This window comes from Bos taurus, chromosome 11 (assembly GCF_002263795.3).
Source record: "Bos taurus isolate L1 Dominette 01449 registration number 42190680 breed Hereford chromosome 11, ARS-UCD2.0, whole genome shotgun sequence".
Taxonomy (NCBI): domain Eukaryota; kingdom Metazoa; phylum Chordata; class Mammalia; order Artiodactyla; family Bovidae; genus Bos; species Bos taurus.
The window spans coordinates 43501635-43573723 of record NC_037338.1 but is presented as its reverse complement, the minus strand read 5'-3'; the positions used below and the strand labels follow the sequence as shown (position 1 = coordinate 43573723).

Sequence of the window (72089 nt, the reverse complement as noted above, 5' to 3'; positions counted from 1 at the left end):
GTGTTCATTGGAAGGACTGATGCTAAAGCTGAAACTCCAGTACTTTGGCCACCTCATGTGAAGAGTTGACTCATTGGAAAAGACCCTGATGCTGGGACGGATTGGGGGCAGGAGGAGAAGGGGACAACAGAAGATGAGATGGCTGGATGGTATCACCGATTCTATGGACATGAGTTTGGGTGAACTCCGGGAGTTGGTGATGGACAGGGAGGCCTGGCGTGCTGCAATTCATGGGGTCTCAAAGAGTCAGACACAACTGAGCGACTGAACTGAACTGAGGGAACTCAAAGTCATGTGGAAAAGGGATATGGTTTATCAGTTAGTCCTCTCTGCTCAAACCATTCCCCACCCCTCATCAAAAAATGGACAATAGTTGTTTTTTGTTTTTTGTTTTAATATTTCTGTCTTTAGCTGTGTTGGGTCTTAGTTTCGGCACTGGGGATCTTTGTGTGGCAAGTGGGACCTTCACCTGTAGCACATGGGATTTTTTTTTTTTTGGTGGTACTGTGCAGTCTCTAGTTGTGGCATGTGGGATCCAGTTTCTTGACCAGGGATCAAACCTAGGGCCCCTGCATTGGGAGTGCAGAGTCTCAGTCACTGAACCACAGGGATGTCCCAACAAGAATTCTATTGGCCCTTTCCCTACTGCTTAAAGCTCCTTCTTCCACTTGGCCAGTTTTGATTTGGCTGTTTCTCTTGTGGTCAGAAACACAACCATCAGCAATAAGCCTTTATCTTTGTTTCTCTTTTACCATTGGGTCTACTTGTCACAGCAGCTAGAAAATGTATGATATGATGCTTCGGCTTTGTGGTCATTGAGAGAGTGAGGAGGAAAAGAAGGAAAGTGAACAGCCTAACAGATCCATCTCTGACCAAGTGAATGACTAAATGAACCCAACTCTGACCAAGCCCATGGCTCTGAAAATACCTGAACAATGAATGTGTGTGGTGGTTCACATTCCACAAATGTTTATTGATTCAAGCAGATGGAGGTTTTATGAGCTGCACACTAGGAAGAAGCAAGGTCTGACCTTGAGAACTCAGATTTAGGACTCACCCCAAAGTGGGTGAGTGCAAATGTGCCACAATTGGCAGCTGCTTTGTCTTTTCATGTGATACAGTAGATAGAGTTATTTTCCTGAGGCCTCAACTGGCCTCAGGTATTACTAAACTATAAAAGGACAGACTCAAAATGACTTTGACAAGAGGGGATTTATTGGAAGGCTTGTGTAACAGAGGATGGCTCAACAGCTCAGTGACAGAAAGGGCAGGGCATCAGATGTGAGGGAAGCAGGGAAACTCTCCCTCCCTCATCCTGCCCCCTCCTCCCACCACCCTTCTCTCTGGTTAGCTCTCTCCAAGGATTGTTTCTTCTCTCTCCCCGCAGAAGGGGTCATCCCCACTATGGGGTGCCATAGCCTCACATCTACCAGCTTCTTGTCCCTCTCTTGCTCTGTCTTCTCGAGAGGCTTAGCCTCCTACCTGGCCATCCAATGTTGAAATTCCTCGAGGCTGTATCCTATGTCCTCTTACTTCCTCTGACAGAGATCTTATTCATGCCCACAGAGATCTTGTTCAATCACCATCTCTAAAGGTTTCCCTTATTTATTTTCCAAAACAGACCTTCCTCCAAGCTTTAAGAGTTCGTATCCTCTTACCTAACTGCTGTCTTCTCTTGGGCATCTCAAAGACATCTGAAATTTTCCCCTTTTTTCTTGGTAACAAAATTCTCCTCTTGTTGGAAGTGGCAATGTACCTGGCTGAAGAGACCACATTTTCCAGTTTCTCTTTGCCTTCAGGGATGGACAATGAGATGGAAGCAGAAGTAATTGAGTTTCTAGGGAAAGTCCTTTACAAAAGGCTGACTCAGCTGGAAGTTTTGCCAGTTTTGCCCTGATGCCGTCCTCCTCCTTCTGCCTGAAATGTGGATGTGATAGCTAGTGCTAGGGCAGTCATCTTGAGAGTATGAGGAGAACTTGAGGATGGAAAAGAGCACTGAAGGTGGCAGAGAAAATAGTGGAAGGAGCCTGGGATAAAGATGCCTACTTTCTATCTACAGATGGCTTTTAGGTAAGAAATGATAAACGTCTGTCTTACTGAAGCCACTACTATTGTTGGTCTCTATAATTAGAACCAAACACAATTCCTAATTGGAGCCTAAGGTGTAGGCTCTTCCTATACCTCAACCTTCATCTGGCACCAGGATATACTCCACCCTTCTCCCTCTTCTCAAGTAATGGCTGTCCTCTCTCCCTATGCTCACCACCCTCTCTCCTGCCACTTAGTCTTCTCACGCTCCATTTGCAACACCTATTTCTCAGCTCAGTCATCAACTTTGCTAGGTCAATCCTCCTGTCATAGGTCTCAGAATACCACCAGCCTCTTCTTGGTAGTAACTGTCCCTGTTGTAATTTCACAAGCTAGGGGAGGGACCAGACTAGTCCCTCCCACTAAATTGTAACCTCCGTGGGGGCAAGACCATGTTTTTCCCTTTTATTACCATTGCATCCTTTATTCATAAGCATACTTTAGCAATAAGTGCTCACCCCTCCCCACCAAAAAAAAAAAAAAAAGGAAAATGAATGCACCAGAAAGGAATTACTCAGGTCTCTCTGAAAGTGAAGTCGCTCAATCATGTCTGACTCTTTGTGACCCCATGAACTGTAGCCTGCCAGGCTCCTCCACACATGGAATTTTCCAGGCAAGAATACTGGAGTGGGTTGCCAATTCCTTCTCCAGGGGAACTTCCCAACCCAGGGATTGAACTCTGGTCTCCAGCACCACAGGCAGACTCTTTATCATCTGAGCCACCAGGGAAGTCCTCAGAAATATGAACCAGATCTCTCTGGTTCATATTTTAAAGAATCCCAGGGAAGAATTCTGCCAAGTTTCCACCTTAGACCAAGAGCAGTCTCTATAAGAACATGGCTACCCTCAATCAAATCACATCTTTGGATTAGGGAAAGAAACAATGCTAAAAGAAGGGAAAGGGGATAGGTACATGTAACAGTAAATGTCCATCCCTTTAGGGACATTTTTTGTGCTTATGGTAACCTACTTTTACCTGGAGGGGAAGGTGGAGGGAGGAGAGTTCACAGTACAACCTGGCTTAGGTCTTGCACGCCCTGGGAGGGGACCTGGTCCCCAGACTATTGTGTATAATAAGGGGACCACCTTGGTATACTCCCTCAGGGTCTATTTCCATTCATGGTCAATAGATCATAAGAATGAAAATTCTTGTTTTATCCATTTTATGACTTCTGATCAATTCAACCAGCCCTGAAAATATAAGCTCTTCACTTAACTTGAAGCCCTTCCCCTTCTGGCCCCTGATGCCCTCTCTGACTCCCTCCTGTTTCTCGATACCTGAGTTCAGCCCTGCCTCGAGCACTGCTGTACCCTCTACCTGCAGCTCTCTGTTCTTAGATCCTGGTGAGGTTGGCTCTGGGGGAGGTGGCGCCAGCAGGGCTGCTGTGCAGACTTCTGCAGATTGTACGATGCACAAAGGTGTTGGACTAAGGGCGGAAATTCAGTTCTAGTGCTGCCACCAAGCTGTGTGCTCCAAGAAAGAGGAGCATTTCTCTTTGCCAAAGAGACTCCTGTAGCAAGTCCAGGGTCCTTGGGCTGCATCTGGCCAGAGGGAGATCTGTGTTCACTTGTACACAAGTGGAACCATAAAGAAAGGTGGGACCATAACGAAAGCTGAGAGCTGAAGAATTGATGCTTTTGAATTGTGGTGTTGGAGAAGACTCTTGAAAATCCCTTGGACGGCAAGGAGATCAAACCAGTCAATCTTAAAGGAAACCAGTCCTGAATATTCATTGGAAGGACTGATGCTGAAGCTGAAACTCCAATATTTTGACCACCTGATGCAAGGAGTTAACTCATTGAAAAAGATCCTGATACTGGGAAAGATTGAAGGCAGGAGGAGAAGGAGATGACAGAGGATACGATGGTTGGATGGCATCACTGACTCAATGGACATGAGTTTGAGCAAGCTCCAGGAGTTGGTGATGGACAGGGAAGCCTGGCATGCTGTAGCCCATGGGGTCGCAAATAGTCGGACACGACTGAGCGACTGAACTGAACACAAGCAAATAAAGCTGGTAGTAGCCCAGCACTTCATCAGAGCTGGAAATTCTTCTCCTCTATTGGATGAGGGTGACTCCGGGGCTGAATTGACACTGAAGCTGAAACTCTTGCGAGTGACTGGAGGTGGAGAAAGCTCTGTGGGATGATCCTGAAGGGAGCTCTAGCTCTGCCTCTGCCTTGCGTTGGTGCTCTTGGTTTAGACTCTTCTTTACATCTTGTACGTTTTTATCTCACAAGTATATTCTGAGCCCTCATCATGTGCCAGGAGGAGGGATCCATGGGGACAAGGCTCTGCTCTTTGGGAATTTAGAGGGAAAGAGATATAAATCAGATAATCATACTGACAACATTTTTTAAAGGATAATTTTTTTTTAATTAATTTATTTTTATTTTTGACTTCACTGGGTCTTCATTGCGGCATGCAGGCTTTCTCTACTTGTGGCAAGTGGGGTCTACTCTTCAGCAAAATGTGCAGGCTTGTTGCAGCTTCTCTTGTTGCTGAGCACAGGCTCCAGGGTGTGTGGGCTCAGTAGTTGCAACTAAGGGCTCTAGAGCATGTGCTCAGTAGTTTTGGGGCTTGGTTGTCCCGAGGCATGTGGAATCGTCTCAGACCAGGGATTGAACCCATGTCCCCTGCACTGGTAGGTGGTAGGTGGGTTCTTAAAAACTGGACTGCCAGGCAAGCCCCACATCAACAACATTTACTATTAAAAGCTGTGATGAGCCCAGGAAGGAGATAAGGGTGCGACTTTGAGAGCTCATGGTAGGGAGAACTAGGTGGAGGCTGGGATGTTGGGAAGACTTCCTTGAGGAAGTGACTCAAGCTCCAAATGGAAGGATGGATGGGTAGGAGGTGACAGGGCAGACAAAGGATGAGACCTGATATGGAAGATAACCTGGTCCAGAGGAGACAAGAACCATGGGCCCAGCTCTGAAAGCAGGTCACTCTAGTGCCCAAAGATGTTTCTAGCAATGCTTCTGGGATTTTAAGAATATGACATTATTCATCACTGAAGTTCCATTTACAGATCATTCTGGTAAGTCATCTTTCAGGGACCGTAGAGAGTGTGACTCAGTGGTGTGCTGAAGCAGCTCCCTTCTGCTTGCCAGAGCTGACTGTACATATCTCTTCCCAATTTCACATTCAGTGGCATAGCCTTGGTAGCTTGAAATTGGTCATGGTGGGAGTATTTACACCAGAGAAACGGTGAACAAATTCAGGCTTTTTTTTTTTTCTTCCAGAGCATGTTAAACAGTTACTAGTAGGGTACTGAGCGTGAAGCACTTCTCACAGCCCTGGAGAGGTTACCCAATTCACAGAGCAGCATAAGTTCTCTTGAAAGAGTTGAATTTATGACAGTGTGACACGGTGGCCTTTGGATTCGGCCGGAGACAGCTGGGGAGAGACACTGCCGACCCACCAGAGGTATGATTTCTGCCACTCATGAAGGTTTCCTGGCAATTGGCTTTCAAGAAACAGAACCTCAGAAGCTCTGTTACCTGAGGGTGATGGGGGTAGTCAGATGTGGACAGTCACGTGCTTGCTGACTCCCTCCAGCGTCAGAGACTGTTACCGGGTCCAGCAGCCAAATAGTTAGAGCACCCCAGACCTCCGCCCTCCCCTCTTCGGACTAGCAGGTGGTTCATGACATAGGTTAGACACAAATTATGTGTGTAATTCAACCCCCTGCTTTCCGTCCCTGCAGTGGTGTGAGGAGGGCTTGATTCAGATCACAAGGCCCCTGAGAGCAGGGACTGACTTAGTCAGCCTCATGTTCTTCACACTTCTGACCCCGTGCCTGGTACTCAGCGGTCTTTCCCTAGATGCTGGCTTTTGAATCAATGTCCTCATGAAACAGAACCCAGAAAGTCTACACAGCTAGATGCCCTGTTCACCCTAGGCCTTCACTGGTCCTTATGCTTGCCTTTCTGGCAACTTCCCTTTAGCCTGCTGAACTCGGTTTGGGGGAACTCTGAGGCCCTGTCCCTCATCCCTCGAGACTGGTGGGCTGCCTGCACCATGCAGCCTTATCCCCAGTTCCTGTCCTCCTAGGTCATTCCATCACGCCCCCCTCTACTGTGAGGGTCTGCATCTCATGGCCCCGGCATAGTGTTAGGCACAAAGTGAAAGTCACTCAGTCATGTCCGACTCTTATGACCCCATGAACTATATACAGTTCATGGAATTCTCCAGGCCAGAATATTGGAGTGGGTAGCCTTTCCCTCCTCCAGGAGATCTTCCCAACCCAGGGATCAAACCCAGGTCTCCTGCATTGCAGGGAGATTCTTTACCAGCTGAATCAAGCCCAAGAATACTGGAGTGCATAGACTATCCCTTCTTCAGTGGATCTTCCAGACCCAGGAATTGAACTGGGCTCTCCTGAATTGAAGGCGGATTCTTTACCAACTGAGCTATCAGGGAAGCCCAAAGTTAGGCACAAAATCGGTGCCCAACAAATATGAGGGGCTGAAGCTATTGCAAACAACTTAAATTTCAGGAAAGATGGGCTGCACTTTACAAGTTCCTTCTGCATGCCAAGTATATGAAAGGCAGCAGAATATGCTACCCCAAAATACGCCGCTTTGGCATAAGGATTATTTTGAACTGCAGGCAGTTGAGAAGCGAATATAAGAAAAGCTCTCATTTGATCCATAATTACCTAAAAGTAGGACCGAAGTTCAGAAAGGTGTCCCTTTCCCCCTCTCTCCCAGAAGTGACTGAAGTTTATCTCTGGAAATACCTCTAGACCCTTACCAGCTCAGAGATGGCACCAGAGGACTCTGCCTAGCAAACTCTACTAACAAGACTTTGCCTTTCATTGGTTCCTGCTCTGTATTTGCCTTCCCATAATTTGCTGCCATAGAAATTTAAATTCCTTTTCCTTTTCTTGTCACTTCTAAAAGCGTGTTATTCTTTTGTTAAGATGTCACAGAGCCCAGCTGTAATCACCCCTTTGAGTTACCCATCACTGGTGCACTGCACATATTAGTAAACTGTTTTTCTTGTTAATCTGTCTTTTGTCAGCCTAATTTACAGGCTCCATGTAGAGAACCTAAAAGCTGCTGCTGCTGCTGCTGCTAAGTCACTTCAGTTGTGTCCCACTCTGTGCGACCCCATAGACGGCAGCCCACCAGGATCCCCCGTCCCTGGGATTCTCCAGGCAAGAACACTGGAGTGGGTTGCCATTTCCTTCTCCAAGACATGAAAGTGAAAAGTGAAAGTGAAGTCGCTCAGTCGTGTCCGACTCTTATCGACCCCATGGACTGCAGCCTACCAGGCTCCTCCATCCATGGGACTTTCCAGGCAAGAGTACTGGAGTGGGGTGCAGAGAACCTAAGAGAGTAGAGGGAAAAAGATTTTTTTCCTTCCCTAATATCATACACTTCCCTGGTTGCTCAGACAGTAAAGAATCTGCCTGCAATGCAGGAGATCTTCCAGACCCAGGTTTGATCCCTGCGTCCGGAAGATCCCCTGAAGGAGGGAATAGCAGCCCACTCCAGTATCCTTGCCTGTGGAACCCCACGGACAGAGAAGCCTGGTGGGCTACAGTCAATGGGGTTGCAAAGAGTCGGACACAACTGAGTGACTAACACATATAGTATCATATATTCCTTATATTCTTTCTCTCTTTTAATCCTTACAACAACCCCATGAAGTAAATTCTGTTATTCCCATTTTACAGAAGGAACTGAAGATCAGAGGTGTTAAGTAATTTACCCAAAGTCACACAACTCCACAGGAGCTAGTACTCAGGTACAGATATGATTCTCTGCCTTCCACACACAGTGGTGTATGGTGGGATGGAACCAGAGTACTCAACTGCAGCAATGAAAAACTGTTTAGTCTAAAGTATTCCTTTCTTTGCCTTTTTTCCTTGTGTCCAACATCTGGGTCTTCATTCCTAAGGGCCAGTTTGCCTACAGATTGATTCAATTTAAGCTTATGGACATAAGATCTATTGCTGTTGCATTTCTCACAGTTTTTTTCAGGGAACCTTTTGCTACATTTATTCCATTCACTTCAAGTCCTTTAGGTTTATGGAGAAGGAACATGCAACAAGATGCTGTTGGAGCCAGTAAATTCCTTCTTGACCATTGTGTCATAGAGTGGAATGCCAGGACAACTGCAGCAGAAATACCTGGGGGGTTGGATAAGGGTCAGTTTCTCAACTCTGCTCCATAGAGTAGGTCTCTGTGTGGGAAATCGACATCTTAACCAGGCACCTCTGGTTAATTTTTTTTAGGAGCTTCCAAGGACCTGGTTAAAATTTTACCTTATAATTGGCAGCTATACGCCCACAAAATTCGAGTGTAGAGCTAGAATTATTATAAAGTACGTGCATTTTAACCTGAGCAAACCTATGTAGCAATCAGGCAGATCAAGATAGAGGAGGAGGAAGTTTCCCCCTACGTCATCCCAGAGGCAACTGCTGTTCTGAATATTACCATGGACTAGTTTTGCCCGTTTTTGAACCTCACAGATGTGGAACCATACTGTTCTGCCATTGTGCCTGTTTTCTTCCATTTACATTGTTTTTGCGATTTATCCATGTTGCTATATGTGCCAGTAGCTTGTTTCTTTTTATTGTTGGTAATATTCCATTGTATGAGTATATCCTAATTTATTTATCTTTTCTCTTATTAAAGATCACTAAGATTGTTTCCAGTTTAGAGCTGTTGTGATTAAAGTTGCTAGGAACATTCTTTTTCTTTTTTAGGTATTTCATTTTTTTAACTTTTTATATCTGGATATAGTCAATTAACAAACAGTGTTGTGATAGCCTCAGGTGAACAGTGACGGGACTCAGCCATACATACACACGTATTCATTCCCCCCAAGCTCCCCTCCCATCCAGGCTGCCAAATAAAATTGAGCAGAGTTCCATGTGCTCTACAGTAGGTCCTTGTTGGTTATCCATTTTAAATATAGCAGTGTATAGGTGTCCATCCCAAACTCCCTAACTATCCCTTCCCCCCATCCTCCACCTCAATCCCCCTGCCACACATCAGTCCGTTCTCTAAGTGTGTGAGTCTATTTCTGTTTTGTAAGTTCATTTGTATCATTCTTTTTTGGATTCCACATATAAGGGATGTCATGATATTTCTCCTTCTGTCTGACTTCACTCAGGATGACAATCTCTAAGTCTATCCATGTTGCTACAAATAGCATTATTTCATTCTTTTTAATGGCTGATTGTATATTTGTACCACATCTTCTTTATATCCATTCCTTTGCTGAGGACAATTAGGTTGCTTCCACGTCTTGGCTATTTTAAAAAGTGCTACAGTGAACACTGAGGTGGACAAATCTTTTCAGATCATATTTTTCTTTGGATATATGCCCAGGAGTGGGATTGCACGGTCATGTGGTAGCTCTATTTTAGTTTTTTAAGGAACCTCCATGCTGTTTTCCAGAATGGTTGTACCAATTTGCATTACCACCAATAGTGTAGAAGGGTTAGGGGTATTCTTGTACTTAGTCTTTTGATGAACACAGTCACTCATTTCTCTTTTTAGGTAATTGCATAGGATTTAAATTACTCCAGGCTTAAAGGTTTGACTGTGAGAGGCAGATGGGAGTTGATTTATAACTAGGAGCAAGAAGTGCAGCACTGGGCAGGATGTTGGCAACCACCATCGAAAAGGAACAAAGTGCCAGGCTGGGATCTCAGTTGCTGATTCTAGCTCATATATTCTTTTTTAAGATTTTTTTTTAAATGTGGACCATTTTTTAAAGTCTTTATTGAATTTGTTACAATGTATTACTTCTGTTTTATGTTTTGGTTTCTTGACCATGAGGCACGTGGGATCTTAGCTCCCCAACCAGGGCTTGAACCTGCATTGGAAGGCAGATTCTTAACCACTGGACTGTCAGGGAAGTCCCCTGCAGCTCATGTATTCTTAGTAGGTAATGCTGCTCCCAAGGTGTTTCTTAGGTGAAGGGGGGGCGAGGGGCAAAGGTATGTGAAAAAAATCTTATATATTACAATGGTTCATGCCCTGAGATATGTTGATATACAGTCATATCATGGGAAGAAGGGCAATTAGGAAAAAAATTGCCTGACAGGGTTCTTTAAGTGGTGATAATGAAAACAGCTTGGGAAACACTTGTCTAGCTGAATGAATACATTCTCCTGGCTCCCACATCTGGATTCTAAGGAGATTATCACTCTTTTTGGTTCAGGAGGGGAATTTGGGAATAAGTAACAGTACCTAGAGATGTTCATGGAATAACACAGCTAAGTTCTTTGTGTGTGTGTTGGGAGGGCCTGGGACTTGTACGTACAAGGAAGATAACACTCTGAAAGGGCAAGAGAAGAACCAGAGTCCATGAAGATCTTGCTGTAATCAACACAGCAGCCAACTGGCCCGTGAGAGGAAAAGTTTATTTTATTAGCACCTCTGCTGAGGAAGGAAGTGATGAATGTCTCCACCAGCCCGCTGGGTGTCTTGTAAGATCAGATCTTGCCTGGAGGAAGTTCTGGAACCACAATATAAGCCACCACAGTCGAGGCTTCCTCAGCAGCCAGCACCCATTGTTCTCCTTTAGCTCATGCGTGATGTTTCCACCCCAGCAGGCCTTCCCTGGTGAGCAAATGGAAAGAAAAAATCTGGAAAGAATGAACGCATCAGAGAGAAAGCAGACACCATGCATCAAGATGCGATGCTCACAGCCCCTACAGTAGGCAGGAAGAAGGGGGCCTTGGAGGGAAGGAAGCCCCTGTGCTTCTCCTTAACCCATGTTCTCTTTAACCCAGGTTTCTCGGGGCGAGGGATGCTGCTCACCCCGACTTGCTTCTGATGGGTGTGTGGGTAGCTGTGAGGAGTACCCCTGGGGCAGTGTAACTCCTAATCCCAACCCCACTAAACCCCAGCACTGACTTCAGCCCCGCATTACACACAATGGCAGTGTGGCGGGTACAGTGGCCAAAGCCACTTGTAACCTGTGCGGCCTTAGTGAGTTTCCTTCCCTTTCTTAAGCTCTCTGGGCCTCAGTCTCCTGGTCCGCAGGATGAAGGTGGTAATGCTGGCCCCTCCCTCATCGTTATGAGGGTGAGACTAGTGAACATGTGTCAGGAGCTCAGAATAGAGCTTGGCACAGTTTCCTCTACGAGCAGTGGCCTGAGGATGACTCGCAGTCCTACGAATGGCTGCACTGTTACTTATGATAACAGATGCCTGTCCTCAAGCTGCATCCACACTAGGGAGGAGACCACCTTCTAATTTCTTATTCAACTGCAAGACTGACAGGCAAGTGTTATTTTAATAATTTTCCCAACTCCTCTCTAGATTTCAGGCAGGGGTATTGCTGCCCCCTTGGGGCTGTCATTTCTTGATCGACTCCTTTTTCCCTCCCCTCTTGTCTCCCACTCAACAGCCAGGCTCCAGAAGAGGAGGTGGAGATAACCACTGTCCGTGGGGTGGGGGCGGGGTACGTAGCTAAGAGGAAATTATGATGGAGCCTGATGACTCACGACTTGCCGTGGATTTGGCCCACTGGGGTGAGGTCACGGTGCAGACAGGGACTCAAGCCGAGGTCTGCTGGTCTAAGAAATAAAGCTGCTCACGTAAACATGAGGGCTGCTCCCAGCTGAGGTGGTGGTCATGGGCCCTGTGCACCACGTCCTCTTCCTTTCCACGCTCATCACGTGGAATGATGAGCCTGGCTGGTGTAAATGCAGGTTGGATGGGTTCATCTGGTTGTTGGCATAGCTTTCAGAGGCCCAGCTTCTTTGTTTTGTGTCCAGTTTCCAAAAGATCCTTTGACTTTTCTGGAAGGTTATTCAATGATTTATTCTGAGTATCACAGGCTGAGCTCCCCAGGAAGCAGGCTCTGCAACAGAGGTTTGCCTGCACAAAGTTTCCTGGGGAGTGAACCCCAGGAAGCGGGGGAGAGGCGAAGGAGCAGGATGGATGGAAGGAAAAGTTGAACTTTGATGCTGTCCCAACAGAGGCTTCAGCTGATGTCATGAGGAGCTCTGGAGCAAGGATGGAACCCAGGGCAGGCTTTATACCCCTGCACTGACCACTGGATACAGACTTCTCTGGGAAGGCGCAGAGAGGCCATGGGGGAGGCAGCTCGCTGTAGACCAGGGCCAGCTCTAAGGATCCTACCAACGCTTCCCGAAGCTGGGTTAAAGAACCCCTCAACCCGGGGCGAGACCTGGGCAATGCCCCTCAGTGTCCAGCACACTAAGCATGGGTGGTTGACCTTTCTACCTCTTGTGTGTGTGTGAGTTGCTCAGTTGTGTCCAACTCTTTGTGATCCCATAGACTATGCAGTCCATGGAATTCTCCAGGCCAGAAAAACGGAATGGGTTGACATTTCTATCCCCAGGGATTGAACCCGGGTCTCCTGCATTGCAGGCAGGTTCTTTACCGTCTGGACCACCAGGGAAGCCTGCTTCTTGCCGCTGTCCAAATCCTTCTCATTTTCTAAGACCTACAGAGTACAACGACTGAAGGTATAGGCTTCCAGTGGACTCAAGTTCAAGTCCTGTTTCTACTGTTCATTTGGTGATATTTATAGTGAATACTGTGCGGTAGTTTGAGCATTCTTTGGCATTGCCTTTCTTTGGGATTGGAATGAAAACTGACTGGAAAAATGAAAATGTTTCCAGTCCTGTGGCCACTGCTGAGTTTTCCAAATTTGCTGGCATATTGAGTGCAGCACTTTCACAGCATCATCTTTCAGGATTCGAAATAGCTCAACTGGAATGCCATCACCTCCACTAGCCTTGTTCATAGTGAGTCCATTCTGAAGGAGATCAGCCCTGGGATTTCTTTGGAAGGAATGATGCTAAAGCTGAAACTCCAGTACTTTGGCCACCTCATGTGAAGAGTTGACTCATTGGAAAAGACTCTGATGCTGGGAGGGACTGGGGGCAGGAGGAGAAGGGGACGACAGAGGATGAGATGGCTGGATGGCATCACTGACTCGATGGACGTGAGTCTGAGTGAACTCCGGGAGTTGGTGATGGACAGGGAGGCCTGGCGTGCTGCGATTCACGGGGTCGCAAAGAGTCGGACACGACTGAGCGACTGATCTGAATTGATAGTGTATATTTCAGGTGCTGCTCAATGCACTATGGGTACAAAAGTAGTAACCCCTTTTATATTCCATGTGTGGCAGGGAGACACAGGCAGTTTAAAAAAGGAATACACATGCACACACATGTACACTTAATATCAAATATATATTTGATATATATTGTATAAACTCTATGCATTATATATAATGATCAGTGACATGGAGAATGTGGGAAGGGTGTGGGGGTGAAGGAATGTGGGAGGCTTGGTTTGTGCAGAGGTCAGGAAGGCTTCGTTCCCTGAAGTGAAGTGAAGTGAAGTCGCTCAGTCGTATCAGACTCTTTGCGACTCCATGGACTGTAGCCTACCGGGCTCCTCTGTCCATGGGGTTTTCCAGGCAAGAATACCGGAGTGGGTTGCCATTTCCTTCTCCATCCCTGAGGAGGTGATATTTGAGCTGAGACAGGAAGTGTGGCTGTGCAGAGATCCAGGGAGCGAGGAGTTCAGGTGAAGAGAACAGCTGTGCAAAGGCCCTTTGAAGGGAATGATCAGGGAGCACTGGGAGGCCAAGGTGTTGGGTGGAATAGGAGGAGGAAAGTGGAAGAGCGGGGGAGGGGATTCAGGAGGAGAGAAACTCAGAAAGGTGTCTAGACAATATCCACAAAAGGGAAATGTAAGGAGACAGAAAGCAGGTTGCCTGGGGCTGGAAGAGGGGTAAGATTGGGGAGTGATGCCTAGGGGCATGCAGTTTCTGTTTGAAACAATGGAAATGGTCTAATATCCATTGAGATGGTAACTGCCCAACTCTGAGAATGTGCTAAAAGCCACACCGTTGTGCACTGTAGGCAGGCAAACCGTATGGTATGCGAATTATATCTGATAAAGCTATTTTAAAAATAGAAGCAGTGGATCAGGTATGACCTGATGTGACCCCCCCCATCTGAGGGTCTGAGATGGGGCACCCCTGGAAGGCTTTAAGCGGGAGGGCAGAATAATAGGATTTACGTTTGAAGAGAACCTCTCTGCTCTGCTGCTGCGCTGAGAACAGGCTGAAGGGGGCGGGGAGGGAAGCCGAGAGGTGGCTAGGAAAGGCAATAGTCCAGGTGGCAGGTACTAGAAATGGTGTGGCAGGGGAGTGGGTGGTTGAATTTAGACACCTACGGGTGGTGCCCGTAGAACTGCTGGGGGAAGGTTGTGAAAGAGCAGAGTCACTGTTTCAGTCCTGACTGGTAGAGTGGAGTGGCCATTTACTAGAATGAAGGCGGCTGTGGGAAAAGCACATTTTGGGTGGAATCACGAGTGTGTGTCTATGGAGTTTCAGAGACCTGTGAGCGGTGGTATGAGTCGTGTCTAGAGTCCAGCACGGGTGCTCTCTGGGCTGGAGAGGGATTCTGGGAGCTACTACCACGCTGATGGATTTTAGTCTTGAGACTGCTTGAGACCTTAGGGAGGAGTAAAAACACAAGTGGTGGCCAAGACTGAACCTTTGAGCTTTAGTTTTCCATACTTGGAAGATCTCCCTGGCACAGCTGTGGTGAGTGTTGGCAGGTGCACAGTGAGTACAGTGCTCTCTCCCGCTACCTCTTTGATCTTGGAGTTCCTCAGATACACTTACCGTCTGCTTAGTGTCTTCAGCCTTATCTTATTACTTTATCCAGTTCAGTCCTGAGCACTGACTCAGCCTCCCTGCTGGGAACACCAGCTACCTAAAGATCCTGGCTTTAGGTAGATCGGTGCCTACCCTCCAAGGATGTACCTGCCAGTGGAGAAAACAGAAAACCCCATCAACATGATAATGTATGGAAAACTCAAGGCGGGTGGTAACAGATGCACAGCCAGACTGGAGCTTCAGTTCAGTCACTCAGTCATGTCCGACTCTTTGCTACCCCTTGGGCCGCAGCTTCCCTGCGGTGGATGGATGGCTTCCCTGTCCATCTCCAACTCCCAGAGCCTGCTCAAACACATGTCCATCAAGTCAGTGATGCCATCCAACCATCTCATCCTGTTATCCCCTTCTCCTCCCGCCTTCAATCTTTCCCAGCATCAGGGTCTTTTCCAATCAGGCAGTTCTTCACATCAGGTAGCCAAAGTACTGAGGTTTCAGCTTCATTATCAGTCTTTCCAATGAATATTCAGGACTGTTTTCCTTTAAGCTAGAGGTGGGAGGCATTAATTTAGATGGGAGACATTTGTGAGGGTCTAGGACACAGAACATGAGCTGGAGCTTAAAAGCTAAGAAGGAATCTCTTGGGGAAAAATGGGGGTAGAAGGGAGGGCAACCCAGGTTGACGTGACAAGAACAGAACCACACGAGTCTTTTTAAACAAAACAAAGCAAAACAATGTATTTGTTTGGCTGCATCAGTCTTAATTGCGGCACACAGGATCTTTGTGTGTCATGTAGATGCTTTCTTTGCGGTGCATGGACTCTCTAGTTGTGGCCTATGGGTTCCAAAGCGTGCAGTCTCAGTAGTTGCTATGCACGGGCTTAGTTGTTCCATGGCATGTGGGATCTTAGTTCCCAGGCCAGGGATGGAACCCATGTCCTCTGCATTGCAAGGCAGATTCTCAACCACTGGACTACCAGGGAAGTCCCCACCGGAGTCTTTTGTGGCCAAAGCGCTGCATTCATGGTGATGGGATGGAGGAAGCTCAGTCTGGCTTGAGCCAAACTGAGAGGTGTTGGCAGAAGGCACTCATTTAATAAACCTGCACCCAAAGGCACACCTTGAGTCATTTGGTTACCCAGAACTGCTCCCCTCTGACCATAGACCTAGAGCGTTTGACTCTTCTCACTCTTAAACCCATTAACCAGCTTCATTGAGGCTACCTTCCATTTTCTACCCAGCCAGTTGTGACCTTCTGACCACCACCTGTTTTCCTCCTCTGCTCCATCATTGTGGCCCATCTCTTCCTGGCATCTTCAACTGATCGGCTTCTTTGGCTTTCTACTCCATCATCTTATAAATTCCCAATCCTGGTCATTTCAACAACCTCTTTCTCTTCTATTTCAGGGTGTCAGGGACATAGTAAATGTGTGTCCTATTACAGGTCAAATGTAAATCCTATTATTCTGGACCATAATTCCTTAACTGCATTTTGCAGTAGCTTTAACTTTTTTTTTTTTTAAATCACCCATCTCACTTGGGCTCTTAAGAATAGGGGTCCACTCTTTTATGCATGCTTGCTGCTGCTAAGTCACTTCAATCGTGTCCAACTCTGTGTGACCCCATAGACAGCAGTCCACCAGGCTCCCCCATCCCTGGGATTCTCCAGGCAAGAACACTGGAGTGGGTTGCCATTTCCTCCTCCAATGCATTAAAGTGAAAAGTGAAAGTGAAGTCACTCAGTCGTGTCCAACCCTCAGCGACCGCATGGACTGCAGCCTTCCAGGCTCCTCCGTCCATGGGATTTTCCAGGCAAGAGTCCTGGAGTGGGGTGCCATTGCCTTCTCCGTCATGCATGCTTAGGCGCTAAATTTCCCATCTTCCACTGTACCCACACCAAAATTTTGTTCTTTTTTCAACTTGCTCTCAGCACAGAAGATGGGAAGGTTTCAGGCACGTGCTCCCTCAGATGTTTGCCTTCGCTGCATGCAAACGTATCTACTTCTTGATATTCACTGCTGCATTCAAAACTTAGTGGCTTAAACAGTAACAAACATTTATCATCATACAGTTGGGGCACTCTGGCTGTGGTTTCGTTGGGTGCCTCTCCTTCCAGGTCTGTCATAAGACGGCAATCACACTATTGGCTGGTGCTTAAGGACCCTCTTCTGGGGTCACTGATGTGGGCCTTGACACAGGGCTGCCTACACATGGCAGCTGATACCCGCTAAGGGGGAGCAGTCCAAGAGACAGCAGTTTAAGAGTGCCCAAGATAGAAACCACAGTCTTTTTATAAAACTGAACATCCTAAGTGGCTTACCGTCACTTCTACTGCATTCTGTTAGAATTGGGCCAGTAAGTCTGGCCCGCACTTAAAGGGAGGGGATTACACAAGGGTGTGAGTACCAGGAGGCAGAGATCCCCAGGCACCATCTTAGAAGCCTACTCCCTTCTGCCCTCCTTTCCATTTTCCTACTCCCTACCTGGGCTAGTTCCTCAACATGTGCAGATGTTCCTGACCTCTGGATCCAGCTGCATCAAGTTTCCACAGTTGTTCCATTGCCTCCGTCTCCTCTAACTTGAGGCACTTTCAGGAATCCCTCTTAATTTATATTTATTTTTGGCTGTGTGCGGGCTTTCTCCAGTTGCAGTGAGTGGGGGCTACTCTTTGCTGTGGGGCCGAGGGCTTCTCGTCACAGCAGCTTCTCCTGTTGCAGGGCATAGACTGTAGGCTCACAGGTTCAGTAGTCGTGGTGCATATCCTTGGTTGTTCTGAGGCATGTGGGATCTTCTTGGACCAGGAATTGAACCCGTGTCTCCTGAATTGACAGGTGGATTCTTCAGCTCTGGACCACCAGGGAAGTTCCAGATGTCTCTTAAAAAGAAACCTTCCCTCCACTTCCATCTGTGTATGACCCCTGATTTCTCCCTCCTTCCTCTGTTGCTTTTCTTGAGAATGTGACATTTATTCCTTGCATTCAGGTCCACCTCCACAGCACTGCTCTACTAAGGTCATCCTAAATGCCAGATCATGTGGCACATTTCAATCCCTGTCTTGGTGGACTTGTGCAGGATTTAATGCTATTAGCTCTGTTCTTTAGCATATCTTGCCTTGCTGATTTCACTTTTTCAGCTCCCTCTTTCTTTGTGGGTGCTCAGTCATGACTCTTTGCGGCCGCATGGACTGTGGCCCTCCAGGCTCCTCTGTCCATGTGATTTTCCAGACAGGAATACTGGGACAGGTTGCCATTTCCCTCTCCAGGGGGTCTTCCTGACCCAGGGATCGAACCCACATCTCTTGCGTCTCCTCCGTTGGCAGGCAGATTCTTTACCACCATGCCACCTGGGAAGCCCTTCTTTCTTCCCTTACTCCAAGCTCTGAGATTGTCCAGGCTTTTGCCCACACTCCTTGGTTTTACTCCCTCTGAAACCTGTATTCAGTACTCCCAGTACCTCTGTGTTCTGATAACTGTGGTCAGACCCTGAGGTGAAGTAATTAACACACTTCTTGACTTTGTTTAAATCAACTTCAGTCTCACAGAGAGTCCCCATTCTACTGTGTTGGCAGGAAATTAAGTCTCTGTAAATGTCCCCCCTTCCATCTAGGAGTATGTCAATGTTGGCTCCTCCTGGAAGGCTCCTCTAGGCAAAGCCATTCATTGGTCTTTGGTTCTGGCTGATAATTGTTGAGATGTTCCCTGGTCTGGGCCTGTGGTTCCTCAAAGCCAGTGACCTGGCTGCTTGGAGCAAGGAAGTGCTGCTGGGCCTGAGGTCCAGCCTTTTCAACTACTCTGATTAACTGCCTTCACTAAGGACTTGTCACCTCTCTGGCAAGTTGACTCAGAGCAGCATCCAGACCCCAGTCCTGTGGACCTGCTGACATTTCCCTCTCTTCCCAGTCAGTCAGTTCAGTTGTTCAGTCATGTCCGACTCTTTGCGACCCCATGGACTGCAGCACGCCAGGCTTCCCTGTCCATCGCCAACTGCAAGAGCTTGCTCAAACTCATGTGCATTGAGTCAATGATGCCAGTCCAGTGTCGAATCTCTTCTCTCTTCCCTTATAGCTCTTCAAGTACAGGCTGCAGTCTGAGGGGTCCTTCTGTGCATTGGTATGCACAGGCTACCAATGATTGCTCTCTCACCCTACAAAAACATCTCAGGAAAGGACACCCTAACAGGTCTGACCACCTGCTTGAAATGCAGAGGAGAGAAAAGTACAACAAACAGAACATACACTAGTCGTGTTGAAAGTTTGGAAGTGGTTTCAATAAATAATACCCTTCCCCTCATGAGTTTGTAGGAGAGAGATGGAGATCAAAGATATTCACTTATTACTGATAACGCTGATGGAGACCATTGTTCTGGGTCTGCCCCAAGTGGTCTGCTCTACAAACCACCACATTGCAGTCCCCAGAGAACCAATCAGCACGCATGGGGTAGATCTAGAGTGTGGAGCCCCCAGTGCGGCGCTGGCTTTGTTCCTTTCCCAACTGACCAGTCAGAGAAGTTGTCCTCTCCCCGTGTCCCTACTAGAATCCCTGAGGCTAGTTCCCCACTAACAAAATGTCTGTAGAGTTAACCCTCCCAGCTGTGCAGTCCAAACCTGCAGGCAAGGCCTCTCTCCTGGGCTCCAGACCAGGACAGGAACACCTGGGAGATTTGGGGGATTCTGTTCCAGACCACTGCAATAAAGTTGAGTCCAAACAGGTTTTTTTAAGTTTCCCCATGCATATAAAAGGCATATTTATACTCTAGCCTGTTAAGTGTGCAATAGTATTATGTCTTAAAAAAAGGACATACTTCGATTAAAAAATACTTTATTGCTAAAAACTGCTGACCATCATCTGCACCTTCAGTGAGTTGTAATCTTTGTGCCGGTGGAGGGTTTAAAATTTGAAATATTGTGAAAATGACCAAAATATAACAGAGACAGGATGTGAGCAAATGCTGTTGGAAAAATGGTGCTGATGAACTTGCTCAAAGCAGCGTTGCCACAAACCTTCAATTTGTTTTTTTTTTTTTACAATATCTGCAAAGTATGATAAAATGAGCTGTCTGTATTTCCCACTGTCTACTGCACATCTCCATGGGGACAGGCTTGAGGCAGCGCAGATTCAACACTGCCAGGTCTGAATTCATGACCCTCTCACCCCAACACCGCCCCTGTGTTCTCAGAATTGATTAATGACAGAACAATATCTTCCAACCCAGGGGAAGTGGAAACTATCCTCTACTCTGTCCCTGATCTGGTTTGTCAGCAGAGCCCATCCATTCTACCCCAGAAGCCTCTTGAAACCTGTCCCCTCTCTGTGGCTGTGGTTCCTGCTCTCCCCATTTCTTAGCTAGACCAACAGCAAGAACCTCACCATCTGCCTGCCCACCCCACCACCCTGCTCTCACCCACAGGTAGTCGGACTGCCAACCTTTCTAACCTCTTCTCACACCTTTCCCCAAACGCCTCTAGCACTCCTTCCACACAGCCCTACTCCACATCTAATGTCCAGAGCCTCCATCCTTCACACACGTGGTTTCTTCCTCTGCCTTTTCACCCTCCCAACTCCCCCAGCTGTTTGTCTGCCTGGAAAGCTTCAACTTGTCCTACAACTTTAACCCTAAGGTTATTCTTCCCAGCACCATCCCTGACCAAGGCAGAAGGAAGGGGTCCCTCTGTTGTGTTCCCACACTGCTGCAGAACCAAGATGTCAGACAACCTCCTGCCAGTCTGAGCAGTCCTTCTGTGCAGACACGTTTCATCTTTGTTTGTGATCTGGGTGCCTAGGTCAGTGCCGGGGGGAATGTTGGGGGCTCCATAAACTTTCGTGGAACGAATGTCTTCGTGGCTCGTCTCCCACTGAGACCATCAACTTAGCCTGACAAGCTGACCTCATCCTTTCTTCCCTCCTTCCCCACCCCTTCACCTGGTGACCTTGGTGCAGCTAATGGGCTCCAGCACACAGGGAATTTAATGGTGCTTTCCCTCTGGGGTTCTCAGCTGGAGGCAGGAAAAGCAGGCGTGCCTGCAGGCGGTGAGTGGGCCCTGCTAGAGGAGTGGCTGCTTTGTACATCCTCAGGGCCTCCTGCGGATCAGGCTCAATCGCCTTCACTTCCTGTGCTCAGGGAGATTAGATACTGCCTAATCAACGCCGATGTTTTCTTTTCTTAATATTTGAAACTACCGAACACCAGTTGCCATCCTAGTGGGTGGCTTTCAGAAATCCCCTCCTTACTGGTGTTTGACTTCTTGTGAGTTTCAAGAAACCAATATATTTGGAAAGAACCTGCACTTAGCAGTTCTTTGAATTGCCCTGAAGCCCAGGCAGGAAGTGACTTGGGATCTGGGTTTGACAGTCTTGTTTCTTGGGAGAGGCAGGTATAAAGAGGTATGTCTGGGGGTGGTGGTGGCCTTGGATCATTCCCGTGGCCACCTCTCCATGCGTGGCAGGTTTCCCAGGTATAGTCTCACCTGAAATCAGAGGATGCTTGTTTAAGCTGGAGCATGTCTACTGCACACTGGTGGTGTAGCTGCCCTGCTAGGTGCTCCATGAGTCCTGGAGGGCAGAGACCACCTCAATAGGCATTCTCCTCTTAGCCTAATCTTTTGTAACCTTTAAGCAGATGGAAGAACAAGCCAGTGAAATGCTGTAAGAATTAGTCTCATATGAAACTGTTAGTCACTCAGTTGTGTCCAACTCTTTGCAGCCTAATGAACTCTAGCCCGCCAGGCTCCTCCGTCCATGGGGATTCTTCAGGCAAGAATACTGGCGTGGGTTACCATTCCCTTCTCCAGGGGATCCTCCCGACCCAGGGATCCAACCTGGGTCTTTCATGTTGCAGGCAGATTCTTTATACTGTCTGAGCCACCAGGGAAGCCCCCGTTACTTTCTCCAAATAACTCTCCCAGAAAGTATGTTTTGAGGAGCTTGGTGGCAGGGCAAGGACCACTTATCTCTCCATCACTGCAGGGGAGGTAGCAAGCTACTCCTTCGGTCTTGCTGGGGAGACAGAGGTGGCTTCTTCCCTGATTCTTCGGATGTGGTTTAGCAGCAGATGCCCATTCAGGGGGAAGCACCATGCACAGTGCATGATGCGCTGCTGTGTGTAACCTTCTCATGCCTCACTTACTTATTGAACTTCGCTATGTCCCAGGAGCTTCTGAATCTCTTTTAATCCTCTGAGCAGCTCTTTGAGGTAGGTTCTGTTATCATAACCATCATTTTCAGAAGAGAAAACTGAGGCACAGGGAAATAATTTCCACAACTATTAGTTAAGTGGAGCTGCAGTCGGAGTCTAGGCAGTCCCTAAACCAGTGGCCCCAACCCCTGGGTCTGCTGCCTATTAGGACCTGGGCCGCACAGCAAGAGGTGAGTGGTAGGTGACTGAAGCTTCACCCGAGGCTCCCCATCGTTCCCCATCACTCGCATTACCACCTGGACCACCACCCCTCACTTGTGCTGTGGAAAAATGGTCTTCCACGCAACTGGTCCCTGATGCAAAAAAGGTTGGGGATTGCTGCTCTAAGTCATTTTTTGATGCTGCTCTGGTGACACAGATATTGACAGTCTCACTTTACACATTAGGACCTGGAACCCAAGGTCCCATAGGTAGTAGAGGTGGAGCCCACAGCTCTCTGTCCCAAAGTCTAGCACATTCTCTGACTGCATACTCTTCAGGTAGTGGTACACTAGTTTAAAAGGCAACACGTTCTACAAGTCTTCTTAAAAAACAACAAAACAGCACTTTCTTTCCTATTCTTCAGACTTGATTTCTGCTCCCTAGAGTCATTTATTTTCATCTTTAAGACTTTTCTCCTATTATTTATTCCTAGTTACTATTTATGTTTCTGTTATTTCTGAATAACATGCTTACCCTATTCTGGACTTTTTGGTTTTAGATATTTTCTACTTACTACCACTGAAGATTTCACTCTCTTACACCCTTATCCTCCCCTCTCCTCCACCCCTTCTCAGTATAGTTACAACTTGGGGCTTGTTCAATGTTCTCTACTTATTACGACTATGTGAATATTTACAGCTCATCCATGTGATAGATCGTAGGTACATTTCCTGTTTGATTGCCCTGAAATTATTTCATTAAAAGAATTATTTGTTCTCAAACCCTGAGAGAAGTGTTCATATCTTCTATGATAAAACGTATCAAGCAAAACTTCATTTTCACTTTTCTTGGCTATATTCCTCCTGAATCCCTTTTCTTCCTGCTCTTAGACTGATGGCTAAGGAATTCTCAGTTCAGTTCAGTTCAGTAGCTCAGTCGTGTCCGACTCTTTGCGACCCCATGAATCACAGCACACCAGGCCTCCCTATCCATCACCAACTCCTGGAGTTCACCCAGACTCACATCCATCGAGTCAGTGATGCCATCCAGCCATCTCATCCTCTGTTGTCCCCTTCTCCTCCTGCCCCCAATCCCTCCCAGCATCAGAGTCTTTTCCAATGAGTCAACTCTTCGCATGAGGTGGCCAAAGTACTGGAGTTTCAGCTTTAGCATCATTCCTTCCAAAGAAATCCCAGGGCTGATCTCCTTCAGAATGGACTGGTTGGATCTTATTCTGGGAGATTAATGGTCTGTGTGTCCATCCTATTTGTAGAACCTGCCAATCTTTGGGAATAGTTTCATATCACAGTTTCCCAATGAGGTTTGAAGGGCGAGTGTTTCAAGTGGGAGAAAACAAAGCACAGCGCAGCCGAGTGTCTGTGGAAGGTACACAGATACAAATGGCTGAGCCTCGGCAGAGATGGGTGTTCCTGAGTCTTAGCCCCAGGCTCCCTGGAGGAGGCCAGTGTCCCCTGCAGCCTGGCACAAATGACTGCTGCTGACCAGGCATCCCTCAAGAGTTCCAGACTCCACAGGAGAATGCTGTGTGGCAGGAATTGGATCCACACCTTCATCTAAGATCTCTCATAAATGGGAGATACAACTGAGTGCTGGTCTGCCAGTTAATAGTTATGCAATTTGGAGCTGATCACATAAACCCTCTAAGCCTCAATTTCCGCATTTGTAAAATAAGGACAACAGTGCTACCTCATTAGGATCATTGTAAAGATTAAGTGTCTTAATGTTTTACAAGGCACATCCCAAGTGCTTAGGAAATGTTACACATCTAAAATTATGCTCTAGAATTTTGCAGGAGATAGGAATGTTGATACTTTCACTGTTGGAAGCCAATTCTCTGGTACCCTCGAATTCCTGGACTATGTTGGGATATTCTCAATGAGTAATTGATATATCTCACTGGAGTGACTTTTGGTTAACGAGATATACCTGTCATTCCTTAGTTTGTCCCCTAGTCCACCATCCAGGGCTCGATGACACCCCTTGGCTAGCTAAAGTCAACTGACCAATACTAAAATAAAGATCATTCAAATGTTCCAATTTTTGCCCTTTGCCGATTTTTTGGCTTTCGTATTTTTTTCCCCCTTTTGCTATCAACTGATGCAAAGATGTTTTGGGGTAACCTTTTTCCTTAGGAGAAAGGCATAGCTATATTTCACCTACTTCTCTTTCATGGTTTATACTATTGGTCTTTCTGGTACTATTTGCTTTAATAGTTTGCATTCTAGAACAGACAGTATAAAGAAAGATGATCCAAATTTGACCTGAACTTTTGGGAAGAAAACTTCCAATGTAGTGTATTTGAAATTGTAGTAACAGGTCACAACTCAGGAGAGGTAGTGAAATCACCTTAGTGAAATCATAGCTGGTGCTTAAAATAGCAACCTGCATCTTGTCACAGTAAGGAAAGCATTTTGTGAACCTTGCTTCAATTATGTATGTGTGTATATACATATATAAATTACACATATTCATATACGTATACATGTGCTGGCTTACAATATAAAATGTTTAAAACCAAGCATTACAGTTGAAAGAGCTTGAAAAATGTATCTTAATGATCTTCACAGTGAAAAAAGCTGAGAAACATACTTTAATGATTTTCACTAAGTTTATTTGTTTCTTAGTTTCTTCATCAGGCCTCTCTATTCTAGATAAGCCTCTTCAATTTAAAAAGAAAATTATCAAAAACCAACCAACTAAACAGGACTAACTCATTTTCTTCTTCAGGAATTTTCTGGGCACCCACTACACAAAGATTCTTGGATAGAGGCCCCCTACTCCCAACTTGCAACCTCCCAGGGGAAAGCAAGTAGGTTAACAGAAAAATTATGCAGGCTAAATAACTGAAATGTTGAAAAGTAACACAATACAGAGGTAGGATGACAGACGGTGGTCAGGTTATCATGGAAGGTTTTATGTGGCCATTAGGCTCAAGATGTTAGTGATCAGAGATTTGCAAGGAAGGGTTTTTAAGGACTAATTAATAAAGTTTGGCTGGCTCATATGGTTTGAAAGATAGTTTTTAGGACATGTGCTTTTAAAAGCATCAGATTCTGTCTTGCCCATAATAGCTTAATGCATGCAGTCAGATCCACAAAGAACCTGTTATGATGTTAATCTAACACATGAAGCATAGTGTGATAACTGTGTTAGATCCTAGGAGCAATGAGTTGCCCTCATCAGAAACTCCCACTCTGGGTATGGTTAGCTGGCACTCCAATCAGTGTACTTTACAAGTGGCTATTAGAAGTCCTTCTGTTATCCATGGCTCAATCCATACAAAAGGCTTTGATAATTAGCTTAAATAAATGTCAAGTGTGTTTCCACTGGTGCCGTGGCTTGCTAATATCTTGATGCAGACACAGGTTCTTATTTGTGAATTCAGTACTAGATTCAAGATAGGTGCGCTACTACAAACAAGCACAGTTCATTAACAAGAAGGTGACAAGACCTATAGCTTGTACTTCTGTGGACAGTACCCAAGATCTGACTGCTAAATGCGCTGCTGTTCAGCCATTAGCAGAGAAGTCTGCTTGCCTGATGCTGACCAAAAGGGTGATAGAATTTTGCCCCCAACGTTTGAGGCAGATGCTACTGCTTGCTAATATTTAATCAGATATTCCGTGTAAGGCAAACTGCATATGAGATTTGCTTTTGTATTAAGCAAGTAGTGGATCCCATTATCTGCCAAAGAGTCTGAGAGGTAAATGACCAACTAACTGGCTGTCAGTCTGAAATATAAGTAAAGACGTCTGGTACTTTTAAGTTACTCCCAAATAATATCAGTCAATCACCAATACCTATTTATCAAAGCAAGTTTATTATATTACTTATTCCAGACAGATAATGAGGCTTGTGTGTACAACTAAGAAATTAAGACAATCCAAATAAAAAGCAGGAAAATTAATATGAATTACACAAACAGCTAACTAGAAAGGAGCAGCAGCTGCATTCATTTTACATTAATACTGTGAAGTGATGTAGCACCATTTACCTCAAATATATCCTAAGTACTTTTTAAGGTAATTACTTGGGTCCTTGCTAAAAATGCAGCAATACATTAAAAAATTAGAGCAAGCCTGATGATAATCTTATGTTCAGCTAACTTCAAATATAAAACTCCAGAAAAAAATAGGAAATCTGGGAAGGCTCTGACCTTGTACAATTCTTTTAAAAAATCCTAAGGAAATAGTTACCATTTTTGAGACTGGCTTTTTTCTATTGCTTGCACTATATTCATCACTATTATCATGACTTAAATTCCAAGCTTTGGAAGGTTTAATAGGTAGTTATTTATGCACTCACATAATTTTATTTATTAAAAAATTTTTTTTACACTAAAGTTCTATTTATTGGTCTGTTCAGTCTGAACCACAAACATGGAGGAATAAGAAATTTAAGGCTACCAAATCAAAGGATTAGAATCTTTAATTATTATTTTTTAAGGATCTTTAATGATTAATTCTGCTTTTTACCATTTCTAATGATTATTCTAAGCTATTCTACTCTGATCATTCCTACGTTGAAATTTGTTGGTTTGACCCTGTTAAATGAATTGAAGTTAACATGAAGACATTTATAAATCCAATCATAAAGCTTTTTCTAAATACTGATAAAGTTTCATCTGAGATATATAAAGAAAACTTGAAAAGAGAAATTTAGTATTCCAGAGTCTTTCATTAGCCCACTTTACTAGTTAAGAGCCACAGTACATTTTCAGAAATATACCACAGAAAAATCTTAAGAAAATTCCAAAGTTTGGGATTATTCAATCCTGTAAAGCTGTGGTCCCTAACTTTTTTTTTCTTAGTGTCATGAACCATTTTGAGAACTGATGAAAGTATGAACTTCCCCTCAGACATATGCATATGAACAGAAACTTCTTATATATATTTACAAGGGATTCCCTACAGTCCATGATCTTGCAAGTTGGGAGTTCCTATTTTCAAGTGGTGGACACCGTGGAAAATAAGTTTAGCCCATTTTGACACTGTTTGTCTTCACTTCTCTGTGCCTATATAGGACAGTAAGCATTTTAATGTTACCAAATTGCTGTCTTAAGACAAAAACTTATTGTAAACACAGTCTTGTAAAATCCTTTTCCCCTAATTTTACAAGGTTTTAAGCCATGTATCCTGTCTCTCAAATTAGTTAAATCCCTAAGGTTTAAACTAGCAGATAATCGTTTCTTTGATATATATAATTCTTTAGAGCCAGTCACTGAAAAGTAAGATTAAAATTTAATACCGTCATGAAAATGAATGTGTTGTCTACATACAGAACAGGTTATTCGACTTTGTAAAATATATTTCTAGTTATTCTTGAAATAAAACACACCTCAGAATCAAACACACTCGCCTAGCGCCTCTGAACATAGCACACAGTCACAGATCACGCCCCCCTCTTAACTCACTTGGAACCCCATCTCCTACCATGACGACAAAATGTGCAGCTGACCCTTGCACAATGTAGGGGTGCTGAACCCCTCACCCCAGTTGAAAACACTTGTACTGCTAACTCTGTCTCAAAAACATAGGAATTGATACATGACTCACCCAAGGGCAGGAAGCTGAAACAGTTTGGATAGAATCACGACTCAAACCCTAGTTCTTTTGATTCTACATATTGTGATCTCCCCTACTTAAAGATCTGTAAGATAAAAATACAAGTACTATTTATTGAAAAAATACGTATAGGTAACATATAGGACCTCTGTAGTATATACATATAGGACCTGTGTAATTCAAATCTGTGTTGTTCAAGGATCAACTGTACTGATCTACCTACTGTTTGGGATAGAAAACACTTCATTTCTGACCAAACCCACCATCTCAAAAGCATCTCATCAATTCCCCAAACCAGTCAGCAAACAGGTTGAAGAACACTGTCTCTGAGGAGTTATTTGGCTATGTCTTTAACCCCATGTCAAATGGACACTTAAAACAAGAGATACGACCATACTATAGTACAAAGGTTAGGCCTGTTGCTTTCTTATTAAAGAGAAACTCCGCTCGTTACTCCAAAGAATTGGTTTACATAGTAGGTGAAACTTGGATCTATGTATGAAGAATTCTTAAAGCCCTTAAAGAAGTTTTTAATGTTTTGAGTCACATGACAGTTATTCAGTCCTTTCATAATCATGTACTTTTGCTCAAACAGAATATTTATAAAACAAAGCTCAAAATACCTGAATAAAGGACAAGGGTCAGCTAAAAAAACAGCTTTGCCAAGGAAGCTACCATTTGGTCATGGGATTTCATTCTCGTCTTTTCCTATGTACAAAATAAATAAGGGAACAACCATTGTTTTCTCCTTGCTATTCTTTAACTTTCACAAAGGAAAACTTAGAAGTAAACACTAGAATTTCCATTTCAGAGATGTAGGTAGGGGTCAGGAACAGGAGGGGAGAAGAAGGATACTGCTCTCTGACAATCAGAATTCAAGTCATTTCAGCTCAATGGTAAAGGGCTTGCAAGAAGAAATGAACTATGACTCCAATGGCTAAATGGCATCCCGTGTGTCCTATAAACTATACAACCAAGGGCTTCTCCCTGCACTATTCAAACGTACCATTTTGTTTTCCCTACTAGACCCGCTAAATGGTGAGTGCAAGCTGAGGAAGGTAATATATACCAGCATTCCTGGCTGTGTAATCTATACATTTTCATTTTAATTCAAGCATAATCCATATTTAAAAAATTAGACTAAAGAGAGACAGTAAAGGTTTTAAAGTTTTCTCTTTGAAAAGATGGTATCTTACAGTACATACAAAAATACTCTGAAAATACATACGACTTCATTTACAAAACACTGAATCAACATATTACAAGAATTACATGGTTATGGATTTCAATAAATGGAGCATGCATTCATGAAACTTAAAAAATATTAAGAAAAGGACTGAAAAAAGCAGTGTAAAAAAAGACAACTCATATTTAAATAAAAATTACAAAGGTCCTGAGCCAATTAATGGTTGGTAACAATGTCATCAAAAATGCCTTTAGGTCTCAATAAAATCCACTGCTTATTTCTGCATGCCTAGTCCGTGAAGAAACTGAAGTTGTGGGGATACGTAATGGTCAGGAATTATCATGCCAAGTTAAATTGTACATGTCAAAAATACAAGTTTGCCATACTTAAAGTATCTTTATTGTTGATGCCAGATTGAGTTGCTCCTCAGTAAAAAATACCAGTCAACTAACAAGAATGGCATGAGATAGGTTATGTAATAATTTTACCGTTCATATACTGACTTTCAGTATTCTGGTTATATTTTGATTCTTAATAAAGATGCATTTCAAAGGCCTCCACAGGAGGCAAAATATAGAGAATTTGTGGTGCCCAACTCTTATGTAATCACTGGACTAATCCTCCCTGGTAACTATGCAACATTTGGACAGAAAGGCACAAAAAAATAAAATTTAAATATTTCATGTGCCAATCTGAGAAAAAATAATTTAAATCAACAGAACAGACAAAAAGTACATCTACACAAATGAGGAAAGCAGAAAAGATACCTCACATTCATTTATCTCAGGTTTCACAAAGTGGCTTCAATGCTAAAGTAAATGTGTTAACATTTGGAAAATTACAGGACTTTTTTTTTTTTTTTCTTCAATTTTTTTCAGTTCTATACAATGATTACAACATAAGACTTAAAAAAAGGCGGGGGCGGTGGATATTTCAGGACTTGTTTTATGAGTGTCCAAAGAGCCAAGAACTGGTTCCCATAACAGAGAAACAAGCATCGAAAGTTAAGGCAGTAAAACCTCCAACGCAAAGCCATAAGACTGCAGATGACAATTTGATAGCAGGTGATCCTCAGAGAAGTGTATGTAGCAATCAATGAGAGAATGCTACAGCATCTGCAGGTCAAAGTGTGAGAGTTCAAAAAAACACTTCAAGGTCGTTAGGCGGATGACTGTAACTTTCACCTTATCTTATGTGTGACAGCTCACTCTATCCTTAAGAGTGGCTGCATCTATGCCACTAAATGATTGCATATTCACTTTAGTAAGGAGGCACTGCTTTTACCGATTTAGGGTCAGCCGAATGGAATTTTTGATGACACGGATGTTATTTGCTGGAACTGGAGATGATGAATCTGGTAGTTCTTTGCTGGGCAGTCTCTGTTAGAAAGAAATAGAAACAAAGAAGGAAAAACAAATACATATTATAAAGGTCCAGTGAGTAAAACAGTAACAAAAGTCTGAATTTTTTGCCAAGAGCTCTAAGTTCCTATACACTCAAGTATGCGTTGAATACTTTCTCCCGATGTTCATAGGTACTTCTTGTTTGGGGGACTTAAAAACAGGTGAAAAGCAAAGGGACAGGGAAAGGGCAGAAGTGGGAGGGCTGTATGAATAAAAAAGAGGGCTGTGTAAAATCAGTCGACACTTCTACACTGAGAAATGCACAAAGTCCTCCTCAGAGTCAGGCAACAGTAAAGAGAAACAGGAAGACTACAGTCACTAAACACGAAATTCTCAGGGTGCAAGGTGAGAAATGAGTGTGTATACAGAGGGAAACTTGACATCGAGTTATATCCCTCAATTAGTTTCTGTACAACATTCATGGAGAATAACCCAACTTGTGAGGTAATTAAGTTTTTAGGAAAACTGACTTTGCAGTCAGGGTAGGTAATTTTAGTGATGGTACAATTCAGTAACATCTCTATGAAGGCTTTTGAAGACATTAAAGAGTATTACATAATGAAGGCAAGTCTATGAAACTGAGAAACAAAGATGGAAACCTAAAATACAAATAGTTGTGTGATGGAAACACAATATGTAAGCTTCAAGTCATTAAGAGAAGACTGCAAGAAGTAATCCTCCTTTCACGTTACCTTGGCTAAACAATTGTATTATAGGGGCATCCATTAAAAAACATGAAAAATTTCAGACATGCATTAAAGAATAGAAAGGACGATGAAGATGCCACAATGAAGACTCAGACATTATTAAAATTTTGCCGTAGTTGTTTGGGTTATACCGCTTGCCCTTTATACTTGAAATCTTTTAAAGTAAAACTCAGACATTTCATTTCACACTTTAATATCCACCTCAAATTTTTTCTTCCACTACCATACATTATATAATTATACACCTCTATTTGTTCTAACTTGCTCTTATGTTAAACTGTGTAAATTCTACAACTAATAGAAAGTATGAGGACATTTTCTATTTTGCTTTAGAACTGCCAATACATCCTGGGGAATCTGGCAGGGTGACAGTTGACTACAACAAGAAACACGAGAACCTACATTACTAGCTAAAATGTTAATCCCTTGAAAATAAATATTTAAATTAAGATTTAGGGGCTCTTTAGCTCATATTTCAAAGATACTTTCTCTATACACCAGTATATTTGGTTCCTCCAAAATATTAGTAAGTATGGTCCCCAACTATCAAGCCTGATTTTCACAGTAAGCAATGGGGTACAACAAAAGACTATCAAGTGTTGGCAGGAATTACTGTGCTGAGCACTAAACTGCTTCTTTAAAAACAAAAGTTGGACATACCTTGAATAAATCATGAAATCTTGAACAACTCCCTCTTTTCTAGACTTTTGAGATACATACATTTAGGCTCATATACTCTGCTATTTCCATCCCAACTTCCAACTACACTGCTGATATGGAGGATACGGACAAAATCTTATTCTTTCCTTCACCTAAGTGCTAGGCTCTTCTTAATGAGCTTTTTGTACCTGTAGATTACCTATGAACTCGTACTTGTGCATTTTATTTACAAATTAGACTGTTACCTTTTTGCGTGATGTATCAATAGTTGGAATAGGCATACATTCTCCTCCAATGGCATCCTAAAAACAGAATTACATACAAGTGAAAACGTTCCTATAAGCAAATATTTATTTCTACATGATATAAGCCATAACTAAAAGTTAAGAGATAAATCTGATCTACTTTTGAATATAGTACTTTTCCTGGTACATGGCTCTTTAAGTATTTTTAAGCACACTATTAATATACTTACCACTGATTTTCTTTTTCTGTCTTCAGCAGCACGTGATTCCTTAAACGTTGATTCAAGTCGAATAAACTAAAATATAAACATTAAAATGAGGTGCTATTATTACCTATTAAATAGGTACTATGTATTTATAGGTGCTATTTATTATCTATAAAACCATATAAGTCTATATAAAATAAGAAACTAATTAGTGACCAGGCTAATGTCAAAACTTTTACAAACAGGTTTGGTGAGCAAAGATAATTTAAATCAGATTGAATTTAATTGACACCCTTAATTTCTACAGTTTGATCTACTGAGATGATAGTACTTATACCACCACCTATTGGAGGCAGAGGAGATCACCATTATTAACTCAATAAATTAATTTAGTTACCAATAATGACTTTTACGTAAGCCAAGGAGAAACTCAGACTAATCATTCAAATTTTTAGACACATTATTAGTTTGAATTCAGAATGAACAATTAGTATTATCCTATTAGGGTTTAGGGAAATATTCTTTTTAAACGGTCAAATCCTAACGGAATACTAAGGTAACTATGAAGAACTGTGAGCTTCTTTACCACTATTTTAAGTTTACTTTGAAAAAAAAAATTGACTACGGAATCACCATTGACTCTGTAATCATACCTTTTCTATGTCTTTCAACCTCTTAGAGGACCCATCTACGGATGGGGAGTGGGGTCTTTTAGGCGTAACATTCTTGGTTACATTTGACATCCCATTTAGATGTGGCTGCCCCTGGACAGGGTTGTGAGGTGTGACCCTAGGAATGACATTTCGTCCTACTACCGTAGGAATGGTACACACAGCTGGGGGTGATACAGCTTTTAATGCAGAGTCGACTTCTGAAAAGGAAAAAAGAAAGGTTTTAGTAATTAAATACAGATGTAATAGAATCATAACTAAGAAAAGTGTAGATACCTACTTGCACCAATGACAGGAATAGATAGCCCTTGAGCTGGCGGGACACTCAGTGGCTTTTCCACGATTACAGCAGCAGGCTCAGCATTATTCCTATAAAAAGTGTTACATAATCATTATTAAATTATTTAAACAGTATGTATTTAAAACCTTAACTAAATGTTTAAATTACTTCTTTCAAGTACTCCTACTTTAACATTTCACCAAAGGAAGAAAAAAAACAGTGGGGGAAGGAAGAGGACCCAGTGAGAATTAACAGCAAAAATTAAAGAGAAAACCTGGACATTTCTGTTTACTTACCTATTAATATTCCCATATATTCATAAACCTAGAACACATCCCACAGGATTCCACAAACTGTCAAGTAATTCTAAATAAGAAACTGACTAGTAACTCACAAAATTTTTTTTTTTACAGTTAAAAGATATTTAGCAAAAGTACACAAGTTTATATTATCCTCAAATAAACTGAAGACTGAAAGGAAAATTTTGAAATGCAGACCTCTCTGTCTCCCCTGAAGGAGGAATATCAGGCTTGGAAGGCTTGTTTGCAGACACTGGGGAATTAAAAGGTGTTTCATTATCAGTGTCTCTGGAGCTGTCCAAACAATTGCTATCCAGAGATGATCTTTTGGATTGAGGTCCACTTGAACTTCGGGTGACATCAGATAGACTTTGCTGAAACAGGGGAAAAGCTTTTAGGATTTCAATAAGTAAATGAGAAAAATGGTTTCAATTCTGAAGTACATATAAAACAAAAGATATTTTGTGATTAATGAAGGTTAAGATTTTAGTCCTATATTGAACTGCCTGTACTTTCCCAAACCTTCTCAATAGGTTTGGGTGCTGCCGAAATGCAGATTTGGGCCCAGGATCATGTGTCTGGGTTCAGACTGGAGAGGTGAGTACAAACTCACCTTCTTCTTCTTCTGAAGAATTTCTGCAGGAAGGTAGTGATGAAGTTGTTTTTTTTTAACATGAGTTGCTTCAATTTTCATTCCCTCCTTTAGCATGTTAATATTGTTTGCCTGTCTGTACACTGTAACAAAAGTCAGTATGTTAAAATGGGAAACTCCTTTCTAAAGAAAGGGTGCTATTTTGTTTTTCTAAAATACGAACCTTCAGTATCTCCACATTACTACACAAAAACACATTCTTCTTACAGCACACATACTTCCAAAACATTTTCACAACATCACAATCCTTTTCAAGTACTGACTAGTTTCCTCATGTCCAACTTGTAAGACTTTCCCATAATCTAATCTCACTAACAAAATTAATGTATGGATAAAAGTTTTCCAAAATCTTGTTTTCTGCTATTTTCCCTAAGGGCAATCTCTTCTCATTACTACCTGCCCAAATCTGAGCTAATCCTAATACCATATACACAAGATGCAATTTAAGCTCTCCTCCTCCATGAAGCTTCTTTTACTATATGAGTCATAGACTGTTAGACATGAGAAACCATCTAGAAGTACATCCTTATCATCCAGGTAGGTAAGCAAGACTCAACAGCCTTGAATGCCCTGCCAATACTGAAATACACATAGCCCCAGATTCCCACTCTGGTGCTTCTCACCCCTTGTAAGAAAGTCAGTTTTATTAACTATTATATAAATTATTTAGTGTGTGTTAATTGTGAATACTCATATGATAAGCTAAGAGAGGGGTGGGAGGTTTCTTCTGCACAGTATCTACTGTGAAATGCAAATTATATAATCTCTTGGGGCCTCAATATCTCTATCTGGAGAACATTTTATAAATCTGTAATAAACAGAGGTTCCCAACCCCTTCCTTTTGGAAAAAATGAGTCCAAATTAGAATGGAAAAATATCTATGTTTTCATTCCAGATTGCTTATAAAAGAACCCTCAAGAGTGCATGTTCAATGTGCAGATTTCTGGCTCCACTCCCAGAGCCTATGATTCAGTAGTTGTAAGGTGATGCAGAGAAACCTGCATTTTCATGATAAATATGAGTGCTAGTTCAAAAGAAAAACTCAGATGAGCTAACCAAGAATATAGTATAAATGTAGTTTCCATATTATTAAGACAAGCCCACATTTATAACAAATATATTAAGATATTCCACAGAGATGGTCTTAGAAGATAAGATTCTTTTCACTGATTCTGAAACATATTCAGCAAGCCTGTATTGACTGATACTTATTTCATGTAAAATAAAGGTCAAAAAATAAGTAATCTTTATGACTTTGGTTATAAACACTGGCTGTACACACTAAAAATCTAGAGTTTCTTTAGTCTTCTTTTTGTTTTAAAAGTTAATATATTCACATGGTACAAAACTCAAAGGGTTCATGAGTATACAGTGAAGTTGCCTCTGTCAGACACACCCAGTTAGTTCCTTGACCTAAAAGCAATTCTGCCAGTTTCTTTTATTAAAAACTATATATCCTTCCAGAGATAGTCTATGATTTTTAAGCAAAAATGCATGCATTTCTTTACTGATTTATATAAATGATACTATACCATACCTACTGGTCTGTACCTCCCTCCTCCCCCAAGAGGTCTTGTAAGTTGTTTCATCATGCCTTTACTTTTTTAAGGGCAGCGTAGAGTTTCACAATATAGATGTTTCATGTTCATTTAACCAAATGTGGAACTTTATAAAAATACAGCCAGCCAGATCCTAGACAGAGGATACTGCATTACAGCCAAGGTTGAGTGCCACAGCTCTATGATGACAAAGTCTTACCTGTATCAGTAAATGACTGTATATCGTATGTCAAGTCTATATTAACACTTTCTGCATTTTCTACTCTCCGAAAAATTATTCCAAGGAACCACATTGATACATAATTGTTGCTATAAAATAAAATTTAAGAATTTCCATTAATTTTTAATAATTTTACAGATGCTTTTTGATAATTAAAACTTGGTCTCTATGGAAGCACAAATACAAATTTCAATGGTTTGGCCAAATTCTTAAAAAAAAATGTTAAGTTATCCTGTGTTATTATAAAGCAGATTAAATGCTTTGAAAATGACTGACTATGTATTTAAGGATTGTTGAGGTCTGTGGGCTACCAACATAGTATGTACTTGGTTGGTTTTTTTTTTGGCCTCATCATGTGGCTTGTGAGATTTTAGTTCCTTGACCAGGGACTGAACCTGGGCCCTGGGCAGTGAGAGTCAGAGTCCTAACCACTCAGCCACCACAGAATTCCCAACATGTACTTAAGTTTTAAGCATGATCACTTATGCTTCAGTACACGATTTATCATCATCCATCAGTGCCTGTTACACAGCAATAACGGCTATGTAACATGGCAATCTTATAAGTGATCTTAAATATACACATGTCAGGTAACATTATTTAAGAAATAAAATATTAAAAAATAATTAACTTACTCTTTATGATGTTCCTTATTTCCTGGGAATGACTGGGGATTTACATGGGCAAGAGTAATAAATTCATTCCGTTCCAAATTTCCCACAAGTACACGTATTTTAGATTCTACTAACCCAACCCTAAAATAAAAACACAGATAAGAATTTTCAATGTTAAATGTGGAAGCTATATCCAAGTAAACCAAATAGCATATTAGCTATGATGATTTTGTTGTTCAGTTGCTAAGTCGTGTCTGACTCTGTGACTCCATGGACTGCATCACACTTAGGCTTCCCTGTCCTTCACTATCTACCAGAGTTTGAGCAAACTCATTTCCATTGAGTCAGTATGCCATCTAACCATCTTATCCTCTGCTGTCCCCTTCTCCTCCTGCCTTCAATCTTTCCCAGCATCTGGGTCTTTTCCAATGAACTGGCTCTTTGCATCAGGTGGCCAAAGTATTGGAGTTTCAGCTTCAGTTCTTCCAGCAAATATTCAGGACTGATTTCCTTTAGGACTGACTGCTTGGATCTCCCTGCTATCCAAGGGATTCTCAAGAGTCATCTCCAGCACCACGGTTTGAAAGCATCAATTCTTTGGTGCTCAGCCTTCTTTGTGGTCAAACTCTCACATCCTGTACATGACCAGTGGAAAAACCATAGCCTTGATTATACAGGCCTTTGTCAGCAAAGTGACGGCTCTACTTTTTAATATGCTGTCTAGGTTGGTCATAGCTTTTCTTCCAAGGAGCAAGCGTCTTTTGATTTCATGGCTGAAGTTACCATCTGCAGTGATTCTGGACCCCAAGAAAATACAGTCTCTCACTGTTTCCATTGTTTCCCCATCTATTTGCCATGAAATGATGAACTGGATGCCATAATCTTCATTTTTTGAATGGTGAGTTTTCAGCCAGCTATTTCACTCTCCTCTTTCACTTTCATCAAGAGGCTCTTTAGTTTCTCTTCACTTTCTGCCATTAGGGTGGTATTATCTGCATATCTGAGGTTGTTGATATTTCTCATAGCAATCTTGATTCCGGCTTGTTATTCATCCAGGCAAGCACTTATGGTGTATTCTGCATATAAATTAAATAAGCAGGGTGACAATACCTTGACGTACTCTCTTTCCCAATTTTGAACCAGTCTGTTGTTCCATATCCAGTACTAACTGTTGCTTCTTGACCTGCATACAGGTTTCTCAGGAGGCAGGTAAGTTGGTCTGGTATTCCCATCTCTTTCAGAATTTTCCACAGTTTGTGTGATCCACACAACAGTCAAAGGCTTTAGAGAGGTCAATGAAGCAGAAGTAGACATTCTTGTGGAATTCCTTTGCTTCTTCTATGATCCAAATGATTTTTGGCAATTGGATCACTGGTTCCTCTGCATTTTCTAAATCTAGCTTTACATGTTCATTAAAAAAATTCAGTCCAGTGTATTAAGAGACCCTGTTTAGAATATCATTCAAGTAAATGAAAAGTTACTTAGTGAATTCTGTTTCCTCCCCTTTCTTTTTCAAGAAGGACAGATCTGTTTAATGCACTCTTGATCTAAAATACTGCCTTTTAGGGCCGTGAAAATAGTCATGACTGGAGTATGTGTGTATATATATGTGTCTCTGTGTAGACATTATGGTTATATACTAGGTATCAGAATCATTCAAATGCCTCACAATTTTGCTTAAATCTGACTCTGAGAAGTGACAAAAAGCAAAAGTCTGTGCATATATCCTTATCTCATGTCACTTTCAATTCTGAAACATTAATTTGATGGCATTTCTTAAACATTGATACTCCATGGTCAAGTACAACAGTCACTATGATATTTAATAATTGAAAAGTAAGAAAGTGTTTTAGAAACGATAAAGCATCATATAAATATGTTATCATTACATAGTAGGCAGAGAACTTGAAATGCCTTACCACTCTAGATGATTTTCTTCTGTTGATGCACTGGCAGTCAATACTATATAATGTCTGTAAAGAATTTTCAGCAACAATCAGGGGGGAAAAAGCCATAAATCATTGTTAGAGTTTGACTTTCCATCATTACTTTTTCTTTTTTTTTTAATTGACTCAACAGAGGTGAACAGTTTATTTGATATTAAAAAAAAAATTTTTTTTCATAATAAATTTTTATTAGAAGAAAATTTAATTAACAAACTTATACATTCAACATGGTCATGCCATTTTACACAAACATACAGTCACTGCTGCTAAGTCACTTCAGTTGTGTCCAACTCTGTGCGACCCCACAGACGGCAGCCCACCAGGCTCCCCCATCCCTGGGATTCTCCAGGCAAGAACACCGGAGTGGGTTGCCATTTCCTTCTCCTCATCATTACTTTTTCTTTCTCCCTCCCAATGAACAAAAAAGCTAACACAGGCACACATTTATGAAAATTAAAACACGCTGATTTTCACAAAATTAATTCTAGACCCTCTAATTAAAAACCATTCACTAAAACCAAACCCCACAAATACTGGGTTGATACTACTAGAGTATAGACTTTTCTTATCACCTAGGGTTTCTGCTAACCTATTGTCTACCTCACTTGAACTATTCAAGTGACAACTGTCACCTATTATGTATTAACTTTGTAAGTTTAATATTCTTCCTTACACACACACACACGCACACACAAAATGCAAAATTTCAAATACCTATACTTTTGGAAAAAATTTGGTGGCTCAAGTAGTTTGGACCAATCTGACTTCCCCTGAAGAATTTCATCTGTGACTGCAAGACCTAAATAGAGAAAGAAACACAGATTCTGAAAATTCAGCATCACTCAGCACCATAGCTCCTGTATTACCCTTCCCTCAAAGCTCTAACCCCACCAAATCCCTAAGTTAAAAAAAAAATATATATAAATTTATTATGTTCTTTCTTAGAACACAAAAGTCAATTTCAACCAGACTGGAGTGGCTCCATTTTTGGCCTTTTAATATTATCACATACTTTGCAAAACCAATTACTGAAAAAACACATTTGAAAGAATTTTTAGAAATAATAGGCGTAACTGCAATAGAATAAAATTGTTGTCAACCAAAACTTGTGGGAATATGTATAGGGCAACAGGGCTAACAGGTTTACCTTGTTTAAATTCTTCTACCATTACTGTTCGAGTTGATGTGGACACATTATACGTAGAATTCTGTTGTGGGTAGGCAGGGGTGATTATGGGCATGAGATGATACCTATCTGATGGATTTACCTGTGAAATTAGAAGCAGAATAATTGATCTATTCTCCTATTTCAGTTGTCCTCACTTCATTTCCCCAAAAGTCTGAAGAATATGAAATATATTTTAATACTACATTTCCTCAATTCTAAGAAGAACATTTCCCCTCCCCAACTACATTTATTTCTGAAGTCAGATGTGTATGATAGTCAAACTTAAATTGATGGTACACTTTATAAACAAAGGTCTTTTAGAACCAAGGAAATATAATAGTAAGTGCAAAGAGGATTATCTGGTCCAATGGTCCCTTATCCTCTTTCCACACCTTCCCCTTGGTTACCCAGGAATGAGTACTCTAAAAAGCAAATTAAAATGCAAGGTGAGAGTTCTGCTATCGTGGGACCACGAAAATCTGCTTTAAACTGTACTGCAAAGTACATGTTTTATATATGTCAGTATTTTATTATTAGTAACTAATTACTTGTAAGACAGCTTTAAACAACAGATTATGATATCCTGGTTGATACAACCACTCATCAAGTCTTATACGGGTGATTTTTAATGCCATAACATTTGGATCAGCATTGGAGACACAAATTATCTGCACCAAAAAACACAGTAGAGGGAGGGAAAGGACTATAGTTACATAGAAGGAAGATGAACTGGAACAGCTTTACTCTTCAAGTTCTAACTTTCACTTTACAGAAGTGTGCTTTTCCTAGAAAGCTTTAATAAGTTACATACCCGAGGATCCCAAACTGGCAAATTCAAATTGCTTTCTTCTGGTTGCTTCAGCAGCACAGGATTTGGCCATTCCCTAACATGAAATACGAAAATAAACTCATGTAAGACCTCATTTCAGGAACTACATGAAATGTTAAAAACTGCTTATTTTAAAGCAGTGATCTCTGAAAGGGCCAAATACTGCTTTGCCCATTAACTTTAACTAATTTAAATCTGAAATTTTTCTTTCCTTCTTATTTGCTTTCACGGACTTAACTCTGATAATTTAGTAACAGCAACAGCTAACATTCACTGAGAATACTCCTAATAAATACATGGAACAGCTATGGTTATTATCTCTATTTTACAGATGAGGAGATTTTAACCTATATAGAGCTAGTAATTAGCAGAGCAAAGACCACTCTCACTAGCTAAAGGCCCACATTTACAGACCCCCTAGAAGAAAGCACCATCTGGTATCCCATCATTTCCTCAAATTTGATGTTTAAAATTTAACTTTTAAAAACAAATGTAAGACAACAGAAAAAGTATACACATAACTCTTAATTTCCAAATAAGTATACACATAGGCAGAAGTTAGTAAGCTGAGAAAATATGTACATGACTACTTACCATTTGGAAAAAACTAAGAAGAACTTATGAACTAAAGTAGAAGCTGCTGCATTTGGATATAATTGGCAAGTTCTTGCAACCAGCATTGCCCAAGAGACACCACCAAGGAATCCCAGCATGTTGGAATAAATACCACGTCCTAGAAAATTAATATAGTTGTTAATTATTGTTAGGACCTACTATCCATGACATTCACGTATAAAGAACAGCTTAAAGTTTAACTGCTCTCCTAAGATTTGCTTGGAACTCTCTTCCATCATAGAAACATTAAAATCAACAAGCAGACCTTCATGACAGGATCATTCTTGTTAGTAACTCTAAGTCACTCATCTTATCTCCTACTTTGCCCTTCAATACAGAGTGCTGTAAGGTAAAAACAAAATGTTAAAACTATCACTGTAGGTGATACAGTAGGAATTTACTGCACACCTATTATATACTAGACTGCTGACGATGGCGATAAAGATGATTAAGATGGTTCTGCCTACGGAGAACTTGAAGATGAGTAAGGATCTTACTCTTCAAGTTCTAACTCATTCTAACTCTCTGGCTGAAACCTAAGATGTAGAGTCAGGGGCTTTTAGTTTTCACCTATGGAAGAAAAAAAGAGTCACATCTGAAAAAGAAAGAGCCCCTCCAAAACTTACTGTACCTCAATCCCCCACAGTAGTTTCCTATGTCTGTCTACCATGAACAACTGAAAATTGTAATTTTATAACTCAAGGTAAAATTAAAGACTTTGGATACGTACGTTTTGCCCATAGTTTAACTGCTCTTAGGGTGAGTCTGAAAGTTTCTTTATTTGGCACTAAATGCAAAATTTCATCAGTAACTCTACATCCTGAAAAACACAAAGCATTCATTTTTCATTATGCAACAAATTCCAGTTAATTCAAACAGCCTTTTAACTTCAACTCTCAAATGCTAAAAATATCAAAGGTAATAAAATATGAAGTTTAATTTCTCCATGTAAATTTAGGCCTTATATAACAGAAATCACTTTGCTTATAAAGAATTAAACAGCACATAGGTAATGCAATCTAATATTAAAATAAGAGATGAATCTGAAATTATTTTTCTCCACATCTGGCTTTACTGTTAGTCAAATGCCTCTAAGTTAGAAAACTATTATTGCTTTAATGCAAACCTTATCCACAAATACTGTAGTCTATTGCTGCTCTGGAAATATAGCAAAACACAATGATTAAGTTAAAGAAGATACTATAAACCAGTAGTTCTCAAGGTGTGGTCAGTGGACTCTGGGGACTCTATTAGGTCAAATCTATTTTTGTAATATTAATGTGTTCTTTGACTGTTTCACCATGTTAAATTTGCACTCATGGTGCGAAACCAGTGTTGGATAAAACTTCTGGGATCTAAGCAGTGAATCAAAGCTGTGCCAACAAAGTGTACTAGTAGACAATATTATCTTCACCACAAGTTTGCAGTTAGAAAACAGGAGAGGAATTTGTGTGATGTCTGAACGTGTTCAAGGTAAGCTAACTATGTTCTTTTTTTCAGGGAACATCAGTTTTAGTAGAAGAATGATTGACACACAACTGTGGTTATTCATTTTTGGGTATTTAGCAGACATTTCATAAAAAAATGAACAAAATGAGCCCCTCACTTTTAGAAAACCAAATGATGAAATTTATTGAAATAAAACTCGAGCTTTCAAGTAAAAATCAGAATTTTGGACAACTAGTATTTGCTACTATGAGCTTGACAGCTTTCCAAGACCTAGGCTTTTCTGATGAGACTGGTGGTGATAGTGATGAACGTGATTTTTTAAAAATTATTTTATAGTAGTTAGTATTTAGAATATATAAATAACTTTGTGAGCCAGTATTTTCCACATACCTAAGGCATGATAAGACAGAATCATGCACAGGTAAAAGATCCATTCAAAGAATCAGACACACCAATATATTTTAATGTAACAAGCAGACCTTTTGTAACAGTGTACAAAAGTTAACTGATAACAGTTTCAGGTTCTATATTCTAATCAACACGTAAAAAAGATCACTTTTAATTCAGCAGAAAAGGGAACAAATTACTGATGTATGCTACAAACATGGATAAACCTCAAAAACATTACGCAAAGTGAAAGAAGCCAGACACAAAAGACCATGTATTATATGATCCCATTCATATGAAATATCCAGAAAAGGTAAATCTACAGAGATAGAAGTGGTTGTCGGCAACTGGAGGTTGAAAAGGGGAATAACTGCAAATGGGTATGAGGGATCATTTGAGAATGATAAAAAATGTTCTAAAATTCTACTGTAGTGTACAACTGTGAATATACTGACTACTAAATTATATACCTAAAAAAGATGGATTTTATAGTATGTAATTATACCTGAAAAAAACCTGCCACTCACACACAAAAATATACCTATATTCACTTATAAATGGATTTATTATAGCTATTTTTAAATGGATTAAGTAAATACCTTAAAAATTTCTCAGTTTTTATTTCTAACATGATATATTGATAAATATAATTCACGTAAATGGAAGATCTTGGGGAGGGGTCCTCAAAAAATGTTTAGAGTGTAAAGGGGTCCTGACACGAATAAGCCTGAGAACCACTGCTATAAATATTTCAAATCTATGTTTTATGATGGTTAAATGTGATCAGATTACTTGTATAAAGAAAATTACATCATTTTAAACTAAGGCTAATTCTTATAATAGTTTTGCAAAAAGATCTCTGTTTGTCCAACTATTTTCAAGCAGGTTTCTGAAATTTCTTTTTAGAAGCTTACCATTTAGGCTGCGAATACACCTTATATCAAGGCTTCTTAGTCGAGAGTCATCTCTTAGATCTAAATTTTCTGATATGGTCTGTATTGCCAATCTTGCAAAGACTAAATCAATCTTTGGAAAAATGAAAAGAGAAATATTACTTTTTCTCCTAGTCCATTCTCTCTGTCTTTCCCATCTCAAAAATGTTCCAAAGGCCTATGCAGGCAACACCACATTGGAAAATCACTGCAAAGTTTTGGGAGAACAGTTTTCAAATGAAGGGAAAGCATTTTAATTTTGCCAAGCATTAAAAAAAAAAAATCAAAACCATATGAGTGAAATTTCTAGATAAAGATGGCAGATTCAACACATTTACATTCATTCCCTCTTGAAAGCTCACTAAAATACTGGCAAGATTTTGTTTTGTGGTGTTCTAGTGTTATTGTTTTTAAAGGCATAACCTACTAGGTCAAAGAACACATAATAAACCATAATAAACACATAATAAACACATAATAAACCACAAATAAATAAAGACAACAGTAAAAACTATGAAAGCTGGAAAACAAATGTTTTTGGACAAATGTAACAGACTGAGCAGATCTAAGAAAGCAGAGATAAAATGTATCTAGGAAATAAGGACAAGAAACTGTAAATAAACTCATAAATAAAAAGGAACACTTAGAGAATAAAAAAGTATTCATAGAAAATAAAGTATGATGGCAGAAATGAAAAACAAGAGAAAAGTTTAAAAGATGAGACAAGCCCAAAAAGGAGAACAAAATATGAAGACACAGTTATAAGTAGGAAGGAAGAAGTTTAAAAAAAAAAAGGCAGTCCTGGGGGTGCAAAAATGTTAGGAGTTCCAGGAGGAAAGAAAACAAAGGCAGGAAACACAACAGAATTCAATACAATTTCCAAGAGCTGAAGGACAGGTATTTCCAAATCAAAGAACTAAGTGCCTTAGCACATTTGTTTGAAAAGATACATGGCAAAACAGAGTGTATTACCATGAATTTTACAATGATGAAGACCAGGTGGAAAAAAGAAAACCACACAGTGGCCAAAAAGACAGAACAGGTCACATACAAAAAATGAGGAATCAAATTGGTTTCACATTACTCAACAGAGTATGGGAACTAGATGACAATGAAGCAAACAAGGCCTTCAAAATCCTAAGAAAAATTATTTCCCACCTAGAACTCTATACTTAGCCAACATATCAATTTGGTGTGAGAACAGAATAAAGACATTTTTAAACATGCAAGATCTCAAAAATATGTGCTCTTTTTAGGGAAGCTGGTGGATGAGTGCCTCTAAAATGAGAGCAAGTCAAGAGAAAAGAAAACTAGAGAAGCAAAAGGAAATCCCAGGATCAGTGAAGAGACAAGTCAGAATGACAGCTGTGTATCACTAATGGAGACCAATCAGAGTAGATCTGAATAGATGAGAAGAATCAGTGAGATATTTTTCCAAGATATTAATGACAGAACACCTGAGAAATCCAAATCTATTTAATGGAGATTTAGACAACCAGGAGAGACTAGTTTGAATTAGTAAAAGTATAAAAATCAAGGAAACAAAACACAAAACATTAACTTCCGAGAAAACAAAAGTCACATAGCAAAGAATAGTACATTTTGTGCTTAGTTTTGAACTGTTATTTATAAGATGGTAATAACAAAAACAATGAATACTGCTCTAACTATAATAATATAATTATTTTAGGAGATTGTGGGAACAAGACGGATGTGTATAAAAATAATGGGGGCAGGGATGGAGGTTGGTTCATCTTCCATGGTGAGGAAGGATTCACCATGACTAGACTATTTGATTCCTTAAAATATGGGCCTATGTAAATCTGATTTTTAAAAAATACAAAACAGTACCAAAAAAACACCCCATACAGGTTAAATAGTTTAACTGTAAAGTCAGAAAAATAGGTAACACTTACTTCAATTCCATCAAATTCAAATTTTATAACAGGCACAAAGGCATCTTCTACAGCCTGCAAAAGAAGAAAACAATTATAACAAATAAGGTGTAATCTTTTCTCTGTCCTTCCCAAATGCCAATAATGTGAATACTTTTTCTCCCAATTTCTAACTCAGTAGAAAATGTGAAAATTTTCTGGGTTTCTCATTCTAGGTAAGCAAGTACTTCCACACTGTGACTGTGTTATCCAAGATATGCAAGATATCCATCAGAGTAGTTATCTAAGTTATTATCCTTCTAAAAATACTCATCAGAAACTGGCAGGGAAAAATGCTATCATTTGGGTATTTACTATTTGTTGGAACTTAAATTGAAAACTGATTATTTACCAAGAGCACTAGTGTAAAAAAGTATCAGATCTCATCACTAATTTAGCAAAAAAATCTATAGTTTGGATTTAGTAGGAATGTTTCTCTAAGCCCTCCTAATCCCTCCACCTAATGAATTCTTAACCTCCTCCTCCATTCCCAGAAACCCAAATAACAAGATCCTCTGAGCTTCACCTTATCCAAGCACTTGAAATTACATTAAAACCGTTTGCTGGACTTCGTGGTTCAGTGGTTAAGAATCTGCCTGTCAATGCAGGGGACACACATTCGACCCCTGGTGGGAGAAGATTCCACGTGCTTTGGAGCAACAAAGCCTGTGCCCTACAACTACTGGGCCCAGGTGCCTAGAGCCTGTGCTCTGCAACAAGATAAGCCACTGCAGTGAGAAGCCGAGGGCTGCAATGAGAAGTAGCCTCTCAACTCGCCACAACTGAGAAAGCCCATGAGCAGCAATGAAAACCCAGCACAGCAAAAATAAAAAATAACTAACTAAATAAAGTGTTTAGTTCCCCCAATCCCTCCATCCCATAAACTATGTTTTGTTCACTCTTGTATTTGTGGGGACTAAGGCCATATTGGATGAATCACTGGTGCTGAGATTTTATTTGCTGAATGAATAGCTAGATATACACATAAAGAGTTACTAATAGAACCTTACACATAATAGGAGCCACAATTTTATAGGCAACAACCATTTACCAGATATTACAGTAACTGATTTATGTAAATTATCTCATCAATCCTCCAAAAAACTTTATAAGAAAGTTATCACTAGCTTGTCATTTTATAGCTAAGGAAACTGAGACTCAGAGAGAATAGGTAACTTGACCAAAATCCACTATTTAATATGTGGTAGATTTTAGACTCAATCAAGATCTGTATAACTAAAAAGCTCATGTTTTCATATATAATGGAATATTACTCAATCTTAAAAAGGAACAAATCTGAGACAGCTGAACTAAGGTGGATGAACCTAGAGCCTGTTATACAGAGTGAAGTCAGAAAAACACAAACAAATATCCTATGTTAACTCAAATATGGAACCTAGAAAAATGGCACTGGTGAACCTATTTGCAGGGCAGACACAGAGTGGGGAAGAGGTGGGGGACAAACTGGGAGAGTAACACTGACATATATATGCTACCACGAGTAGAACAGAGAGCTGGTGGGAAGCTGCTCTGTAACAAAGGGAGTTCAGTCTGGTGCTCTGTGACAACCCAGAGGAATGGGATGGGGATGGGGAGGGAGCGAGGCTGAAGAGGGAGAGGATACATATCTATACTTACGGCAGATTCACGTTGTTGTATGACAGAGATCAATACAACATTTTAAGCAATTATCCTCCAATTTTAAAAAAAAAGCTCATGTTTTAACTCACCATCCATTATTTTAAGATATAGCAACTTTTAAAATATATCAGTCATCACAAGCCCTAGCTTTTGCTGTTATTTGTTAACAAACTCAAAATATTAAATAACAGTATACTTACTCTTAAGTTTCTAATGCCATCTTGATGTTTCAACTTTTCAAAAAAAGACTGAAAAAAATCAGATCTCTCCACATGTCTTGGGGCTACACAAAGTGCATCAATGTCAGCTCCTGCAAATCAAAGTGTTATTAGGAACAGTATATTGAGTATGTATTACATTTTTATAAACAAAAACATAATGTACAGAAGAAACTATGTAAGATGAGTATAGGAAAATGTTAACACTGATTAACTCTGAGTGATGAGATAATGGGAATCCCCCCCCCATTTTCTAATTATAAACAATAAATAAGTTTGTTATTCAAAGTTCTTACCAGTAAAACACAGAAAAGGAATTACCTTTGGTGTGTACTCCAAGTCTATAGGAGCCAAAAGTAAAAATCTTTCCACCAACAGTAGCCACAACAGAAGGTGGAAGATTCTAAAATAAAATAAAAAAATATAAAAGGCATTCAATTATTCAAATTATTTAGCATTAAAACTGCCTAAGTGCTCTAATAAACACTGGTGAGGATGTGAAGAAAAAGTAATCCTTATAAACTATTTATGGGAATCTATCAATCACGATGGTGTGATCACTGACCTAGAGCCAGACATCCTGGAATGTGAAGTCAAGTGGGCCTTAGAAAGCATCACTACGAACAAAGCTAGTGGAGGTGATGGAATTCCAGTTGAGCTATTCCAAATCCTGAAAGATGATGCTGTGAAAGTGCTGCACTCAATATGCCAGCAAATTTGGAAAACTCAGCAGTGGCCACAGGATTGGAAAAGGTCAGTTTTCATTCCAATCCCAAAGAAAGGCAGTGCCAAAGAATGCTCAAACTACTGCACAATTGCACTCATCTCACACACTAGTAAAGTAATGCTCAAAATTCTCCAAGCCAGGCTTCAGCAATATGTGAACTGTGAACTTCCTGATGTTCAAGCTGGTTTTAGAAAAGGCAGAGGAACCAGAGATCAAATTGCCAACATCCGCTGGATCATCGAAAAAGCAAGAGAGTTCCAGAAAAACATTTCTGCTTTATTGACTATGCCAAAGCCTTTGACTGTGTGGATCACAATAAACTGTGGAAAATTCTGAAAGAGATGGGAATACCAGACCACCTGACTTGCCTCTTGAGAAATTGGTATGCAGGTCAGGAAGCAACAGTTAGAACTGGACATGGAACCACAGACTGATTCCAAATAGGAAAAGGAGTTCGTCAAGGCTGTATATTGTCACCCTGTTTATTTAACTTATATGCAGAGTACATCATGAGAAACACTGGACTGGAAGAAACACAAGCTGGAATCAAGACTGCCGGGAGAAATATCAATAACCTTAGATATGCAGATGACACCACTCTTATGGCAGAAAGTGAAGAGGAACTCAAAAGCCTCTTGATGAAAGTGAAAGTGGAGAGTGAAAAAGTTGGCTTAAAGCTCAACATTCAGAAAATGAAGATCATGGCATCCGGTCCCATCACGTCATGGGAAATAGATGGGGAAACAGTGGAAACGGTGTCAGACTTTATTTTTCTGGGCTCCAAAATCACTACAGATGGTGACTGCAGCCATGAAATTAAAAGACGCTTACTCCTTGGAAGAAAAGTTATGACCAACCTAGATAGCATATTCAAAAGCAGAGACATTACTGTGCCAACAAAGGTCCGTCTAGTCAAGGCTATGGTTTTTCCAGTGGTCATGTATGGATGTGACAGTTGGACTGTGAAGAAGGCTGAGCGCCGAAGAATTGATGCTTTTGAACTGTGGTGTTGGAGAAGACTCTTGAGAGTCCCTTGGACTGCAAGGAGATCCAACCAGTCCGTTCTGAAGGAGATCAGCCCTGGGATTTCTTTGGAAGGAATGATGCTAAAGCTGAAACTCCAGTACTCTGGCCACCTCATGCGAAAAGTTGACTCATTGGAAAAGACTCTGGTGCTGGGGAGGGATTGGGGGCAGGAGGAGAAGGGGACGACAGAGGATGAGATGGCTGGATGGCATCACTGACTCGAGGGACATGAGTCTGAGTGAACTCCGGGAGTTGGTGATGGACAGGGAGGCCTGGCGTGCTGTGATTCATGGGGTCGCAAAGAGTCGGACGCAACTGAGCGACTCATCTGATCTGATCAGTATATTAGTGCAACCACTGTAGAAAACAATTGGAAGGTTCCTTAAAAAAACTAAAAATAGAGCTACCATATGATCTAACAATTACTGGATCACACTCCTGGGAATGTATCAGAAGAAAATAAAAACATTAATTCAAAAAGATATGTTCCCTCATGTGGGTACACATCTAAATTGTAACATATATAAATTGGGAAAGGAGTATGTCAAGGCTGTATATTGTCACCAGCTTATTTAGCTCCTATGCAAAATATATCATAAGTGTGGGGCTGGATGAATCACAAGCCGGAATCAAAATTGCTGTGAGAAATATCAACAACCTCAGATATGCAGATGATACCCCCCTAATGGCAGAAAGCAAAGAAGAACTAAAGAGCCTCTTGATGAAAGTGAAAGAGCAGAGTGAAAATGCTGGCTTAGAACTAAACATTCAAAAAATGAAGATTATGGCATCTGGTCCCATCATTTCACAGCAAATAGATGGGGAAACAATGGAAACAGTGATAGACTGTATTTTCTTGGGGTCCAGAATCACTGCAGATGTTGACTGCAGCCATGAAATCAAAAGATGCTTGCTCCTTGGAAGAAAAGCTATGACCAACCTAGACAGCATTAAAAAGTAGAGCCATCATTTTGCTGACAAAGGTCTGTATAGTCAAGGCTGTGGTTTTTCCAGTGGTCATGTATGGATGTGAGAGTGGGACTATAAAGAAAGCTGAGCACCAAAGAATTGATGCTTTTGAACTGTGGTGATGGAGAAGACTCTTGAGACTCCCTTGGACAGCAAGGAGATCCAATCTGTCCATAGTAAAGGAAATCAGTCCTGAATATTCATTGAAAAGACTGATGCTGAAACTCCAATACTTCAGCCACCTAATGTGAAGAACTGACTTATCTGAAAGGACCCTGATGCTAGGAAAGATTGAAGGCAGGAGGAGAAGGGGACAGCAGAGGATGAGATGGTTGGATGCCATCACTGACTCGATGGACATGAGTTTGAGCAAGCTCTGGGAGCTGGTGATGGACAGGGAAGCCTGGTGTGCTGCAGCCCATGGGGTTGCAGAGTCGAACAAGACTGAGTGACTGAACTACTACCCTCATGATCATTGCAGCATTATTTACAGTAGCCAAGACATGGAAGCAACCTAAATGTCCATCAACAGAAGAATGGGTAAAGATGTAGTGTGTGTATAATGGACTACTACTCAGCCATAAAAAAATAAAATTTTGCCATCTGCAACAACATGGATGGATTTCAAGGGTATTATGCTTATGTAAGTCAGACAGAGAAAGACAAATATTCTATGTTATTACTTACATGTGAATGTAAAAAACAAGTGAATATAACAGCAAGAAACAGACTTGTAGATACAGAGAATAGTGGTTACCAGTAGGGAGAGGGGCACAAGAGGGGTAGAGGATTAAGAGGTACAAACTACTATGTATAAAATAAAGTACAAGGACACACTGTACAGCACACGGAACATAGTCATATTTTAAAATAATTTTTAAGTGGAGTATACCTTTAAAAATTGCAAACCACTATGTTGTATACCTAACATTTATATATTATAAATAAACTATACCTCAATTTTTTAAAAAAACTGCCTAAATGCTACTGATACATACTACATTTGTCAAATTTAGTGAGCTGAGATTTATAGAGTTTTTTGATTGTATCTTGAAGTAATGAAGGTATTCTCAGAGGACAGACAAAACAAATTTGTGTCCAGTATACGTGCATACATGGGCTTCTTTGGTGGCACAGTGGTAAAGAATCTGCCTGCCAATGTAGGAGACACAAGATCCCTGGGTCAAGAAGATCCCCTGGAGGAGGAAGTGGTAACCCACTGCAGTATTCTTGCTGGGTAAATCCCATGTACAGAGGAGTCTGACACGCTACAGTCCATGGAGTCACAGAGTCAGACATGACTGAGGGGACACGCACAGATGCATATATCACATACACACACACAGAGATGCATATATCCTTATCTTAAGAAAAATGTTTTCTATCATTTGACCTTACTTGTCCCCTTCAACTGCCTGTCTTTGACTCCTTGGTGACTCTCAATAGTAGAACCCTCAACTACTAAATTAATGCACTTTCAGCTCTCTAGTTAGCATAGTTGACTAATTCCATCTCCCCTTTAGTTTCTGTGACAGATATGCTTAATTTCTTTATTCTAGCTCCATAATATTTCTACAAGGGGGGTCATTCTTAAAACGATCTCCTCATGAGAGGTAATCTAAAAACTTTACATATTTTGGGCTGTATCAGAATTACAATGCTACTTTTCACCGCTTTGTAGAGCCAATTCTAAGTGCCCATCACATATTTTCACTCACACTTTCTGATTCACCTCAGTAACCATGACTGATAAACCAGATATCCCTCCTTCTGAGATCACTTTTTCTGTTCCTCATTTTCCTTACTGCCCATACCTATAAACTATTATTGTTTTTCCTGGATTACTAAGTCTTAAATTATATTCCTTACACGTCACTTCCTCCCCACCCACCTCCATTCTGTGCTATTTAATAGTATCATAAGTTACTCTCTTGCCATTAATCTTTATTTCTAAATCCCATTTTGTAAAAAATTCACTGGCTGATATTTTTAACTCTATCACATAACTCTTTTGCTCAAAACTTGCCAATACATTCTTTTCTGGATACTGATCCTTGGATCCTATAGACTTTGATGGTATGCTCTTAAGGATCTTTTTTTTTTTTTTTTCCCCCCAACATTTCATATTTATTACTGAGTCTCATACTGATAGTGAGGAAATAAGAAATATCAGGAGCCAAGCATTACAGTAGTGATGTTCTCACTGTGGTTCAGCTGCTTAAAAAAGTGGTCTTAACATGTGTGCCACATGTTATAGACCCAGCTTGCTTCTTATAGACCCAGCTTGGTTCTTCTCCAATGTCTTCTCTTGGAGCTGTACCTGATTTTATTGCCAGTTTTCATTCGAATCCATTGAGGAACGGGACAATTCTGCTTTTGTTTCTTGGCCAGCAATCACTTTATCCTGAAAGTCTTGTGAGAAGATATGGTGAGGAGAGAACTCAACCGTACATAGGATGGCGGAGAAGAGAAAAGTAGGATCTTTCTTGCCTTGTTTCTTGATCTTCCCTTCTGAAGCTCCAACTGCCAACATGTTACATAACCTAGTCTCCTTTCCATTGCATTTGCCATTTTCCTTGCCTTAAATAGGCCAACGGTTTGATGGCTCAGCTGGTAAAGAATTTGCCTGTAATGCAGGAGACCCGGGTTTGATCCCTGGGTTGGGAAGATCCCCTGGAGAAGGGAATGACAACCCACTCCAGTATTCTTGCCTGGAAAATCCTATGGACAGAGGAACCTGGGGGGCTACATACAGTCCATGGGGTCGCAAAGAGTCAGACATGATTGAGTGACTAACACTTTCACTTTTGCCTCAAATGCTTGCTGTCCTTTCTGCTATCTTAATTCCATCTATTTTTCAAAGTTCACTTCAAGTCCTACCTTCCTCATGAAGCATTCTTCGATTACCCTCCTCTTTATAAGCTCTTTTCCCCACTATGTGCTCTTTCATACTACATTTACTTTTTTTCTTCCCTGTATGTTAGTTTCATCACTTCAACTATATTTACATTCCTTGAAGGTGAGAACTATATCTACTATTTCTAGGCATTTCCCCAAAATGCCTAGTCCAAGTTCCAAAGAGTGGTATGCACTAATTAGTTTGATTAATCTGTATAACAGGATATTATGTTTGTTACTTTCTGTTTAATAGGTATGTTTCAAGAGTACCACAAATTTTATAGCTAGAAAGGCGCTAATAAAATTATTAATGACTAACTGAAACAAAAGGATAGAGAAGCCCTGTTGAGTTTACTTTCCCACTTTGAAAAGCATGATTCTTTCATGATTTATGAGAAAGTGATAAACAGAGCAAAAGACTTGCACCACAAACCACAGTATTTAACTAAAATGGTTTGGAGTTCTAGATTGTTTAAAGTTTAAATATTCCAACTATGCACAGAATAGTAAAATGATATTTGATCTAACTCAAATCCTTTGGATATGTTCCATATAAAATAGGTATAAATGACAGAGAATTATGATATTGAAAATGACCAATCATTGTGTCTATGGAAAGGAAGATGCTAAAACCAATTAAATTTTTTAAAAATAACTGTATTTTGCTTTAAAAAAAAATCAAATAGTGGAAATGCCTCAAATTTTTAACAATGGTTTTATGCCTAGGAATTAAATGGAAACCAGCTAGTGAAATTTGTAAATTAAAGTACTGATGTGAATAAAATGATGGGAAAGCAATTTTAAAAAATCAAAAAAAACCTTTGACCTTGGAACAGATTCTACTAATTTTTCTTTTAGGTGCAAAAAATCCACCCAGTAAGAAAATTAGTTAGGTGCATCTCTCAATAAAGTATCTAGCCCTTTTTTGTGAACAGTAAACACTTGACTTCCCTTGATGTATCCTAGAATATGTATGAGAGCAAAGACCTCAGTATAACCACATTACATGACATAAAGACAACACAAGAAGTCAAAAAGCTTGTTACTCTGATTTTAAATCAATTCTAGCAAGCTGTGTATCTGGTTTGCATACCCACAGCAATTATGGGCTGATTATAGACAGAGACAACAGGTTCCCCAACATTCATTCAATGCCTGAGCTCTGTCCTGAGGTTGTACAAGTGAATAAGACAAGTTTATTAAAGAGTTGATCAGCTAGTAGCAGAGAAACAAGCATGATTTTTTTTTTTTTAACTACTCATGACTAGCATTTCACATGCTCAGAATTCAACCTAACAGAAAACTTCAACTATTGATAACCCTGCTGTGAGCTCAAAAATGAGCCAGATAGTCATTTGGCAGAAAAAGTCAATAGTGTAAAGATCATTTATTTAAACACAATGACTGTAGACTTAGCACAGTCCCTCATAACCTTATTCAGAGCCCACTGCTTGAAAGAACCAATTTTATACATATATCAAAGGTTACAAAAGGAAATAAAAGTTGTAAAAGAATTCTAACAGGTGTGTAATTTCTAAACTGATGCAAATTAATGGGCAGAAAGGGATTTTACAGAGACACTACTGCTGTGAGCCCTTAACTTTCAGCTGGCAGCTGTTAAGAGATGGGAAAACTATTAAAAAAAAAAAAAAAAACAACTAAAACTAAAAATTTAAAATACAACAGTCTGAGCCACTTAGTAAAGGGACAAACAGTATTATCCAGTTGAACATGCCCTATCTCATTTTACTACAGCCAATGAAGAGTCCCAAACAAATGAATTCAATTATATTCAAAAGATTCTAAGAAAGCAAAGAGATATGTAATTGATTTTAGAAGGAAAAAAGTTAAGCTACTGGAGGGGAAAAAAGCAGTATAATTATAAATTAGGGTTTGCAAACTCCAACATCTCCTAGGCCAGGCAGGTAAGCAAATGAGGAAAGTATACACGTAAGAAACACAGAAACTGATAATCGACAATTGCTATGTCTGAGAGAGCAGGGAGTAATGGGGACCATGAGGCACCAGAGGGGAGTAGCCCAATTCCATTCAAGCCTCTTCTGGCCTTGCCCCAAGAAAGGCCCAGTGCTGCCATACCTGGTATTTCACAAGAATTCTGAAATCTGGCTTTTAAAATTTCAGTATTTAAAGTTTGGTTTACTACATGTGAGTCAAGGAAGACATTTATGTGGAAATGTAGTCAGACACTGGCTACCTCTGGGGTAAATCCTCATTTATTTAGGACTCAACTGTCTAGAGGGCTTCCCTGATGGCTCAGCCGGTAAAGAATCCACCTGCAATGCAGGAGACCTGGGTTCAATCCCTGGTTTGGAAGATCCCCTGGAGAAAGGAATGGCTACCCACTCCAGTATTCTGGCCTGGAGAATTCCATGGACTATACAGTCCATGGGGTGAAAAAGAGCTGGACATGACTAAGTGACTTTCTCTTCATTTCAACTGTCTAGAACAATTCATTTCTAAGTATACTAAAAATGTTTATCTATTTTTGATCATTCTCAACTCTGCATTTTGTTACCAGGACACAATGAAACTATGAATTCAATTTAGAGTCTTACCTTACTCTCACTGACCTCAGAAATCCATTCTTTTACTAGATTGTTGAGTTTACCAAGAACAACCAGCCTATAATAAAAGATAACATGCTTTAGATGAAAACAAACAAAAAACCCCCACCAAAAACAAACAGTATTTTAAAAAGTAATTAAACATATAGGCAGTACCTTTATGTTGGTGCTAGAGTAAAAGCATATTATACACGTGCTAATGCTATCACATCTGTTGACACAAGGCACATCTCTTTGGCATTCTTAGGTTCCTAAGAGTTCCAAAGAGACGATAAATGTGATGATAGTATTTTGGTTTTTGAGCTATTTTTTCAAAATTCAAAAAGCCTAGTTAAAAAAAAAATCAAAATTACCTTCAATAAGGCTGCAGAGGCCAACTGAACTGTCAACTTTCTTGGCCTTACTATGGAATAAAATCAATTCAGTGTGGTAATAGTAGATGTCAGCACTCTCATTGACAGTTACAAGTTTTTGGATAATAAAAACAGGCAAATTATATATTGGCTAATTTTTTATAAAAAATTTAACTTAATAAAAGCAATTTGATATTAAAACAAACTTGCAACCAATGGCATATCCAAATCCAAATTAAAAAAAAAAAAAAGTTTAGGCATCTCAAAGATAACACATGAGAAACTGAATTCCCGATGTGTCCAAACTTGCTTCTCCCTCAGCCTTTCTCAGGTAATGGAATCTCATCCTTCCAGCTGCTGAAACTAAAAATCTTGGCATCATCCTTGATGCCCCCCACTTCCCCCATTCCAGTTATTAAACAAGACATCCAGAAGATATACCTTAAAAGACATCCAGAATTCTACTATCTCTTATCACCTCCACTGCCATCCCCCTAGTTCCGGTCACCATTTCTTCCTTGGGTTACTGGAACAGTCTCCTAACTAGTTTCCCTGTTTCTGACTTTGACCCTTCTGCAGACTAGTCTCAGTAAAGCAGCCAGAGTGACTGTGTTAAACATGAATCAATCATGTCAATCTGCTGCTCAAAACCCTAAGAGCTTCCCATCTCAGAGTAAAAGCCAAAACCTTTATAATGGTTTTCAAGGTCCTAAATGACCTTTCCCTCCAAGCTCTTTCCCATCTCATTTTCTTTAAGCCCACATTCCCCTTCTTATTCACTCTATGTCATATACCTAGGTTACCTTGCTATCTATCATTTTTTAAAAATACTAGGTACGGTCCTATCGCAAGCCTCTCCTAGACTGCTCTTCCATCAAATCCACAGAGCTCTTTCCTCACTTTCAAAATTTCCCTCAAATGTCAATGAAGACTTCCTTGACAACCTCCAGTCTCAGCTTCATTTTTCTCAGCCGGCAATTGTCATATGTTAACACTGTGTTTATTTTACTTACTTGGCTAATTGTTAAGTTTCCTCCTCTAAGCTCTAGGAAGGCCAAGTGTTCTTTTCATTTTGTCATTTTTATATCCCTACACAGGGACATCACTGGTACATGAACATATGTTTATAGAGTAATGACTAAAGAATGTACTGTAAAATACTTTGCATTTTTAAATGACATACCTATGGTTCAATTCTTCCTCATCTTCAAACACTCCAAATGGTTTCATGGCATCAATTAATTTCTGTGTGTAAATATGATCAATTTCTTTAGGACATGCCAAGCTAATTGGAGAGGTGATTCCATAATGCTTTTGTTGACGCTGGCTGTCCAGCATGGTGTTTCTGTTCAAGAAAAATGAAAGAGCAGAAAAAATTTAAAGTTTCATTTACTGATACATTAACTCTCTCAATCCACTCATTAATTTAGCTACCTTAAAAGTTTACTCAGTACTATTGGTTGGCCGCCCCCCTCCTTTTTTTTTTTTTTTAAGGAAAAAAGGGTATTTTGCGCTTATGGAGATGAAGGACTATTCATTCTGCTTCAAGCTTTCATGGTTAGGATGTCTTTTCAAGTCAAAAGCAGCCTGTGTTGGCATCAGGACAACTGTGCCAACACCACTCAGCTCAAATGCAAAGAGCCTGAATGGGAGCGGGGCCAGGGCCACCTTGACTACACCCTGCAGACTTAAGTCAAGTACCACCTTTGAAAAGCAGTCAGCCACTTGAAAGAAAGCTCTAAGTAAAAAACAATGCCCCCAACCCCAGGAAAAAAAACCAAAATTATTTGATTAGAAGGTCCTTATGAAATACTCTAGCTTTTAAAAAGAAATCACTAGATGTGTCCCTGAGAAACCTATTAACATCCATTGCATCCATCAGAGTTTATAGTCCTAACATTCTGTGACTCGTTAATTGTTCTTTTCACTGTCTAAATGAAGTCTATGATACCAACTATGATCTTGAGTCCCACTTTCTTATCTCTGTGTGGAAAACGCTGGCCATCAAGGTCCCTATGCTATGCTAAGTCACTTCAGTCGTGTCCGACTCTGTGCGACCCCATAGACGGCAGCCCACCAGGCTCCCCTGTCCCTGGGATTCTCCAGGCAAGAACACTGGAGTGGGTTGCCACTATCTTCTCTACTAGCATTAAAATTCCAAACCCATGGTTCTGAACCTCTCTCATCTAGAGAGGAAAACAAAAGCAAGTGACACAATCCCTGGAGAAGTAAACACTCTGGAGAAATTCTAGGATAAGTGCACAAGGAGACATGTACAAAAATGTTCACTACCACACTGTGACATTAAAAAAAAAAAAACCTAGAAAAAACCTAAAACAATCACTAACAGGAAATGGACTAAATCAGAATGTATCTCTACAAAGAAATACAATATTAGTGTGAATTAATTAGAGCTGAAAAATACTATCATGGACAAATCTCAAACATACGTTGCGCTAAAGAAGTTGTTGAATAATAAGTGTGGTACTAGTCATATAAAGTTTAAAACAAGTAAAACAATGCTGATTATAGACATATACATATGCAGTAATAGCATTAAAAAAAAATATGCCGCATAAGCATCAAATTCAGAACCGTGGGGAACTCCAGGGAGAGAGGTGAATGGGCCTAGAGGAGGAGGTAACAGAATTCCTTCAGATGTATTCAGTATGTTCGGTTTCTTTTAACTAAAGATATGTGTATACACACACACACGGAACGTTATACTTTGGGAGATGGATGATAGCTACGTAAATGATGCTATTATGTTATTTTAAGCATTTTTCTGTATGTTTAAATTATTTGCTAATAAACCAAAATGTAAGAAGTTACAACAAAATCTTGCCAAGGACCGACACTGTTCCTGACTTATCAAAGTATGACCAGGAGGTACAGACTGGCAGATGTACTGTGGATAGGTGGGGAGATGAGGGAAGGGTGAAAAAACCAAAGCCTGACTAAGAAGAGAAACCCATGGGCTGGGATAGGAGTGAATGCACTCCAGAAGACCTGGAGACAGCCGGTCAGGAAGGGAGGCGGGGGAGGTAGGGGGATGGTATTTGCGCCAATGCAGACAGGAGCAGAGACCGGCTCAGACAGCGCTGGGGGCAGGAGAGTGACCGACAATTTTTCCCCACAGACACACGGGCCTTTCTCCCGCCGCAACCTAGTCTGGGGCGTCCTCGGAGACAGGGCAGCCAGGGAACAGATGGGGACTTCTAGAGTCCCCGAGTCTGGCCAGGTGAGCCGCCGGGTGTAGGGGAGGTGCCCTTGCCGACCGGTCGAGAGGGGGAAAGGAGACTACACGAGAGCTCTGGGCAGGACGCGAGAGCCAGGGAACGGAAACGGGGTCCGTGCTGGCCACCCCAGCCCACCCAGTTCTACCTCACCCCCAACCGCCGCCCCCCACTACTTACGCAGACATCTCTTTCATCGCTTCCTGCGTCTCCCTCACCGGCGAGTTGTCTTTCGCTCTGGAGTCCTGTTCTTGTTCTTCCCTTCTCCTCCTGTCCAGTTTCCTCCGCTTGCTTGTAACTCGCTTGAACGCTCACTCTCTCACTTACTACAGCCGAGGCATCCAACCGAGTAGTGAGAACACCACAAAACCGGCTCTATTTATGACAATACAGCGCGGCCGACGCCAATATGGCGCCGCTTCCCAGCCTGCCTCTCGGCCGCCGCGGCCCCGCCCATGGGGGGGCCTGGGCCCGCCCTCGACCCCGCCCCCTCCTGCTTTAGGTCCCGGTAAAAGGCAATGGCGACCCGCTCCGGTACTCTTGCCTAGAGGATCCCGTGGACCGAGGAGCCTGGTAGGCTGCAGTCCATGGGGTCGCTAAGAGTCGGACACGACTGAGCGACTTCAATTTCACTTTTCCCTTTTATGCATTGGAGAAGGAAATGGCAACCCACTCCAGTATTCTTGCCTGGAGAATCCCAGGGACGGAGGAGCCTGTTGGGCTGCCGTCTATGGGGTCGCACAGAGTCGGACGCGACTTAGCAGCTGCAGCAGGCTCAGTGGCACCGCCCACAGCTTGGGCTGCAAACGCCGGTCTGGAAGAGAGTTTGGTTCCCTCCATGGTCCGTGGGACTGTCTATCCAGGCTAACTGCTTGGAAGGTAACTTGGAACATGTATTCCTTGTTTATCTTGTGAAAGCCTATGTCGTATGTTTTTAAAAACTACACAACTTTGCCTAGCAAATATTATATTAACTCTTCCATTATACTACACCTGTATTTTAATCAGTTATGTGTAGTCTAATCAATCTATTCCTTGAGGCGATTATGCCGTGAGAAGGTCTCACCTAGAAACGTGTGACTTTATAATTACCTGGGAGTGAAGCGAGGTTGTAAATTGGAGACTAACTGTTCACCTCGAAGTACCTCCCCCTGATTTATTACTTTCTAGCAATCAGGTAGGGCTTCCCTGGTGGCTCAGATGGTAAAGAATCCTTCTGCAACGAGGGAGACCTGGGTTCAATCTTTGGGTTGGGAAGATCCTGTGGAGGAGGGCATGGCAACCTGCTCCAGTATTCTTGCCTGGAGAATCCCATGAACAGAGGAGTCTGGTGGGCTGCAGTCCGTGGGGTCACAAAGAGGTACGACTGAGTGACTAAACACAGCACAGCAGTCAGGTATGGGAAATTGGTACGCTGGTAGTCTGCAATATAGGGATAAATACACGGCTGAATCAAAATCACATGTGTTCAAATAGTGGAGATCATGCTTCATGTGAATGAGGATGAAAATGCAAAAATGATGACAAATTTTAAAACACTAAATTGGTTACAAGGAAAAGAATGTTAAGAAGCTGCTTTTTCTTGGTATGTAACAATAGATAGAGAAGATAGACTTATTTATTCAAAAATATTTATTGAAAACCTAATCCGTGCCACCCCAAGACAGATATGTCATGGTGGAGAGTTCTGACAAAACGTGGTCCACTGGAGAAGGGAATGGCAAACCACTTCAGTATTCTTGCCTTGAACAGTATGAAAAGGCAAAAAGATAGGACACTGAAAGATGAACTCCCCAGGTTGGTAGGTGCCTAATATGCTGCTGGAGATCAGTGGAGAAATAACTCCGGAAAGAATGAAGAGATGGAGCCAAAGCGAAAACAACACCAGTTGTGGATGTGACTGGTGATGGAACTAAAGTCTGATGCTGTAAAGAGCAATATTGCATAGGAAACTAGAATGTTAGGGCCATGAATCAAGGCAAATTGGAAGTGATCGGGCAGGGGATGGCAAGAGTGAACATCGACATTTTAGGAATCAGTGAACTAAAATGGACTGGAATGGGTGAATTATCTCTACTACTCTACTGCTGTGGGCAAGAATCCCTTAGAAGAATGGAGTAGCCCTCATAGTCAACAAAAGAGTCCAAAATGCACTACTTGGATGCAATCTCAAAAACGACAGAATGATCTCTGTTTGTTTCCAAGTCAAACCATTCAGTATCACAGTAATCCAAGTCTGTCCCCCAACCAGTAATGCTGGAGAAGCTGAAGTTGAATGGTTCTATGAAGACCCATAAGACCTTCTAGAACTAACACCCAAAAAAGATGTCCTTCTCATTATAGGGGACTGGAATGCAAAAGTAGGAGTCAAGAAATACCTGGAGTAACAGGCACATTTGGCCTTGGAGTACAGAATGAAGAAGGGCAAAGGCTAATAGAGTTTTGCCAAGAGAACACACTGGTCATAGCAAACACCCTCTTCCAACAACACAAGAGAAGACTCTACACACGGATATCACCAGATGGTCAACACCGAAATCACATTAATTATATTCTTTGCACCCAAAGATGGAGAAGCTCTGTACAATCAGCAAGAACAAGTCCAGGAGCTGACTGTGGCTCAGATCATGAACTCCTTATTGCCAAATTCAGACTGAAATTGAAGAAAGTAGGGAAAACCATTAGACCATTCAGGTATGACCTAAATCAAATCCCTTTCAGTTATACAGTGAAAGTGACAAATAGATTCAAGGGATCTGATAGACAGAGTGCCTGAAGAACTATGGACAGAGGTTTGTGACATTGTATAGGAGGCAGTGATCAAGACCATCCCCAAGAGAAAGAAATGCAAAAGGCAAAATGGTTGTCTGAGGAGGCCTTACAAATAGCCAAAGAATGCCCAAACTACTGCACAATTGCACTCATCTCACATGCTAGTAAAGTAATGCTCAAAATTCTCTCACTGTCCTTCTCTCCCCCATGTTCTAACTATTAACGGATTTCAGGTCTTCCTGAGCAGTATAACCTGTCTCCCCTGCTACCCCATAGGGAGAAGGTGTTTGCTTTATTCCTCCCTCCACCCAGTATACGTGCCTCATCCAATCAGCAAATGACCCGCAAGACCCCTATCCCATTCCTTGTACCCTGAGTATAAAAGTGAACTAAGGACCCCTATTCGAGGTTGGTTCTCCCTTGAGCTGGTCCAATGTTCTAACAGCATCTCACACTCTAATAAACTTTATTTCCCTCTCAAAAAAAAAAAAAAAAAAAAAAAAAGGGAAATGCTGGACTGGATGAAGCACAAGCTGGAATCAAGATTGCTGGGGGAAATATCAATAACCTCAGGTATGCAGATGACACCACACTTAGGGCAGAAAGTGAAGAAGAACGAAAAAGCCTCTTGATGAAAATGAAAGAGGAGAGTGAAAATGCTGGCTTAAAGCTCAACATTCAGAAAACTAAGATCATTGCATCTGGTCTCATCACTTCATGGCAAATAGATGGGGAAACAATGGAAACAGTGACAGACTTTATTTTGGGGGGCTCCAAAATCACTGCAGATGGTGACTGAGAGTGCAGTCATGCAGCCATGAGATTAAAAGACACTTACTCCTTGAAAGAAAAGTTATGGCCAACCCAGACAGCATATTAAAACGCAGAGACATTACTTTGCCAACAAAGGTCCGTCTAGTTAAAGCTATGGTTTTTCCAGTAGTGAAGTATGGATGTGAGATTGGAATATAATGAAAGCTGAGCACCGAAGAATCAATGTTTTTTAACTGTGATCTTGGAGAAGACTCTTGAGACTCCCTTGGACAGCAAGGAGATCCAACCTGTCCATCGTAAAGGAAATCAGTCCTGAATATTCATTGGAAAGACTGATGCTGAAACTCCAATACTTCAGCCACCTAATGCGAAGAACTGACTCATTTGAAAAGACCCTGATGCTGGGAAAGATTGAAGGCAGGAGGAGAAGGGGACAACAGAGGATGAGATGGTTGGATGGCATCACCAACTCAATGGACGTGAGTTGAGCAGGATCCAGGAGTTGGTGATAAACAGGGAAGCCTGGCATGCTGCAGTTCATGGGGTCACAAAGAGTTGGACACAGCTGATGAACTGAACTGAACTGACTCTGTGCCGAACTCTGTGTCAGACTCCAGTGATTTAATCATGCATAAAACCAGATGTATTTTTTAATTTTATGAATTTCAAAGTTTATTGAGGAAACAATCAAATAGAAGTGATATTCTTGTGTTATACAACTAGAGAGTCTACTATGTGTCAGGCACAGGAACTATTTCATTCCTCTCTGGAGAGTTCACAGTCTCCTGAAGGAGTACACACTTACACAAGATCATTCAAATGTGGTATGATCTGTGATAAGATGGGTCAGGGGATTTAGGGAGGCCTACAGCAGGCTACCTAAACTTGAGGGCAGGAATGCTCAAAAGTGACTTGTTGGAATAGAGTATGCACTTAATTAAATGAGCAAGATTTGGAAGTAGGCACTGGTGCAGGTGGGAGAGAGAAGACAAAACCTATCCAAAGCAGCATACAGCAATAGCGAGCACTGATTTCAGTGTGAGGGAAACCCAAATTTGAATTCTAGTTTTGCTACTTACTAGTTTTGTGACCAGAGAGAAATTAACCTTAAAAAGTCCTTTCCTCATCTGTAAAATGAAGTTAATAGAATTGTAAGAGAATTAAATAAGAAGAGCATGTATAGCCAGTATGAATCTCTGTCCAAAAGTTCAGATGTGCGAGAAATGTCACTTTATCTTCTAAGACAGAATTTTTGACCCTGAGCCCCTCATTCCTCTGGCAGGTAAAGTCCATCTTGGGCATCCTGAGTCTCTCCCTTCGCACTTCTTGAGACTTAAAGATTCAGGGAGTTACGGCAGATTGAATACATCTGGCCCTGGGCTGTGGTAAATGCACCTTCCTGTCTTTTGGCACCTGCGCCTTAAGGGTTTCTCCTCCCTCCAGTTCTTGTCTCAGGCCCATTGGACGGGCTGGTGGTCTCATCCCAGAAGCACCACAGAGCTCATTCTTCCTACTTCTTCCTACATCTTCCCAACAGTTTAGGGAATCCTGCCAGGCTGGGATACAGAAAATCTCCTTTCCTCAAGTTTTCTAACCAAGATATTTGTTGCTGGCTGCATAGAATTCTCTTCAAAGCTCAGCTTTGTTTTAAATTAAAAAGCCAGAAAAGAATTGAAGGCAGATTCTGTCATCTTCACAGGGCAGAGTCCTTAGCTCAGAGCCAGGCACATAGGAGTCAATAAATTTAACTCTTATTCACATCGATTACCAAAACTCTTATCTCTTAATTTTCCTCTTTGTTTATGTATTTAATTTCAAGTACTTATTTTCCTTATTTCCTTTTTTTTTTCTCTTATAGAATGCTTTGTTTGCTCTTATCTGCTGCAGTACTTTGGAAGAAAGGAAAACTCTGCTTTTAATTCTAATTCAATGAAATCCTACAGTGTTTCAAAGACAGCTTTAAACCTTTATGTAATTATCAAAGTCAATATCAGAACAATACTTTTCAATTCTCTTTTATGTTATTTTAAATTCACCTCAGTTTTAGTTGTTTTTCTTTCCATTTTCCTGTCTTTGTCAATTTACCTTGGATTGAATGCCAGTCCCCAACCCTCATTTCAATAATGACACTTTCTTTCAAGGAAGGATATGTTTTTCTTTGATCAGGGGTCTACCCTGTATCTCTATTTTTTAAACTCAAATTTTCCAATTACAAATGTAACCCATGTTTGTAAAAAAAAAAAAAAAGAGAGAGAGAGAGAGAGAGTGAGATCGAGAGTGAAAATCTGTCCCTCCCACCCATTCCTAACTCAAGTTTTGATCCCCAGGGACCATTTTTAACAGCTGGATATCTGTCCTTCCAGAATGTTTGCAGTGTACCCCAAACTGCATATAAGCACGTACCAGAGGTTTGTTTTTAGTGTTTAAGTTTGAAAAAAGGGGGATTGTACTGCATGTGCTATTCTGCTCAAATTTTTTTTTAACCTAAAAAATCATGAACATCTTTCTATGTTACTAATGTTATGGACCGAATTGTGTCCCCCAAATTTTATATGCTGAAGTTCTAGTTTCCAGCACCTAAGAATGTGACTGTGTTGGGAGATAGGCTGTTTTTATTTGTTTGTTTGTTTTTATTTTTGGTTGTGCCGAGTCTTTGTTGTTGTGCTTGGCTTTTCTCTAGTTGCGGCGAGTGGCGAGTGGGGGCTTCTCTTCCCTATGGTGCACGGGCTTCTCATTGCGATGGCTTTTCTGGCTGTGGGGCCCAGGCTCTAGTCTCATGGGCTTCAGAAGTTGCAGCATATGGCCTCAGTCGTTGCAGCTCGCAGGTCCTAAAGAGCAGGCTCAGTAGTTGTGGCACATGGACTTAGTCGCCCCGTAGCATGTGCAATCTTCCTAGACCAGGGATTGAACCCTTATTTCTTGCATTGGGAGGCAAATTCTTATCCACTGTACCACCAGGAAAGTCCAGGAAATAGAGTTTAAAGACAAAGGTAAGTGTGAATAAGGTTGTTAGTGTGGTCTCTACTCCAATATGACTGATGTCCTTATAAGAAGAGAAAATTTGGACGCAGATGGTACAGAGGAAAGACCACATGAAGGCGCATGAAAAGACATCCATTTACAAGCCAAGGAGAGAAGCCTTGTTGACACGCTGTCTCAGGTTTCTAGCCTCCAGAACTGCAAGAAAATAAATCTCTATTCTTTAAGCCTCCCACCTAATCTGTTACTTTTTTAAGGCAGCCCTAGCAAACCAATATAGTAAATATGCACCTACTTTGTTCTTTTTAACAGTAATATGGCATTCTTTGTCATAAATAGTATGTAATATTTGTCAGAATATATTTAACCACTTCACTATTGCCGCAAATTTGTTTATATTATAAACAATGCTTATAATAAATATCCTTATACCTATATCCTCTATACTTGTATCACTAAGTTCAGTTCAGTTCAGTTCAGTCGCTCAGTCATGTCCGACTCTTTGCGACCCCATGAATCACAGCACGCCAGGCCTCCCTGTCCATCACCAACTCCCAGAGTTCACTCAAACTCACGTCCATCGAGTCAGTGATGCCATCCAGCCATCTCATCCTCTATCATCCCCTTCTCCTCCTGCCCCCAATCCCTCCCAGCATCAGGGTCTTTTCAAATGAGTCAGTTCTTCCCATCAGGTGGCCAAAGTATTGGCGTTTCAGCTACAACATCAGTCCTTCCAATGAATATTCAGAACTGATTTCCTTTAGAATGGACTGGTTGGATCTCCTTGCAGTCCAAGGGACTCTCAAGAGTCTTCTCAAACACCACAGGTCAAAAGCATCAATTCTTTGGTGCTCAGCTTTCTTCACAGTCCAACTCTCACATCCATACATGACTACTGGAAAAACCATAGCCTTGACTAGACAGACCTTTGTATCACTAGTTATTAATAAATTCTTAAAGATGGGATTACTATGTCAAATGATATGTATATTTAAAAGTAAAATTTATCAGATAAAGACAAATATGATATCACTTAATGTGGAATCTAAAAAAAATTATACAAATGAACTTGTTTACAAAATAGAAGTAGACTCACAGACATTGAAAACACACTTATGGTTACCAAAGAGGAAAGGAAAGTGAAAGTGAAAGTGTAGTCGCTCAGTCATGTCCAACTCTTTGAGACCACATGGACTGTAGCCTACCAGGCTCCTCCCTCCATGGGATTCTCCAGGCAAGAGTACTGGAGTGGGTAAATTAGGAGTTTGGGGTTAGCAGATACAAACTACTCTATATTAAATAGATAGCCAACAACGACCTATTGTATAGCACAGGGAACTATACTCAATATCTTGTAATAACCTATAATGGAAAAAAATCTAGAAAAATAATCTAACCTATACATATATGTATAACTGAATCACTTTGTTGTATACATGAAACTAATACAACATTGTAAAACATCTGTACTTCAGTAACTCAGCAGTGGCCACAGGACTGGAAAAGGTCAGTTTTTATTCCAATCCCAAAGAAAGGCAATGCCAAAGAATGCTCAAACTACCACACAATTGCACTCATCTCACACGCTAGTAAAGTAATGCTCAAAATTCTCCAAGCCAGGCTTCAGCAATATATGAACTGTGAACTTCCAGTTGTTCAAACTGGTTTTAGAAAAGGCAGAGGAACCAGAGACCAAATTGCCAACATCCGCTGGATCATGGAAAAAGCAAGAGAGTTCCAGAAAAACATTTATTTCTGCTTTATTGACTATGCCAAAGCCTTTGCCTGTGTGGATCACAATAAACTGTGGAAAATTCTGAAAGAGATGGGAATACCAGACCACCTGACCTGCCTCTTGAGAAATTTGTATGCAGGTCAGGAAGCAACAGTTAGAACTGGACATGGAACCACAGACTGGTTCCAAATAGGAAAAGGAGTACATCAAGGCTGTATATTGTCACCCTGTTTATTTAACTTATATGCAGAGTACATCATGAGAAACACTGGGCTGAAAGAAGCACAAGCTGGAATCAAGATTGCCGGGAGAAATATCAATAACCTCAGATATGCAGATGACACCACCCTTATGGCAGAAAGTGAAGAAGAACTAAAAAGCCTCTTGATGAAAGTGAAAGAGGAGAGTGAAAAAGTTGGCTTAAAACTCAATATTCAGAAAACGAAGATCATGGCATCTGGTCCAATCACTTCATGGGAAATAGATGGGGAAACAGTGGAAACAGTGTCAGACTTTATTTTTCGGGGCTCCAAAATCACTGCAGATGGTGACTGCAGCCATGAAATTAAAAGACGCTTACTCCTTGGAAGAAAAGTTATGACCAACCTAGATAGCATATTCAAAAGCAGAGACATTACTTTGCCAACAAAGGTCCATCTAGTCAAGGCTATGGTTTTTCCAGTGGTCATGTATGGATGTGAGAGTTGGACTGTGAAGAAAGCTGAGTGCTGAAGAATGATGCTTTTGAACTGTGGTGTTGGAGAAGACTCTTGAGAGTCCCTTGGACTGCAAGGAGATCCAACCAGTCCATTCTGAAGGAGATCAGCCCTGGGATTTCTTTGGAAGGAATGATGCTAAAGCTGAAACTCCAGTACTTTGGCCACCTCATACGAAGAGTTGACTCACTGGAAAAGACTCTGACGCTGGGAGGGATTGGGGGCAGGAGGAGAAGGGGACGACAGAGGATGAGATGGCTGGATGGCATCACTGACTCGATGGACGTGAGTCTGAGTGAACTCCGGGAGTTGGTGATGGACAGGGAGGCCTGGTGTGCTGCGATTCATGGGGTCGCAAAGAGTTGGACACAACTGAGCGACTGAACTGAACTGAACAAATAAATAATTTAAATTTATGTGTTCCAAATTGTTCCCTAAGAATGTATACCAGTTTACACTCTAACTAATAATGTGTATGCTGCTGCTGCTGCTAAGTCGCTTCAGTCGTGTCCGACTCTGTGCGACTCCATAGACGGCAGCCCACCAGGCTCCCCCGTCCCTGGGATTCTCCAGGCAAAAACACTGGAGTGAGTTGCCATTTCCTTCTCCAATGCATGAAAGTGAAAAGTGAAAGTGAAGTCGCTCAATCATGTCTGACTCTGTGCGACCCCATAGACGGCAGCCCACCAGGCTCCTCCATCTATGGGATTTTCCAGTCAAGAGTACTGGAGTGGGGTGCCATTGCCTTCTCCAGATGATTTGTGTGGGATGGTCTATTTCGTTAAACTCTCACAAATGCTAGATATTAAAAATACTTTTTGTCCTTATTATGAAAATTATAAATGTGCAGGAAAGTAGAGAGAATAGTGTAACAAATGCCATTAACTTATCACTTAGATTTAATAATTATTTTAACATTTGTCATGTTTCACTTTTTTTAAGCAGAAGTTTTTTAAAGTAAATATAGACTCCTAAATATTTCACTCCTAATATTTTTTCTTCCAGTTTTGTTGAAATACAATTGATAAATAGCACTGTAAGTTTAAGGTTACAGCATGATTTGATTTACATACACTATGAAATGATTATTAGAATAAGTTTTTTGACCATCTATCATCTCATATATAAACAAATTTAAAAAAAAGAAAAAAAATTTTTCTTTTGGTGAGAACTCAGGATTTACTTTCTTAACAACTTTCATATATAACATGTAGCAGTGTTAATTATAGTTATTTTAATTAGAAGAAATGGTGTACATTACTTCTCTAGTACTTAGTTATCTTGTAACTGGAAGTTTGTAACTTTTGACTGCCTTCCTCCAATTCCCGCCTTCCACCCCACCTCACTCCTAAATGTTTTGATATGCATATCTAAATAAGAATTCTCCCCTACAGAACCACAGTTAATAATAACAACACACCTAAGTTTCCCAGGCTTGGCCCCAAAATGTCTTTGCAGCAACTTTGTTCATATTAGAATCCAATCAGGAACTCTGATTGCATTTGGTTGTTGGGTTTCTGAAGTGTACTTTAATCTAGAACAGACACTCCTTTTTCTGTCCCTCTGTATCTTTCTCATACCGCCCCCAACTTAAAAAAAAACAAAAACAAATACACATTCATTTGACTGTGTCAGACATGTGGGATCTTGGTTCCCTGTTCAGGGATTGAACCCACTTCCTCTGCACTAGCACATGAATTCTTTTTTTTTTTTTTTCAAATCAAGTTTTCACTCCAGGCAGGTGTTGTGTTTAGACAAGTGACTCAATTTGTTATACATTCAATTCCAATAGAATTAGCTGCCTTACAATGAGATTTCACTGCCGTCTCTTAGTGCTTTAATTTTTGGTAGTTCTGTTACAAGTTCAAGTAAGTTAGAGCTGTTTTCAACCCTTATGTCTATTTCCTTCTAAAAACATGAAGGAACAGGCATTCTAATAAGCTTTATGTAAATAGGATCCTGATCATTTTAGCTCTAGTTAACTCCATGCATTTCCCTGGGCATAACTATTGACTCTCTGAAAACTGGAAAATATTGCATAATTTTAAAGTCAGAGTACAACAACATTTACTGGTAACCTCAAATAAGTTATTCTAGGAGGATGAAATATGAGTAGGTCAGTCCACCAATCATGTTTGCCTAGCCATAAGAACAGTCACAACTTAAAGATCTGCAAAAATCAAAGGAAACATGGCAACAACCTTTAACTGGCTGGAGGTGGAACATTCTACAGGTGTCCTGGCAGCCTTCATAAAGGGCAGAAGGTGACTGACTCACCCGCTCCACTGGGCTGTGACCACACAGAGACACTCCAGCACCCACCGTAAGTCTGGAATGTGACTAGTGTAGAACCCAGTGGCACGTCTGAGCTTGCTTACAACACTCCGACCAGCAGAGGCAAATAATGACAAAAATATAAATCAAGGCTGATGCAGCTAAGTGCTGCCTCACAGCAGGCCAACTGGGTATGGGGTTTTGCTAGTCCTTAGCTGACTGTTTTCATTATTTAATCAAATATTAAGAAAAATTCATATGCAAGCCTTGTCAAAAAAGAGAAAAAGTTAACTTCCTATGATCAGCATAAACTGTTAACCTGTTAAGAGAAGCCCAATACTTCCAGCATTCGGGTATATACATACACATTATGTCTGTTTCTTTTTAAACATCTTAGGGTGAGGGTGAGGAGAGGGAAGACAAATGAGATAAAGACACAAGCTAAACATCCAACAAGTCCCATTCCTCATTCTCTGTGTGGCTGGCAGCATGTCAGAAAGTCACTCCTTTGCTGTGATGGTCGTAATACATCTGAACATGTAGATCTTTATTTCCTTGTTTGTTTGGCTAGGCCTAGGGTACGTGCTATTTTATTTTCTTGGTGTAACAATTCATCACTGCTTCCTGAGAGGCTCAAACAGGATCACTGGCCAGATTCCGAAGAGAAACTTCACCTTTGGCCTGTATCTCAAATAAAGTGTTCTTGTATATAAACTGAAAAGGATGTGAAGATAAGAACCAAGGCCAGTTAAAATATGCCACCATGCATGAAACTGTAGCACATGAATTCTTAACCACTAGACCACTAGGAAGTCTTCTCTCCAGCTTTTTATTTTCCTATGACACTACTTGGAAAGACCAGGTCAGTTGTTCCCTGCTGCTGCTGCTGCTGCTAAGTCACTTCAGTCGTGTCCGACTCTGTGCGACCCCATAGACGGCAGTCCACCAGGCTCCCCTGTCCCTGGGGTTCTCCAGGCAAGGACACTGGAGTGGGTTGCCATTTCCTTCTCCAATGCATGAAAGTGAAAAGTGAAAGTGAAGTTGCTCAGTTGTGTCCGACTCTTATCAACCCCATGGACGTCTGGAGTGGGTTGCCATTGCCTTCTCCGCAGTTGTCCCCTAGAATGTCCTAATTTCTGGATTTTTTCTTATTATCATTTAACAATAACCCTGATAATTTTCTGTTATTGGAAGTTGAATCTAAAGGCTTAGTTAAATTCAGGTTAAACACTGTACTCCATAATGATGTAACTAGAAGTCACATAATGAAGCTCTGGGGTTATTCCGTTGTTCGTGATGTTGAGATTGATCACAGGGTGTTTGTAATGACTATCACCTTGGAACCAGCTAATGATCTGTGAGGTGATAATTTTGCCACCAGGTGACTATCCAACCTTTTACCTTTTAGCATCTGTTGATAATTCTTGGCTTAATTGTGTCCTTGAAGTGAAGTGAAGTCGCTCAGTCGTGTCTGACTCTGCAACCCCATGGACTGTAGCCTACCAGGCTCCATCCATGGGATTTTCCAGGCAAGAATACTGGGGTGGGTTGCCATTTCCTTCTCCAGAGGATCTTCCCG

At 41.0% G+C, this 72089-nt stretch overlaps 1 protein-coding gene and 1 pseudogene across 5 annotated transcripts; both read right to left on the bottom strand.

Annotated features, from left to right (window-relative positions):
* Positions 1–25880: 25880 nt before the first annotated feature.
* On the bottom strand, positions 25881–59669 carry PAPOLG (poly(A) polymerase gamma). Of its 5 annotated transcripts, XR_003037058.2 has the most exons (24): positions 59441–59669; positions 57208–57369; positions 55663–55729; positions 47788–47869; positions 47449–47558; positions 45590–45643; positions 43656–43767; positions 41636–41725; positions 40885–41023; positions 40273–40345; positions 39441–39561; positions 39008–39092; positions 38267–38320; positions 36369–36488; positions 35713–35822; positions 33916–34037; positions 33501–33676; positions 33004–33092; positions 32706–32923; positions 32077–32142; positions 31847–31903; positions 30116–30210; positions 27637–27730; positions 25881–27095 (listed from the first exon to the last, which is right to left on the bottom strand). XR_003037058.2 is itself a non-coding variant. In XM_015473440.3 (23 exons), exons 1-23 carry the CDS (start codon positions 59455–59457, stop codon positions 27700–27702), a joined length of 2250 nt encoding a protein of 749 aa, XP_015328926.1. In that variant the 5' UTR covers positions 59458–59669; the 3' UTR covers positions 25881–27699.
* Positions 47876–55656, bottom strand: LOC112448776 (large ribosomal subunit protein eL39-like; annotated as a pseudogene).
* Positions 59670–72089: the final 12420 nt, after the last annotated feature.

What these genes read in the sequence shown, in the direction of transcription:
- PAPOLG (XM_005212636.5), bottom strand. An exon ending in CTGAGGTCAGTGAGAGTAAG is followed by an intron (nt 47,870 to 55,662) that starts GTAAGACTCTAA and finishes ATTTTATTTTAG; the next exon opens with AATCTTCCACCTTCTGTTGT. An exon ending in ACAGAAAAAGAAAATCAGTG is followed by an intron (nt 31,904 to 32,076) that starts GTAAGTATATTA and finishes TTCTGTTTTTAG; the next exon opens with GATGCCATTGGAGGAGAATG.